Source organism: Dendropsophus ebraccatus, chromosome 4 (genome assembly GCF_027789765.1).
Source record: "Dendropsophus ebraccatus isolate aDenEbr1 chromosome 4, aDenEbr1.pat, whole genome shotgun sequence".
Lineage (NCBI taxonomy): Eukaryota > Metazoa > Chordata > Amphibia > Anura > Hylidae > Dendropsophus > Dendropsophus ebraccatus.
This window is the reverse complement of record NC_091457.1, coordinates 5,645,151-5,717,239: the sequence shown is the minus strand read 5'-3', so window position 1 is coordinate 5,717,239 and position 72,089 is coordinate 5,645,151. Positions and strand designations below refer to the sequence as shown.

At 43.3% G+C, this 72,089-nt stretch overlaps 1 protein-coding gene across 1 annotated transcript; it reads right to left on the bottom strand.

Moving 5' to 3' along the window:
* Positions 1-35,753: 35,753 nt before the first annotated feature.
* LOC138789182 (vomeronasal type-2 receptor 26-like) lies at positions 35,754-53,109 on the bottom strand. The gene is made up of 3 exons (XM_069967787.1): positions 52,942-53,109; positions 39,478-39,601; positions 35,754-36,649 (listed from the first exon to the last, which is right to left on the bottom strand). The coding sequence occupies exons 1-3, from the start codon at positions 53,107-53,109 to the stop codon at positions 35,754-35,756; spliced, it is 1,188 nt and encodes a 395-aa protein (XP_069823888.1).
* Positions 53,110-72,089: the final 18,980 nt, after the last annotated feature.

Sequence of the window (72,089 nt, the reverse complement as noted above, 5' to 3'; positions counted from 1 at the left end):
CCCGTAATCTGCATACCCATACGGTTTGCCATAAAATCAATCACTTCCTTCCAGAAACCCTGAACAGATGAGCAGTCCCATAATAAATGAAAAAAATCTGCATGTTCCTGCTGACATTTTGGACATCTTGAATCCTCTCTACACCCCATCAGAAACAGCTTTTCCGGGGAAAAATATACTCTGTACATCATTTTATAACAGATCAAGCGATGTGAATTACTAACAGATATTGATCTTAAATTGCGCTTCATCTCTTCCCACTGAGAGACACTTATGTCGCCTATCCTGAGGGCCCACTTATCTCTCATTCTGGACAAAAACGGGTTGCTCCTCTCCCGAACCAGATATCTATATATACCTGACATTACTTTCTTACCACTGGGGAGGTTCCTAAGATACTCAAAGAAAGGGTGAGATTCTATTTGCCAACTACATCCATCCCCTGAGAACTGAAAAGCATTAAACACTTGTACATACCAGAAGTACTGTGAATCATCTACATTATAGTGCAATTTACAATCTTCAAAAGAAATCAAAGAGCCATCCATCACCAATTGTCTAATATATTTCAAACCTCTATTTATCCAGAAACGAGGTTCTGGAATCTTCAAAAATTCTTTCAATGCAATGTTTCCCCAAAGTGAAGAAAAGCTAAAGTTATAATGACAATTACATATCTTTTTTAAGTGCTTCCAAATATTATAGTATTTCTCCACCTGAACCATTATTTTACAACCACCAAAGCCAGCATCTGCCCCGACAAAAGCATCTTCAAAACCCCAGTGAGTGTGATCTAGGATATACCTTAAGATGGGGGACTTCCGTCCCTTGTGTAAGTCCTGTGCGCCAATAGCTAAATAATAAATAAAGAAATCCGGCATCCCAAAACCTCCCTCTTCCAACCTTCCAGTGAAATTTTTATACTTCAATCTGGCCCTTCCATTCCAAATAAAAGAATTGAGCATAGTGGCCAATTTCTCAAACCATGACCTGGCAATCCAAATAGGAGAAGAGAATAAAAAATACAATACTTGCGGGAGAATAACCATTTTTATTAAGGCCATCCTATCCACCATAGAAATATTCAATTGTGACCAGAGACTTAGCTTACCCTGAATCCTCTTCCGAAGGGGAAGAAGGTTCAGCTCAGGAAAGTCTTCAGCCTTACCCGATATTTGGACGCCTAAGTATTCAAAACTTCCCCCAAATGGCACAGCCGCGATATTTAATTCCCTTAATGAGACCTCTGGTTCGAGAGGGAGCAACACAGACTTACTCCAGTTTACCTCCAGGCCTGACACAGTGCCAAATCTATCCACCAACCCAACTGCTTTACGGATTGCGCTCTCTCCCCCTCTGACAAACAGCAGAATGTCATCCGCATATAACAGTACTTTTTCCGCTTCTCCTCTAAGACCAAACCCCACAAAATCTGAAGATGATCTAATAAGAGTAGCCAGAGGCTCTATATAAAAAACAAAAAGAAGGGGGGACAGAGGGCAACCCTGTCTAGTGCCTCTGCAAGGGGAGAACCAGTCAGTTACATCATTATTAACCACTACCTTAACCAAAGGCTGAGAGTATAGCAGTTTTACCCAAAAGAGAAAATTTTTACCTACCCCAAATCTTTCCAAGACTCTCCATAGGAAACCCCACTCCACCCTGTCGAAGGCCTTAGTGGCATCAATCGACAGGATGGAGCGGGGAACCCCAGAATCCAGCTGCACATTTGCGAAAACTCTAGAGATATTGTCCTGTATAAATCTACCCGGGACAAACCCTGCTTGCTCCTCACCTATCATATCTGGAGCAACCTGCGCCAACCTTTGCGCCAATACTTTAGCTATTATTTTACAATCCGAGTTTAATAGCGAAATGGGCCGGTAAGAGTCGACTTTTGTGGGATCTTTGTTCTTTTTAGATATCAGGACTATACTTGCCTCGCGCATAGATCGCGGTAACAGCCCCATGGCACAGGAATCCCTAAAGGTTTCTAGGAGCTTCGGAAGGAGGATATCTTGAAATTCTTTATACACCTCGAAGGGCAGCCCATCAGTTCCGGGGGTGGAGTGGCCCCTGAAACTATTCAGGGAACGTTTTAGATCTTCTATTGTTATAGGTCTATTCAGAATAATTTTTTGTTCAGGATTCATTATGGGAATATCTAGACCTTCTAACAATGCATCAGTCAAGTCTACATCTGTCTGCCCTATAGAGCTATAAACTTCCTGAAAATGTTGAAAAATTATGCTTTTAATCATCTCAGGATCATTAGTAGAATTACCTTGTTTATCAGATAATAATGTAATACATTTTTTGGGGTCCTGATTTTGGACCACTGTGGCAAGAAACTTTCCAGGTCTACCCCCTTCAATAAACTGAGACTGCCCCTGAAAGAAGGACTTATGCTGAGCTTTTGCTAGTAATAATTCTGAATATTCTTCTTGCAACAGTTTTAACTTAGCCCCATTCTCCCCGGAGGATACACTGCCAAATTCAGCTTCAGCATTATTCAGATCCGCTTCAATTCTCTTTTCATTGGTGCTAAATTCTCTCTTCTTCCGCTTGACCTCCCTATACAACAATCCCCTCAGGAACGCCTTAAGGGCATCCCAAACAAACTGTAAATCAGTTGACCCTTTATTTTGGCACCAAAAAAATTCTAACTCGTCTCTTATGACCTGTTTTCCATCTATAACAGAGAGCCAATACGGATTAAAGCGGAAGTCCTTCCTAGCTCCAGCTCCCAACCCGGGAAGTTTAATATATAACACCATGGGAGAATGATCAGAGATCGACCTGGGCTCATATTTCAATGATCTAACCCATTTTATAGAGGAGGAATTGCAGAATACCATATCTATACGGGAGGCCGCGAAATGAGAGGAGCTGAAACAGGAGAATACCGAGGCATCACCGTATAGACATCTCCACACATCATACCAATTCATCTCCTCTACCATCTTTGCCAGAGGGGAAGGGCGAGGGCCCGCAGTCCTCATCCTACCTCTCCTATCTGCGTAATTATCCATAGGGCAGTTGAAATCACCACATATAAAAAGGGGGACTTCCCCCTTATCATGAACAAACCCAATAAGCTTGAGTAACACGGTCAATGAAAAGGGGGGGGGAACATAAATTACAGCCAGGATCATCCTAACGTCATAAATAATACAATCTAAGAATATATATCTTCCCAAAAGATCAGTCCTGCAGTCCAGTTTCTGAAAGGGAATCCCCCTGTGAATATAGATTGAGACTCCCGAGGAGAAACTGGAATGCATCGTATGATATTGAAATGGGGCCCATCTTCTTTTTATCTTATTTACATTATCATGTGAGCAGTGGGTCTCAACCAAACAGACGACAGCAGGAAGGAATTTGTTGATCCGATCGAAAACCGCACATCTCCTAGTTCGATCCCCCAACCCCCTTACATTCCAGAAGAAAATTCTAAGATCAGAGAGAGCCATATTTAACCTGAGGCCTGGACAAACAAAAAAGAAACAGAGCAAAGCAGTACAGGAAAAAAAAAGAAAAAAAACCAAACTCAACCCCCCTTATCCACCTCTGCTGGACTACCCACCCCCACCCCATACCACCCCATCCCACCCCCTCCCCCCAACCCTCCACATGGTTCCCTGGGCCATACATACCCGGCAGAACCTCTTCTTTAAACGTACTACACAACCAACTGACTCCAACCCTCCCCCCTCCTCCATAAAGACCGGATTTAACAATAATTATTTTATCCCCTCCCCGTCCAGCCAACTCAGGGCCTCAGCAGGAGAAGGGAAAAAATTCACCCTCTCCTTATATACCACCCGGAGTTTGGCAGGGAACAACAGTGAAAAAGGGATATTTGCTTGATGGAGCCGCATTTTTATATCTTTAAATGATAGTCTCTTGACTTGAGTCGCTCTAGAGAAATCTGGAAAAAACGAGATTTTAACTCCATTATATAAAATGTCCCCCTTTTTTCTTGCCAACTTCAATATAATATCCCGATCTCCGGAACACACAGTTTTAATTAATAATACTCTTGGAGGGGCACCCGGAGGCAGAGGTTTCAGCGGGACTCTATGTGCTCTCTCCAATCCAAATAGGTCTGAGAAAGCCTCCCTTCCAAACAGATCAATTAACCACTTAGAGCAGAACTTTACGGCATCCTCCTTCTCTGAACCCTCTGGGAGACCAAGTATCCTTACATTGGACCGCCTTGAGCGATCCTCCAGATCAGTGATTTTATCATTAATAAATTTAAATTGCTTATCATGATCCTGAATTGACTTTTTTAAATCTGCAGTAACCGCTTCCAACTTAGGAACAGAAATCTCCAATGACGAGACTTTTTCTCTGATCTTGTTCAAATCATCCTTAATCAAGCCAACATCTGTAGACAAAGTCCCAACATTGGTTGTCAAGTCCGATAGAGATTTACTACAGACCATTAGCTCAGCCAAGATGGTGTCAAGTTTTTTATCCATCTCCCTTCCTCCTCCATCAGTCTCAGCACCCTCCTTTCCCTCCTGTAGCACTGAGAATCGTGACCCCACAGGGCCCAGCATCGGTGAAGGAGACCGGGAGCTAACCGCTTTAGAATAATTCCCCGGAGATTTCATAAATTCATCAATTTTGATGGCTTTATCTTTGTTGGAGGGGGCCTTCTTATTACTAGCTCTGGAGGACATTGCATTTATTTCTCCAAGACGGCCAGTGTACTGCAATTCAAAAAGTCACTGTGAGATTATATACTAGCAAGGTAAGGCGGCATTGGAGCATTATCAGAGCACATACTCACAAACAGCCAAGACTTTACTCTGAGGCTTATATCAGAAGGGAGCGGCTGTTGACTAGTCAGCAGCAGTATATCTATATCCACGTCTCCCTAGAGAGAAACAGATACAGTAAGGGCATCATATCAGTCTATTACTAATGTCCCACTGTAAAAACCTGTTTGCCTGTAACCAGTGATGCACCTCAAGACGACTTGTGCTTTACACTATACATTGTAATTCATATGGCCTATAGCCCACTTAGAAGGAGCCGTTGCAATGTTCACCAGAGCACGCTGTACACCATCTTCTCCTATATTGGAGGAAGAGGATGGTTGCATCGGAGTCTGATTTTATCCTTATCTGCAGCCATAGCTCTCAAGCAGTCTATCATTTCAAGAGAAGGGGAGGAATGCAACATGGGAAGCTAGGCCACGCCGCCACATGAACCCGGCGACACCCGCCCCCCCCCCCAACCGGGGGGGCCAGCACCGCCGCAGCCCCACAAGCGGACCGGCCCAATCAACCCCAGCAAACCCCCCCTCCCCGCGTCCCCCGCCGGAGCACCACAGGACAGGCATGTCATCAATGTTTACTCACTACCGCTCTTGTAGCAGTTCTCGGGCTCAGCGCTGAGATCTCGTGCAGGATAGTTCAAGCCCCTCTTAGTCCGCGCTTTATATGGAGCCAGAAGTCACGTGACTTCCCCGAGGCCGTCCAACACAGTGCCTGCTAAGCACGGAGCGCGGCAGCCGCATAGCCAGTCCGACTGCCATCCCCGTCCGAATAGGGAGAGACACTCCAAGTCCGCCCAGCCGGGCGAGAGGCCATCCAGAATCCGGTAGGGAGCCCTCGGTCCGGCAAGCGATTATCTCGGGCAGCCCAGGACCTTCTTCCGGGTCCTGCCCTCCGGCCTCCCGCGGTATGAGACATCCGTCCGAGAGACTGGATCCATCCGCTGACCGCCAGTTCGGGGAGGGAGGAGAGAGGGAGGAAGGGAGAGCCGAGCAAGCCGTGTGCGTCCTACGTCATGACGCGCCGCCCCCCCTCTCTCCCTTTTCTTAGAAGTTGGCACTCCTCTTTGTGAGACCCACATGACCCAAATTAGCAGGAGTCACCTGGGCATGTCTAAGTAGCTCCTATCTTTTCCATTCTACCTGCAGGAGCAATGGTGAGTGCAATACCATATTCATACTTGTGTTATTTGGGGGCAGCCTTCTCCGCCGGTGGTGCCGGATGGGTTTTAGGGGGGCCTTTTGGGTTTGGTCCTGTGACATTGGGGTTGCAGGGCCACTCAATGGCCTCCCTTCCCTGTTTGTGCACGCTTTTCAGGGTTGGCAGTCAATGACCAACACAGTTTGGAGTTAGTGTAGGGACCCATGTGAACCAGGAGACCGGCACGTGGTACATGGGGCAATATAGTTTGATCAAATTATATACTAACAACCTGGCGTTGGTTTTTAAATATAGCCAAGCGGCATTAGTATCAGCCATAGGTGTAATGTGCAACAGCTCCTCTCTCTCCATTTCATAGTCAAATGCTACCTCTACTTTAATGGAACTCTGTGTCCTCACCACCATGCAGTGTCAGGCCCAATTTTTGGGAGGCTCACTTGCTACCTCACTTTTAATGTTTCTCTGTGTCCTCACCACCATGCTGTGTCAGGCAAAGTGTTTTGGTGGTTTATATGCTACCTGTATTTGAATGGTTCCCTGAGTCCTCACTGTCATGCTGTGTCAAGCTAAATTTTGGGTTGATTCATATGCTACCTCTGTTTTAATGGTTCTCTGTGTCCTCACCGCCATGCTGTGTCAGGAAGAGTGTTTTGGAGGTTTATATGCTACCTGTGTTTGAATGGTTCCCTGTGTCCTCACCGGAATGCTTTGTCAGGTAAAATTTTGGGTTGGTTTACATGCTACCTCTGTTTTAATGGTTCCCTGTGTTCTCATTGCCATGCTTTGTCAGGCTAAATTCTGGGGTGGTTCATATGCTACCTCTGCTTTAATGGAACTCTGTGTCCTCACCGCAATGCTGTGTCAGGTCAAATTTTTGGGAGGCTCATTTGCTACCTCACTTTTAATGGTTCTCTGTGTCCTCACCGCCATGCTGTGTCAGGCAAAGTGTTTGGGTGGTTCCTATGCCACCTGTATTTGAATGGTTCCCTGTGTCCTCACTGCCATGCTGTGTCAGGTGCGGTGAGATTTGTGTCAACATATAATTGTAAATGGGACATGATGAGGAAAATATTGCATAAACACTGGCAGGTCTTAACTACAGACCCAGTGTTAGCAGGTAAACTTTCTTCAGCCCCAGCTATGACAGCGAAAAGGGGAAAAAATTTAAAAGATCTCTTGGTGAAGAGCCACTATGCACCAAAAGTAGAGAATCCATTTGGGCAAATTACCCGGAGGCAGGGTTGTTTTCCTTGCGGAAACTGTGTAGCGTGCCCAAATGTTATGAGGATAGGGACTTTTCAAAATGCTGACAATACAAGAGAATATATGATTCGTGACTATGTGTCCTGCAACAGTACACATGTGGTGTATTACGCCACGTGTGGCTGTGGCAAGATTTATGTGGGCTTGACTGCACGTGAATTAAAAGTGAGGGTAAGGGAACACGTGAGGGGTATAGTGGCAGCCAGAGACATAGATGAAATTGAGTCCCTCAAAACGATTCCCCGACATTTTAAACTATTCCATGGAAGCGATCCAAAAAGTTTCCAAGTTAGAGGGATTGAAAGGGTCAAGGTCGGTATTAGAGGAGGCAATGTGAGGAGGATTTTGGCGCAGAAGGAGTGCCGCTGGATTACAATGTTAGGCACAGTAGCCCCTTCAGGGCTGAATGAAAATTGTAGCTTTGTTTCATTTTTATGAATCCACAATAGTTTGTAATTGTTTGATTTTGATACTAATGTCTTTCTTTTTTCCTTCCATCTTTCTTTCTACTACTTTTTTTCTATCTCTAATTCTACTATGTAGTTCATCTATATTTAGGTGTCGGGTACCTCAGGAAATGAAGAATCTTGGACAGCGTGCGATATATCATTGTAAAAATGTGTTTTTAAATAATAAATAACATATATAACATAATTGTAATCATATTTATATAAAAAAAAATTTCACTTTATGCACCTATTCACTTTATGCGGTTTTTTTTGCACTTGCGGTTTTGACGCGTTTTTGTACGTCACATTTGTATTGTGTATATTTTCATAATTTATAGCATAGCACTAGTCACTTTTTGTGTAATATATATTGAGATTAGATTATTCTGTGCAATATTTATTGTCTCTATTTAACACTTGTCACTTTATCTATATTTATTCATATAATGTATTCATGATTTAATCACTTTATATTATAAATTGAGATATTTATGTCATGCGATTATGTTATGTATGAGGAGTGAGATAGGGGATGTGAATACCTACTGCTTACATTACTACATTATTACAATGTGTCCCATAGGTCTGTTAGTCCTATCACCGCTGTTCTAGTCATGTTAGAGTTAATATCGCGAAGTCACCGCAGATGGGTGTGCGCGCTCGGCCGGTTGCTTACGCTGTGTTCACTTCCTGGTGGCCTCAATACCTCTAGTGCGCATGTCCGTGACGTTATACGTTGCGGCCGTGCGTGCGTGAGGTGAGCTGCTAACCCGGAAGTGACGCGGTCTTCGCTCCCGGTCCAGCGCGCCGATGAGCCCGGAAGCGGGGTGACTCCATAATGAGGCCCGGTCAGTATAAAAGGGAGAGGGGGAGTTAGGGGGACAGTTCCCTGAAGAAGCCCGGTGTGGTGAAACGTACGTAGGGACGTTTGTGACCTACATAGGATTGATGGGTGAGTGATAATACGGTTTATGATCATGTGTGTTTTGTCTTATGCCATACGATTGCTAGAATAGCGGGTTACTCTGAGACAGGACACATCTTTGTAGTTCAGTTATTTTTATATCACCCATCTATCCTATGTTGTGGTCTATTTTTACATATTTTGGTACCTGGTTGTTTTTTAAATACGTTTTAGTGATATTTTATATGAAATTTCTATCATGTTATTAACATAACTGTGATAAATAAATTTTGCAGTGCTTCAGAATTTATGCCCATGGCTCTTTTTGTATTCGTCCTCACCACCATGCAGTGTCAGGCCCAATTTTTGGGAGGCTCACTTGCTACCTTACTTTTAATGTTTCTCTGTGTCCTCACCACCATGCTGTGTCAGGCAAAGTGTTTTGGTGGTTTATATGCTACCTGTATTTGAATGGTTCCCTGAGTCCTCACTGTCATGCTGTGTCAAGCTAAATTTTGGGTTGATTCATATGCTACCTCTGTTTTAATGGTTCTCTGTGTCCTCACCGCCATGCTGTGTCAGGAAGAGTGTTTTGGAGGTTTATATGCTACCTGTGTTTGAATGGTTCCCTGTGTCCTCACCGGAATGCTTTGTCAGGTTAAATTTTGGGTTGGTTTACATGCTACCTCTGTTTTAATGGTTCCCTGTGTTCTCATTGCCATGCTTTGTCAGGCTAAATTTTGGGGTGGTTCATATGCTACCTCTGCTTTAATGGAACTCTGTGTCCTCACCGCAATGCTGTGTCAGGTCAAATTTTTGGGAGGCTCATTTGCTACCTCACTTTTAATGGTTCTCTGTGTCCTCACCGCCATGCTGTGTCAGGCAAAGTGTTTGGGTGGTTCCTATGCCACCTGTATTTGAATGGTTCCCTGTGTCCTCACTGCCATGCTGTGTCAGGCTAAATTTTGGGGTTGTTCATATTCTACCTCTGTTTTAATGGTTCTCTGTGTCCTCACCACAATGCTGTGTCAGGCAAAGTGTTTGGGTAGTTCATATGCTACCTGTATTTGAATGGTTCCCTGTGTCCTCACGGCCATGCTGTGTCAGACTAAATTTTGGGGTGCTTCTTATGCTACCTCTGTTTTAATGGTTCTCTGTTTTTTCACCGCCATGCTGTGTCAGGCTAGTTTTTGGGTGGTTCATAGGCTACCTCTGATTAATGGTTCCCTGTGTTCTCACCGCCATGCTGTGTCAGGATAGTTTTGGGAGGCTCACTTGCTACCTCACTCATGCTAAATTTTGGGTTGGTTTATATGCTACCTCTATTTTAATGGTTCCCTGTGTTCTCACCGCCATGCTGTGTCAGGCTAAATTTTGGGGTGGTTCATATGCTACCTCTGTTTTAATGGTTCCCTGTGTCCTCACAGCAAAGCTATGTCAGGCAAAATTTTTGGATGCTTCTTATGCTACCTCTGTTTTAATGTTTCCCTGTTTTCTCACCGCCATGCTGTGTCAGGCTAGTTTTTGGGTGGTTCATATGCCTACCTCTGTTTTAATGGTTCCCTGTGATCTCACCGCCATGCTGTGTCAGGATAGTTTTGGGAGGCTCACTTGCTACCTCACTCACTTTTAATGGTTCTCTGTGTCCTCACTGCCATGCTGTGTTTGGCTGAGTTTTTGGGTGGTCCATATGCCTTCCTCTGTTTTAATCAGGCTTTTGCCTAGAATTTGGCATAATGGTGCGATTAGGCAGCCTCAGAGGCACTCACACATGCTGCCCCTACTGTTTACTGTCCATTTATGTGGGGTTTCCATCATTTTGTGAGGTTGACAGGTTTTCACACGACCTTCTTTCTACCGAACTTGGGTCCCCTGCAAAAATGCTTGAGTTTCCCATTAACTTCAATGGGGTTTGTTACTCGAAACGAGCACTCGAGTATCGGGAGATATTCATTTTGAGTAACGAGCATTTTAGTATATCAAATATAGTAAAGACCACCCTGTCGTGCAGCATTCTCAAATAGTAACCTCCCCTCTCCCCCTGTACAGCATCCCCATCTAGTAAAGACGCCCCCTGTTCAACATTCCTATATCGAAAAGGCCCCCTTTTACAGCTTGTTCATGTAGTAAAGATCCCCCTATGCAGCATCCCCTTATAGTTACTGTCCCTCTCTGTGGCATCCCCATATAGTAAGGACATTACCTGTGCAGCATCTCCATGTAGAAAAGGCAGCATCTCCATAAAGTACAGGAGCAGCATTTCCTCATAGTAAAAGCCCCACTGTGAAGCATTTCCATATAGGAAAGGCTCCCCCATGCAGCATCCCCATATAGTAAGGGGCCCCCATGTGGCACCGCTATATAGTAAAGACCTCACCTGTGCAGCATCCACATATAGTAAAGGGCCCCCATGTGACATCCCCATATAGTAAGGACATCACCTGTGCAGCACCCCAACTTAAAAAAGGCTCCCCCTGTGCAGCATCGCCATATAGTACAGGAGCCTGTTTGCAGCATTTCCATATAGTAAAAGCCCCGCTGTGCATCATCTCCATATAGGAAAGGCCCTCTGTGCAGAATCCTCATATAGGAACAGGCTCCTTTGTGGCATTCCCTTATAGTAAAGCCCCTCCCCTGTGCCGCATCCTCATTGAGTAAAGCCCCCCCTGCAGCATCCCCAAACAGTAAAGACTCTCATTTGCAGCATCCCCATATAGTAAAAGCCCATCCCGTGCAGCATCTCTATATAGTAAAAGTTCTTTCTGTGCAGCAGCCCCCATGTAAACAACAAAAAACAAAAGAGCAATCACCTGTCCCCTGGCTCCCCAGCAGTGTCTCTCCTGGAACTCTGGTCCTCATTCACTATTCAGAATGCTCCCAGTGCTGACAAAGTGATACACAGTTGCCTGCACCGGAAGCTCCCTATTGCAGCCCAGTGTTGGCTCAGAGCAGCCTCTTTTTACCGCAGCCATAATGCTGCCTACGGTAATAAGAGGCGGAGCCAATGGCTTCTCGTGCTGAAATTCAGGGGTGCTGTAATTCAGTGGCGTCCAGAGGGTGGGACTTTTTAACTCTGTACATGTTGGTGATATATGTTATGAGATCAATCAGTTTGATACATAGATGACAATTGATCTGCTTGTCCTTCTATTGATTTTTGAATTATTTCTCGTAGTAAAATTTATATATATAAAAATGAAAAATAAAACGTTATCTTTTCTAGTTGGTGACTCCAGAGTCTACGTATAATAAGATTGGTCACAGCTGTGGAGAAACTAAATGTAAAGCATCTAAACTCAGGTCTCTTTGTTCCTGATCTCTATATAAGACCGGATTCCGGCTCCTTACATTGGCACACACCTCCGGTGCTACACCGCCCGTGATGCTTCTCTATGTCAGGGGGAATTCTCCACAGACGCAATGTCCGTCCTTACACTGAAAATCCTGTTACTGCTCCTGCTGCTTGTGATCACATTCGGATTCGTCACCACTGACCACTCATCGGCCTGTAAGCAGAGACCTATCCCGGCTGATGAGGACTATGAATATAGGAAGCCTGGTGATGTCATCATCGGAGGGATATTCTCTGTAAATTGGATGCTACGTTTCAGTCCGAATCAAGAAATGAAAAATCTTTATTCATTTTACTGCATGATGTAAGTAGGATTGTATAGTTACAGTCAGAGCTGTCCTGTCCCCTCTCATCCTGACACATATACAGCCAGCATTAGAACGTCTAGGCCCCTCCACAGTCTCTTAGCTTTTTGAAGTGATTTTTTATTAGGTGCATTAGATATCAAGGAAAAGAATAAAACTGCCATTCTCCATCACATTCTGTGGCCTAGAATTATTGTAATGTGTATTTTGCAGTGTAATTTGCACCAAAATCTTGACACGTCATTTTCAAAATATTTATGACTTTTTTGGCCATAGATGAAGGCAGAATGTGGGGAACATGACCCGAAACCCAGAGGAGAAACAAAGACAAGGTCCTGAGACACTGAGATGAGTTGTGGTGTAGAGTATGAGGAGTCGTCATCGCCAGGTTCATGTCATTCTGTCGGCTTTGTGTTCCCCCTCGGCTGGGTTCTATGTGAGTGTAGGACTCCACATCTTCATTGGGGTTTTGTATTATTCTCTTCTATATTTTACCTGGTTATATATGTAGTCCCATCACTGTCCTCGGTGTTGTCTCTTTACATGTGATGTAACGGCATCCCTGGCTACGACAGTACCTGTTTACTTGTCGGGGATTTTAATGACTTGACATGTAGAACTCTATCTCTGTGAAATAGATCTTTCTAGAGTACACTGGGGCAGAATGTGGTAGATGGAAGGATGTGTGGATTGTATGTATTCTATAGATTGGGCTAGGGATCAGGTGGCCAGGATATTGTACTACACTAAACTATATATACTAATAGACAGGTAAGTTAGCAAAGATGACAGAGCACGTAGGGCTTAATGTTTCATGTTTTTAGAGCCAGGACCTGCTGTTGTATATGGTGAAGATGTCTGTAGAGAGGGATCTTCTGTGATCATAGTATGATCGTCTGGTCAGGGAGCTGCATTGGCTATTAATAGAAGTTGAGATCCATCAGGATTTTCTAGACTTTTGTGAACAGTCAATTTGTCGGTGGTCTCAAAGTCTAGTCCCTTAGTTCATAGAGATCACATAGCAGAAATAACAGGAGGTCAAAACTTTGATAAAGCCTGAAATTTGGCTACAGTGATTGAGAACTCCCAAAGTCCCCTCTCTAACCTAACAGCATATTGGTACATTAAATGGAACATGGTAAGTGCAGTCATTACCGCCATGCTGTGTCTGGCATAATTTTTGGGAGGCTCACTTGCTTTCTCACTCACTTTTAATGGTTCTAGTTGTCCTCACTACCATGCTGTGTCAGGCCTAATTTTTGGGAGGCTCACTTGCTACCTCACTCACTTTTAATGGTTCACTGTGTCCTCACTACCATGCTGTGTCTTGCATAATTTTTTGGAGGCTTACCTGTTACCGCTTCTAACTTGGTTACTCTGTCCTCACCGCCATGCTTTGTCAGGCTAAGTTTTGGTGTAGTACATCATATGCTACCTCTGTTTTAAATGGTTCACTGTGTTATCATTGCCATGCTGTGTTTTTGGGTGGTTCATATGCCTACCTCTGTTTTAACCAGGCTGTTGCCCAGAATTTGGCATAATGGTGCAATTAGGCAGCCTCAGAGGCATCCACACATGCTGCCCCTGCTGTTTCCTGTCCATTTCCTTGGTGTTTCCATCATTTTCGGAGGTTGACAGGTTTTCATACGACCTTCCCTCTACCAAACTTGGGTCCCCTGCAAAAATGCTCGAATTTCCCATTGACTTCAATGGGGTTCGTTACTCGAAACGAGCACTCGAGTATCGGGAGATATTTGTTTCGAATACGAGCACTGGAGCATTTTAGTACTCGCTAAACACTAATGGTGGTGGAAGCATCAACACTAACACTCTGTCTTACCCAAAAAGACCTAGGAAAGACACTTTTGAATGAAGTGGAATCAGCAGCAGCAATGTTGTGGATCTCTGCTCTAGTCAGTAGTATGAGCCATTGGTGTGTTGAAATCTTGTGTGATCCTTGCTTGATTCATCTAGACAAATGTCAGAATGTGCACATTTTTGCATTAGTGGTACTTAAGACCCTTTCTGATGCTATGCTACTGGCTGGGTATGAAAGCATGGATGTGGCAAATTCAGCCAGATACTGCGACACTTTACCTGCCCAGTATTCCATAGGATCCAGGTTGTGATGGGGCAGATATTCTAAATATGTCCTGATCTGCTGCTGGATGATGCCTCCTTTCACTATTACTGCTGCTCCCGACTCCACTTGCAGTCATGGGAATAGAGGGTCCTTCTGTTGACCTCTTTGTGATGATGTTGCATCATGTAGGTAGGCCATGACCAACTGACTGCGCCATAATTGGCAGTAGTACGCCATTTTGGCATCCCTCTTTGTAGGTAAAAAAAAACCCTGTCATTGGCCAAGCATGTCAGCAGGCGTTGAGCTATTTGCACAAGAGACTCCAAATGCTCGTCCTTCCCATTGTCTATTGAATACTGCCACAGTATGCTGGGGTCATGCTCCTCCTCCTCTTGGTCCTCCAGATCATTATGCTTCTCTTGTGTCCCATCGGCAGATAACAAAGTAGTGTTCATAGATTCTGGGCGTTTCATTCTTCTTCTCCTACACGCCCTCCTCATGTACCTCATCCAACACCACATCCTGCTCCGGGCTTGGTGACTGTGGTAAATGCCATCAGCGGTCTGGGTCCCCTTACCAACATGATCTTTCAGGACACCCTCCAGGACATGGAGCATTGTAATTACATTAATAATATCCTAGGCCTGAAGTCCTGTAGGCCCTAAAAGGTCTCAGCAAGTGTCAGGCATCGCACATCATCTATCTGTGCCTTACTTTGAAGTTGCAGTGGGCAGGAAAGCTGGCCGTTTACTGCATGAGGAAGCCATAGACTAAAGTGCGTCTAGAGTTTTCATGAAATTTTTGTCTGCTTCTTTAGTCCAGTAAAGGACTTCAGAAACATGGTTACAATGCACCATGCACAATGCAGAGTGTACGAGTCAGCCCTCACTTATGCCATGACATTTTGGCTGGATACCAAGGGCTGTGGGATCAGTTGCTTCCATTACCAGACACTGAGGAGCCATGACTGCCACTGATGGTTAGGGGAGTGCTGGGAGATGTGGCTTTTGATAGATGAGGCTGTAAAACCATGGTTCTCTGCTGTGGTGGAATACCATGTGTGAAGGCAGGGCTGTAGGGCCCACATGAGTACCCAGTCTGCACCTCATCCTTTGGTGACACAGATTGCTCTCCGCCGTGCAAGTATTTGTTTTCAGGTAAATAAACCTCCACACTTATGAATGCTACACTGCGTACTGGCTGATAGCTGCTGTGTCTGGTTCTATCTGCCTTTGCACTGCTAGTGTGTTCCTCCAAGCTGGACTGCCAACTAGCAGACATGTAACCCTCCTGAGTTTGGCTCAGGCTCTTCCATTGATGCCATTTTGATGGGTCGGGGACATGCTGCCACCCTTTCCCTTTGATAATGACTCCAAATCACGCGGCTGCCACCTGCCATTGGTGACATCACCGATGCAGGTTTATTTTTCACTGCTGTCCTTCTCAAGTGTCTGACGCAATGTTTCTTTACCTCCACCTTAATGTTCCCCCTCCATCTGCTTTCAGACCGAACTTTCTGCACTGTGGGTACCTGTCACCAAATCAATGCTATATAATCTATCATGTTATAGAGCAGGAAGAACTGAGCAGAGTGGTATATATCTTTGTAGGAAAAGATTCAGTATGACTTGGAACATTTTGATTAAAATCCCTGATTATTCTTTATTGAGGAGCCCAGTAGGCGGTGTCACTCAACGGACTAGACTCCTTAGCATGGAAAGATCAGAGATTTCAATTAGAGATGAGTGAATATAGAGAAGTAACAAAGTGAAGCCCTTCGATGCTCTCGGCTGTCGGCATTCAGGCTGCTGCTTGGCAACTCCGCTCCGTGTACCTGGAAAAGCTGGATACAGTTCTGGGAGAAGTTTCCCAGGACTGTATTCAGCTTTTCTAGGCACTCAGAGCAAGGCAGAGCAGAACGGAGTTCAAAAGGATCAGCCCGAATGCCAACGGCTGAGCGCAACAAAGCGCTTCACTACTACTACTGCTACTACTACAACTACTACTACTATTTCTACTGCTACTGCTACTACTACTACTACTACTACTATCATTACTACTGCTACTACTACTACTACTACTAGTACTATTGCTACTGCCACTACTACTACTATTACTACTGCTACTACTACTATTTCTACTGCTGCTACTACTACTACTATTACTACTGCTACATACTACTACTACTACTACTACTACTACACCACTACTATTACTACTGCTACTACTACAACTACTACTACTACTACTATTACTATTTCTACTGCTACTACGACTACTACTACTCCTATTACTACTACTGCTACTACTACTAGTTCTATTACTACTGCTACTACTACCACTACTATTACTACTGCTACTACTACTATTTCTACTGCTACTACTACTACTACTACTACTACTACTACTACTACTACCACTACTATTACTACTTCTACTACTACTACTACTACTACTACCGCTACTACTGCTCTAGATTCACCCATCTCTAAATTCAATTAATAAATTTCAAGTTATACTAAATCTTTTCCTACTGACTACTCTCCCCAAATTCTTCTTTGTTTATCAGTGGTTTCAAATCCCATGTCTGCCAATAGTTTTCCTGAAGAGGAGAAGCATATTCAGGAGATGAGAAGGCCCAGCGGAATGTGTCCCTTACCAAGAAATTGTGGTGTCAGAGCAATCCCCCCGATTCCTGGCTATGTGATTGTGTAGTGGTTAAAGTAAGCTCAGAACTCAGAGTCATCCACTCCAAGACTGGTCAACAAATGACCGCTCAATGTTACCAGCTGCTCCACCCTACTGCTGCAACTACTGCATAGAGTCTGCTGAAGAGAGACTTGCTGAAAGGTGGTAAAATGCAAGCAAGTAGGGCTTAATATCACTCAGCACATACTGTAGATTGTCTGCTGCAAACACTGGGGCGGCTGAAAAGAACGTGGGTAAATCACTCATGTTCTATCTTTCCCTACACTGTTCCCTCTGTGAGACACAGACTTGTCACCCCTATCTACATTATATGAGGAAATTGCCTTCTACAGCCTGCATTGGGTTATATGGGGAGTAGAGATGAGCGAGTAGTGAAACATTCGACTTTTCAGAATTCGAATCGAATAGGCACCAAGATTTAACTATTCGAACGAATATTCGATCCCATTATAGTCTATGGGAAAAAAAATTGCGGCACTTGGAAATCCAAATTCGACCACTTGGAGGTCACCAAGTCCCCCATGAAACCTCCCTAAATGTTGCCAACACCTCCGGAATGAAACTGGGACATTAGAGGGACCATGCCTGGGTGCACCCAACACCCCAAAATCGCAGTATAATGCCACTCTCCGCATTGCGTAGGAAAAATATTTGAGCAACGCTTTACGAACATTTATGGCAATGTTCACACATTTCGTTACATACATGGTTTCAATGTGCGTCCGCAGAGCGTCATGTTATTTGCGCGTATCACGTGTCATGTTGTACAAACGTTACTGTTAACAGTATGTAAGACGTGCCTCTTACTGGGCTACTGGAACAGTATATATCAGGTGCCCTTAGTGGGCTAAACCAGGGACACTATAAATCACTTGTACACACAGGGTACTGGAATGAATACACCTGCTGCTGCTGTTATCATCTATTTCTTAGCACTGAGAAGCTTTGGATTCAGAGATGACTTTTTCGCTGGATCTTAGCCCTGAGAAGGACTTTTGGGTTCTGTAGTAATCCTGCCTGACCAAAACGCTACTAAAACCTATCTCTCCCTGCTGCAAGATCTTTCCCTGACTAGGTTGATAGCTCATCTGCGGTCGAGAGGCGGTAGCCAAGTATTTAAGATTTGAGGTCATGTGGTTCAGCCATCCAATGAGGGTAGACGCTGTTTTCGCGCTGCGTGCGTACTTTCAGGGGCCCTCACAGCCTAAAAAAAAGAAAAAATTGATCAGCTCTCCTAGAACACCGTTCACACTAGGCAGGAGCACGTTGCCATGGCTGAAATTGCAAACATACAAAAACACAGAAAAAGTGCAACATTTTACCGCAACAGCAAGATACAGACCCACCATAGATATGAAAATAGTCAAAAGCAGCCCCCCAACTGCCAGAAAAAAATTCCCACAAAAATAATGAGTCTCTTGGTTACTATTTGCAAACAGCGTAAACTGCCTCACCACGATAAGGTGGACTCATATCGAGGCAGACCCTACACTGTATGTACACTATGGCCTCTCCATGGCGTATAATACGCCTATGCTCTGGGCATGCAAGATCCGTCTAATACCTGCAGAAAAAGGTTTGTTCGTGCTCTCCACCTGTCTCACCCAGGTGGTGCAATTATTTTTGCAGGTATTAGACAGATCTTCCATGCCCGGAGCATAGGCATATTACACGCCATGGAGAGGCCATAGTGTACAGTGTAGGGTCTGCCTCGATATGAGTCCACCTTACCGTGGTGAGGAAAAACAAAAAACATCCGAGCCACAACACAAATTTCTCAAAAATATAAGCAAAGTTTATTTAAGCAATTTAAAACAACATAATTTAAATACATTTATCCAAAAAGAATATTTGAAAAGAGGACAGCACAAAACAAACAGCACAACACAGGGAAAGGGGGACTGCACGGATCATGCATGTTTCATATATAAAAAAAAATAAAGTGCATGCTTTGGCCAGCGAATTGTATATATTTCAAAGTGCAATTGTAATACTAAAAAAATAACAGAGGCAAAGCGTGCTTAAAATACTACTAATTTAAGTATAGAAGTAAAAAGTTAATACAAAGTACAATCAATAAACAGTAAATTAGAAGCATAACTGATAATATAAAGTATCACTGAAAGTGCAGATTACATGCCATAGAGCCGTGCAGCTCCCTTACCCACAGACACCCCAACGCACGTTTCGGTACGCCCTTCGTCGTATTAACTTTTTACTTCTATATTTAAATTTTAAGCACGCTTTGCCTCCGTTATTTTTTAAGTATTACACTATGCACATTGCACTTTGAAATATATGAAATTTGCTGGCAAAAGCATGCACTTTATTTATTTTTGATATATGATACATGCATGATCCGTGTAGTCCCCCTTTCCCTGTGTTGTGCTGTTTGTTTTGCGCTGTCCTCTTTTCAAATATTCTTTTTGGATAAATGTATTTAAATTATGTTGTTTAAAATTGCTTCAAAAAACTTTGCTTATATTTTTGAGAAATTGGTGTTGTGGCTCGGATGTTTTTTGTTTTTCCTTAGGGAAATATTTGGTAGGGGTGTGATTTATTATGCATCCTTGAGCAGAGAGAGCAGAGCTGCTTTTAACTATTTTCATGTCTATGGTGGGTCTGTATCTTGCTGTTGCGGTGAGCTGTTGCACTTTTTCTGTGTTTTTGCATGTCCCTCACAGCCTCCCTGCATGGAGATTGGATTTGAAAAAGCGCCAAGTGTGATGGGAGGGCTTTAGAATGTTTTCCGCGTATTCGCCTCACTACTCGATTGAATTTGAACCTTTCAAATACCGCAATATTCGATCGAACACCATCTCGATCTTCCCTCTCTTTAGAGACAGAACATACAGTATGTAGAGGTGGCCCAGGCCTTGCCATATTGCTGTAGGTATAGATAAGCGGGAACAGATCAAAGAGTCAGCAGTGTTTACCGTCAACTTTACTCCACACATCACATGCAGTTGAGTATCAGCTCTGTAAGTACATACTGTTATACTAAGGAGAACTGGTAAAATCCCATCCCTGTATGTGCAGCATCAGAGTTTCCCTGTAGCTCAGACCTGCGGGAAGTTTCAGTAGGGGCGGAGCAGACAAGATTGTGTTGATAAGAACTATTTTTTTCCCAAAGGTCTGATTTCTGTTTGGAATTGCCCTTCTTCATTAAGGACAAATTTCTCAGGAGGATTAAAGCAACCTTTAATTTTTTTGATTTGGGGACGCAGGAGAGTCCGTTTAAAACGGGAACTGTTGTGTGCTCCCAAAAATAAAGGGGGCTTGGCTTTTCCCGATATTAAGTTAAACCATCTTGGCCTCCCAATTCTATTGGTTTAGAGATGATAGAACTGTCGAGCTTCTGAATTGTGCACGAAATGCAAGGTTTTCTGCTCCACGGGACAACTTTCAGAGACTTGAGCCGGGAGAAGTCAAGGAAGGGAAAGGTAGGGGGGAGGGGTAATGTTGGGAGCAATGTGGAGAAATGAAGAGAGTATTGGGAGTAAAGGGTCTTTTCAGGTTTGCTCCGATATGGGACAATCACAATCTGCCACCAATTCAAAACTTAGGGATGGTGAGAGGCCTATATGAGGCAGGAGTAAAGAATATAGAGGACGTCTGGGGAATCGGGTCTGTGAAAGATTGGGCGAGCTTAGAGGTGGAGTTTAATCTACCAAAGAGTGTCTGGTTTGAATATTGTAGGCTTAGTTATGCATTAAACCCTTTAATAAAATCAGGGCAGGTATATCTAGCCGATCCAGATCCGGTAGTGGAAATGTGTAGAATGCACCAACTTAAGAAAAAATGTATATCCTTCATGTATAAGTATATTTTATGTAAGGTTGATTATGAATTTAAAAGCCAAAGAAAATGGCAGCTCGAGGAGGGAGAGGAATGTGAACTGGACTGGTCATTATCTATAAGAATATCAAAAAGGTTTCAGTAGCAATGAGCCATCAGATTATACAATATTACATTGTTCATCAGTTATATTACACGCCGGCTTTTATGCATGGGATTAAGTTATGGCCACACGATAGATGTCCCAGGTGTGGGGTGGGGGGAACCGGATATATACATCTACTCTGGGGGTGGGACAAGTTAAAAAGACTGTGGTCTCTGGTTTTTGAAAAAATGGAAGAGAAAGTAGGGGTGGAGATACGAATGATTTCGCAGATCGCTTTATTGGGAGATACTTCCAGCTTGCACTTGCCCCAAAAGAAAGAGAGAACGGTTCTTAGAACGTTGTTTTATGTAAAATTAATCTTAGTAAGAAGTTGGATCTTCCCAAACCCTCACGAATTTGGGAAATAGGAAAAATGTATGACATTGTTTAAAAAACATTATTAAATTAAGGGGAGATACGAAGGTGGAATTTAATTACATTTTTTTTCTCTCCATCAGGAAAAATGGGTGGGGGGATTAGGGGTTAGGGTAAAGTACAATTTGAGTGATTCTGAAGATTGTTTTTGTATCATTGCTTGGAAATTATAGATGATGACTTTGTAATTTGTAATTTTTTTGTATTAACTTTTAATGAAAAAATAAAATAAATTTAAATATAAAAAAGTCAACTTTACTCCAAACCTCACATGTAATTGAGTATCAGCTCTGTAAGTACATACTGTTATCATGTAGCACACAGGATCAAGTATACTGTGTTCTGTTAAACTGGGGAGAACTGGTAAAGTCCCATCCGTGTATCTGCAGCATCAGAGTTTCCTTGTAGCTCCGACCTGCGGGAACCCTGATAGGGATGTATGTGACTGATATGGGAAGGTAATCTGTTCTTAGCTGCTCTCTTGAATGTCAATTAAACTGTTACGATTGGTGTTACTGATGGTCTGTTGGCAGGGGCATTACTAGATGTGGCTGGGCCCCATAGCACACTTTCCAGTGCCCCCTTCTTCCCCGCATGGAACTCTGACTCCACCCCAGGGCAGTTTTTGACAACAAGGCGAATCTTGACATAAATGCTCCCCACTTTCCCCGTAACCTCACTCGATTTAGCCCTGGGGAAGGACGGGGGGCTTTTATCAAGATTTGGGTTGCATCATGCGTATTAAGGCATAGAGCGTTGATGCTACCAAATAATGTCCTACTGAATACAGAAATGTCAATCAGTGACATCTTTGATCTGAGATGTTGCATACTTAATAAGGTTGAAAAAAGACAAAAGTCCATAAAAGTCCGACTATAGAAACCCTACTGTACTGACCCAGAGGAAGACAAAAAACCTTATGAGGAAGATGACATTTGCCCCATCACAGGGAGAAAACTCCTTCCCGACTCCAATGGCGATCAGAATAATCCCTGGATCAGCGTCCTATCACATGTAATCTAATTCCCATAACTTTTAATATTTTATTTTTTAATAAAAGCATCCAGGCCTCCCTTGAACTTATTTAGTGAATCGGCCATGACAACATCATGTGGCAGAGAATTCCACAGTCTTACCGGTCGTACAGTAAAGAATCCGGGTCTGTGCTAGTGGTGAAACCTTCTTTCCTCTAGACGTAGAGGATGCCCCCTTGTCATGGTTATAGGTCTAGGAGTAAAGAGATCACTAGAAAGATCTCTGTACTGTCCATTCATATATTTGTACATTGTGATCAGATCGCCCCTAAGACGTCTCTTTTCTAAACTAAATAGCCCCAAGCTTGATAACCTGTCCTGGTCCTGTAACCCACCCATTCCCCTAATGACCTTGGTCGCCCTCCTCTGCACCCGCTCCAGTTCAGCCGGGTCCTTCTTATATACCGTAGTCCAAAACTGTACACAGTATTTCATATGTGTTCTAACATAGTAACATAGTTAATAAGGTTGAAAGAAGACAAGAGTCCATCAGGTTCAACCTAGGGAAATTGACTGTCACTGCAAAAATTCTACTAAAATGGCTACCGCTAGCCCCAGTATTGCAAAAATGCCCGATGGTGTATACTTAGTTAGCTCACAGACGAAATTTTTAACACCCTAAGGCGAATAAAACTTAACTTTTAATAAAAAATATATGCTAAAAACTGTCATAACAAGAAAAAAAAACACAAAAAGAAATATAGAAAGTGAAAACACACGTGTTAAACCCTATCCCTGTACTATCAACAACTTAATGAAGGAAGAGATAATTCTATAAATGGGCTGTCCACAATCAGATGACCACTATGGCTAGGGGAGGGGAAGTGCTCTCTCACAGCTAATAAAGATGGTAATTTCTCACCCTGCCTTTTGGGGTGACCCACCTCCTTAAAAGGGTGGCCCCAACCACGGTGACAGTCCCTCCCTATTTGCTAAGTGCAGGGAAAAAATAACAAAAGAGAGTAAAAACGTGAATAATAAAATTTCACCAACACCCTATATACAAGAATTTATATACAGTTCCAACGCGTTTCTCCTGTCTCGTATTACAGGTTCATCAGGGAAATAGGTGTATTAATTGTATAAAACAGCAAATCAGCTTATGATATAATCAATAACAACCACTATACAGGTAACACTGCGTTCATCAATCTTTTTGCCACATTACATACACATATACCAGCAGGGATATGATATTCCCTATAAAAAATCCCGGCATCCACCATAGGACGATTCAAAACATTCATGGTATATGGCAAATAACACAGGATAAGGTCACCATGATGCAAAAAATGTAAAGAAATACTTAGCTTCTGATGTAGTTAGGGATATGGCTACTGCTAGTGGTTTGTAGTGGATGCCCGCTCAGGTGTTGATACAAAGCTAACTGGCCCGCAACCTAGGGAAACCCTACTGTGTTGATCCAGGGAAGGCAAGAAAACTCCCTCCCGACTCCAATGGCAACCAGAACAATCCCCGGATTAACGTATCACCGGAAATCTAATGCCCATAACTTGTAATATTCTGTTTTTCAAGAAAAGCATCCAGGCCTCCCTTGAACTTATTTAATGAATCGGCCATGACAACATCATGTGAAAGAGAGTTCCACAGTCTTACCGCTCGTACAGTAAAGAACCTGCGTCGATGCTGATGATAAAATCTTCTTTCCTCTAGACGTAGAGGATGCCCCCTAGTCATGGTTACAGACCTAGGAGTAAAAAGACCACTACAAAGATCTCTGTACTGTCCATTCATATATTTGTACATTGTGATCAGATCGCCCCTAAGAAGTCTTTTTCTAGTGTAAACCCCAAGCGTGATAACCTGTCCTGGTCCTGTAACCCACCCATTCCCTTAATGACCTTTGTTACCCTCCTCTGCACCCGCTCCAGTTCAGCTGTGTCCTTCTTATATATCGGTGCCCAAAACTGTACACAGTATTCCATATGTGGTCTGACTAGTGATTTCTAAAGAGGCAAAACTATGTTCTCATCTTTAGCATCTATACCTCTTTTGATGCATCCCATTATTTTATTAGCCTTGGCAGCTGCTGCCTGGCACTGATCACTATAGATGAGGTTACTGTCCACCAATACCCCCAGGTCCTTTTCAGAAGTAGTTTTACCCAGTGCTTTATTATTTAGCACATAACTGTACTTATTATTTCTACAGCCCAAGTGCATAACCTTACATTTATCCACATTAAACTTAATTTGCCATTTCACCGCCCAAGCCTTCAGCTTCTCCAAATCCCTCTGTAATATGATATTATCCTCCTCTGTACTGATTACTTTACCCAGTTTAGTATCATCTGCAAAAATGGAGATTCTACTTTGTAGCCCCTCTACAAGGTCATTAATAAATATATTAAAAAGAAGTGGACCCAACACTGACCCCTGTGGTACCCCACTAGTAACTAAAACCCAATATGAATATGTTCCATCAATGACCACCCTCTGTTTTCTATCACACAACCAGTTATCCATTTGCATACGTTTTCCCCAAGTCCCAGCATCCTCATTTTGTAGACCAACCTTTCATGCGGCACAGTATTAAATGCCTTTGAAAAGTCCAGATACACAACATCCACAGCCTCCCCCAGATACACAACGTCCACAGCCTCTCCCAGGTCCAGTCTATAACTTACCTCTTCATAGAAGCTGATCAGATTAGTCTGACAGGACCGATCCCTCATAAATCCATGCTGGTGCTGCGTCATAAGATTATTTTCATTAAGATACTCCAGTATGGCATCTCTTACAAACCCCTCAAATACTTTACCTACTATAGATGTTAGACTTACGGGCCTGTAGTTTCCAGGATCACTCCTTGACCCCTTCTTGAATATTGGTAGCACATTAGCTATGCGCCAGTCCTGTGGAACAATCCCTGTCATTATAGAATCTTTAAATATTAGAAATAACGCTCTGTCCAACACAGTATTTAATTCTTGCAAAACTCTAGGATGGATACCTTCTGGGCCCGGTGACTTATGGATTTTAATGTTTTTAAGGCGCCTCCCCACTTCTTGTTGTGTTAGGCAGGTGAGATTTATGGGAGGATTTATATTATCCCTAGTCATGTCCTCTGTTATGGGATTCTCCTCTGTGAATACAGTAGAGAAGAATGTATTTAGTAGATTGGCCTTTACCTCTTCCCCCTCCACCATTACACCCAGAATATTTTTGAGGGGACCAACATTTTCGGTTTTAAGTCTTTTGTTGTTTATATAGGTGAAGAACATTTTGGGATTCGTTTTACTTTCTGTGGCTATCCTTCTTTCTGTTGCTATTTTTGCTTCTTTTATTTGCATTTTACACATTCTATTCTTCTGTCTATAGTTGCTCAGTGCTTCCCCACTACCTTCTTGTTTTAGTTGTCTGAATGCTTGTTTCTTATCATTTATTGCCCCCCTTACAGCTGAAGTTAACCACATTGGATTTCTCTTATTTCTACTACGTTTATTCCCATATGGTATGTGTCGTTCACACGATTTACCCAGGATGCTCTTAAATATGTCCCATTTCTCTTGTGTACTTTTATTTCTGAAGGCACTGTCCCAGTCTATCTCCTCAAGGTCCTCTTTTATATCTCAGGGCAGTGTCCAGTCTATGTTCCCAAGGTCCTCTCTTAATTTTTGGAAATTAGCCTTCCTGAAATGTTTTTGTAGCCCCTCTACTAATAATTTTATTGAAAGATAATTGAAAACTTACTATGTTATGGTCACTATTACCTAGGTGACCCCCCCACCTCTATTTTTGATATTCTGTCTGGCCTATTGGTTAAGAGCAGGTCCAGAAAGGGCCCACCCCTCTAATTGGTTCCTGTACTAGTTGGGAAAGGTAATTATCTTTTACTATTTCCAGAATCCTGCTTCCCTTCCTGGAGCTGCAGGTTTCTGCTTTCCAGTTTATATTTGGGTAGTTAAAGTCCCCCATAATAATGACTTCCCCTGCTTCGCTGCCGCATCTATTTGTCTTATAAGAAGATTTTCTGATTCTTCCACTATACTTAGAGGTTTATAACTCACTCCTATAAGAATTTTATTATTCTTCGTTTCTCCACTTATTTCTACCCAAAGAGACTCCACATTATCATCACTTATATCCTCCCGCAGAATGGGCTTAAGGCAGGATTTAACATATAGACAGACCCCTCCCCCTTTCTTATTTTACGGTCATTTCTGAATAGACTATAACCCTGGATATTAACCACCCAGTCATAGCTCTCATCTAGCCATGTCTCGCTTATCCCCACTATATCAAATTTCTCTTCAACCATTATGAGTTCTAATTCCTCAGCTTTATTAGTGAGGCTTCAAGCATTAGTATACATACATTTAATATTTTTGTCTATATTCCCTTTCCTCTTGTCACTAGTGACTGTTCTATCCCCTCCCGCCGCTCATCCCCCAGTTCCATAATCTAGGCCCAGCTCTCCATCTACTCTGTCTTCACTTACTATATTGTAGTTGCCCTCCCCCCAGTCCCTAGTTTAAACACTCCTCCAATCTCTCAGCCATCTTCTCCCCCAGCACGGCTGCACCCTCCCCATTGAGATGCAGCCCGTCCCTACCGTAGAGCCTGTAACCGACCGAGAAGTCGGCCCAGTTCTCCAAGAACCCAAACCCCTCTATTCTACACCAGCCACTTATTTACCTCCCTGATCTCCCGCTGTCTCTCAGGTGTGGCTCGTGGTACAGGTAATATTTCGGAGAATATCACCTTGGAGGTCCTAGTTTTAAGCTTCCTGCCTAAGTCCCTGAAATCATTTTTAAGGAGCCGCCACCTACCTCTAACTTTATCATTGGTGCCAATGTGCACCATGACTGCTGGGTCATCGCCAGCCCCTCCCAGTAATCTGTCAACCCGATCCGCGATGTGACAAACTCGAGCGCCAGGAAGGCAACACACTGTTCGACAATCCCGGTCTTTGTGACAGATTGCCCTGTCTGTCCCCCTAATAATTGAGTCCCCCACTACCAGTACCTGCCTGGCCTGCCCTGAACTCCTGTTTCCCACCTTACTGGAGCAGACACCCCACTGGCTTTCAGAGGCAGTGTCCTGCTGCAGCAATGCCACCCCTGAATCAACATCCCCCTCATCCGCCAATTTGGCAAACTTGTTGGGGGGTTCCAGATCAGGACTGGCCTCCCTCACACTCTTCCCTCTACCCCGTTTTCTAACTGTGACCCAACTAGTTGCCTCTTCCTCCTGTACCTCCATGTTATCACTCTCTCCCCCATCTACCCCTTGGAGCGCTTGCTCAGTGAGAAGCAGACCCCTTTCCAGTTTGCTAATGCATCTCAATCGTCGCAGCTGCTCATTTAGATCCAGGATCTGGGCTTCCAAACCGGCAACATGCCCACATCTCCCACAATGGTATGCACCCTCGATCGGTTGATCAAGGATTGCATACATGGCACAAGATGTACATTGGGCCGCATTGTCAAACATGGCGCTCATTTTTATGGGGATATTATGTATAAAAAAAAAAAAAAACAAGCAACAAAAGCAAACAATGTGTTCAAAAGCAAATAAACAATTTGTTTTCCTCTAAAACTCCCCAAATCTAAAGTCCCAGAATATAAAAGTCCAACAATTGAGACAAAAACACAATTCAGATCAAAAATTCGCACGCTCCAAAACTTGCTCACAAATACAATATAAAAGAACTTAGCTTGCAGAGATAGCTGCTTCTGGCTCCTGTGTTGCCTCCTTTGGTCTGTCCAGTGATTTATAAAGGCAAAGAGGCAAAACAATGTTCTCATCTTTAGCATCTATACCTCTTTTGATGCATCACAATTTTTTATTAGCCTTGGCAGCTGCTGCCTGGCATTGATAACTAAAGTTCAGTTTACTGTCCATCAATCCCCCCAGGGTCCTCTGTGGTGATTACTTTACCCAGTTTAGTATCACCTGCAAATATGGAGAGTCTACTCTGTAGCCCCTCAACAGGGTCATGAATAAATATAATAAGCAAAAACAGTAGAGTGCTTCAAAACAGGCTCAGACAAGTTTTTAGAACAAAATAACATTAATGCATATGTGTAGAACCTACCCATCATCCTTCCCCATTCCTTCCATGGTTGAACTTGATGCACATGTGTCTTTTTTTAACTGTGCTAACTATGTGACTATGTAAAGAAAAGAACTGGACCCAATACTGCCCCTGCGGTACCCTACTAGTAACTGTTACCCAATCAGAGTATGTTCTATCAATGACCACCCTCTGTTTCCTATCACTGAGCCAGTTACTAACCAATTTACAGATATTTTCCCCTAGTCCCAGAATCCTCATTTTAAAGACCAACCTTTCTTGGGGCACAGTATCAAATGCCTTTGAAAGGTACAGATACACAGATACCCTGTATGTAGGATCCCCTGCTGTGCCCCCATGTAGTAATAAGACTCTCTGTTGTGCCCCAATATAGTAATAAGGCCCCCTGCTGTGCCTCATATAGTAATAATGTTTCCTACTGTGCCCTCCATAAAGAAATCATATCACCTGCTGTGCTGTACCCTCTATATAGTAATAATGTCATCTGTTGTGCACTTTATAGTAATAATATCCCCTACTTTGCATTTATATAGTAATAATGCCCCCTGCTGTGCCTCAGATAGTAATAATACCCCCTGCTGTGTACTTCTATACAGTAATAATGTTTTCCGCTATGCCCCATAGTAATAATATCCCCCGTGCTGTACCTCCATAGTAATAGGGTCCCCCTGTGCTGTGCCCTTATAATAATAATGTCCCACTGTGCTGTCCCTATAGTAATCTTGTCCCCCAGTGATGTGCCCCCACAGTAATAATGTCCCACTGTGATGTGCCCCCACAGTAATAATGTCCCCTTGTGCTGTGCCACTAAAGTAATAATAATGGAAGCAAGTTTGGACAGCATGCAGTACAGGGGTTGCCTGCACAGGAAACAGTCTATGCAAAAAAGATTTTCCGGCACTCACCTGATCTTATGCACCCAAATTTATTTATATACACATATACAAGGTGGATACTGCACACCAGAAGGACGCGTTTCGGCTCTCTAGTTGAGAAAGGCAAGAGAGAGCGAAACTTGTCCGGTCTGGTGTGCAGTATCCACCTTGTATATGTGTATATAAATAAATTTGTGTGCAGAAGATCGGGTGAGTGCCGGAAAATCCTATAGTAATAATGTCCCCCTGTGCTTTGTCCCCATAGTAATAATGTCCTTCTGTGCTGTGTCCCCATAAAAATAATGTCCCCCTGTATTGCCTCAACACAAAAACCAACCATTACACTCACCTAATACTGGCATGGATCTTCCTCTCCTCTGGCTCTCTTCTCTCCTCTCTAGCCTATAGACAGATCCTCCACTCCAAACCCTGGGTATGATCGGGCGCAGGTCCAAGATAGGCAATATAGATAAGAAAAGAACTAAAAGGTTTTTATTAAAATAATGACACAACGCGTTTCGAAGTCGTGCTGACTTCTTTCTCAAGTGTCTAGACACTTTAGAAAGAAGTCAGCACGACTTCGAAACGCGTTGTGTCATTATTTTATTAAAAACTTTTTAGTTCTATTCTTATCTATATTGCCTATCTTGGACCTGTGCCCGATCATACCCAGGGTTTGGAGTGGAGGATCTGTCTATTTGCTAACCGGTTTGGTCTCTGGGAGTGGCTGCGGTTCACTTACATACGCTACAGAGTGTTGTGCCTCCTACTTGCACAACCACAACAGGTGAGAGTCTCCATTTACTCTCCTGTTTCCTTTACCTGCCATCAGACTTTACACTATGGAGCGCTGTCCACACTTCTGTTTTCTCCTCTCTAGCCTGTCAGCCATTGGATTGATCCTCTAGCAGCACAATGACATAATCACTGTGCCTGCTGGAGGAGCTGTCTGCTGGAGAGATCACAGACGGTGATATGTGAAGCAAGATTGGGGGGGGGGGGGATATGTAGTAGGCGCTCAGGGCAGCCCTGACAAGCTCAGTGGGGTCTGGAGGGAAAGTTTGGTGAGTATCAACATTCAGCTCAGAGCTCGGTGGGAGGGGGGTAGTGGAGGGGGTGTCAATGATGCAGTGAGTGTGGGGGACTGAGCATTGTTGGATGCTTTCTAGCTGTCATCCCGCCCCGTCCTAGAAAAGAAAGAGTGCGGCCTGCGTGCTGGCATTGTGGACCTCATGTGGGTGTGTGTGGGCCCAGCCTCAGCTCTTCACACTGTATATTTACAAATCTGCAATTTTCAAAAATTGCATCTGCAAAAATGGCTGACAAGCTCTAGTATGGACTGTGAATGCAGGGCAGGTTGCCCTATAGAAGTCTATGGGAGCGTCCATAACTTCTGCAGATGCATCATTTTTACAGATGAAGCACCCACAAATCGCTCCTGAAATACAAAAACCATGGGAGCCACAGTATCTGCCCTACTACTGACCTTTGGTTCTCGATGCTGTATCATGTTTTTCCCCATTTTTCTTGTTCTTCGATATATTGCGCCTGTGAGTGTCGCTTATTTAGCAAATATTATACGCTTCAAAATCGAAGTAAATATGTATTGTTAAAAAAAAAAATCTATAGAAGAGTAATAAATTCTGGAGCGCATGGGCTAAAACAAAAAAACACAAAAAAACTTCATATGAAACCTATGGGTGGTGTAATAACCAGAGCCCAGACTGGATTGTATCAATTGAAAAATAAGAAGGGGGTATGACAGTTCTGATTGTCTCACTATACTAATCCAACTTACTTCAGGCAAAGAATTGATAGCAGGTACGACACCTCTGGGATCCTCTTTCCAGCTAAAATACAATTGACGGAGAATATCCCTCCAATAATCATGTCACCATCTTTCACGTATTCAAAGTCCTCATAGGCTGGGATAAGTCTCAGCTTACAAGCTAATAGCCGGTCAGAGAAGACTAAGGTGAATGTGATCACAAGAAGGAGAAGTAGTAGAATTTCCAGTGTAAGGACGGACATTGTGTCTGTGGAGAATTCCCCCTGACATAGAGAAGCATCACGGGCGGTGTAGGACCGGAGGTGTGTGCCGGTGTAAGGAGCCGGAATCCTGTCTTATATAGGGATCAGGAACAAAGAGACCTGAGTTTAGTTCCTTCCCAGCTGTGACCGATCCTATTATACGTAGACTATGGAGTCACCGACCGCAAAAGATAACATTTTATTTCTCTCTTTTAATTTTCTATCTTTATTTAAATCACAAAGAAAATTCACCAAGAAACTGAAAAATAGAACAATTTCTTCTAAGTGTCTATCTCATCCATTTCATAACTTATCTTTTTTTTTTTTTATTTTTATTTTAAAACCTTTATTTAGCAAGTTTTTATAATAACAGTACACACAAACATACATATGACATAACCACGTTAGCGGTGCTCAATCCCCATGACAACGTACGGAAAATGCAAGCAGTATATTGGAGGTATTAACAGGATGCCTTGCACCAGCAAATCAAAGGGGGGTATGAATATGTAGAGAGCGAACTCCCAACTGAGGACAAACTCAACACCCACCCTCACACACAAAACCATTCACACAAGGCGCTCCCTCCCCCCTCCCGCAAGACCCAAAATAGTAGAACCCGATATGGCGACAAGAACTCAGCCAGGCCTTACATTAGTCTCTTCCAGAGATATCCAATGGATCCATATCTTTTTGAATTTTTGTGGGCATTTCCTGCTTTCATACAAAGCCTGGTACAGCGGGACATATGTATTGACTAATCGTATCCACCTAGTTAATGATGGAACATCAGGACTCTTCCATTCCATTATAATGACTTTGCGGGCACAAAATAAAAGGAAGCGAATGAACAACCTATAGTGTTTGCTGTGTGTCACCTCATTAATGAGACCCAGCAAACAAATCTCAGGAGAGCAGATATGAGGAAATTCAAAGTGGTCGGCCATAAAGGCCATAACTTCTCTCCAGAAGGGCATGACTCTCGGGCAGTCCCAGACCGCATGCAAAAAAGACCCCACTGCCCCCTGACATCTGAAGCAAACGGCTGCTGTCATGATCCCCATCTTACATAGACGCTCAGGGGTATAGTATAGCCTAAGTAGGAAGCGAAACTCTATGAGCACATCTCTAGAACTCACAACTGTAGGATAGAAAGTAGCCTCAACCTCCCTCCAGCGATTCACTGTCAAGGTCGGAATGTCTTGCGCCCACACCTCAAAGACCTTGGCAAAGGGGGAAAAATCTGATTGCAACAGTTGATATGCTTGCGTCAGTGGCTTAGGTAGGTCCGTAGCGCCCAGAAGAAGTTCTAGTTCAGAAAATGCCAAGGGGAGCAGGAGCGTGTTAAATTGAGATCTCACCGCATGCCGTAGTTGAAGATAGTGGAAAAAAGCCGTCTGTGGTATACCGTAGGCAGACCTCAGTCGGCCAAAGGATAAAAATTCGTGTGACTCAGAGAACAGGTGAGACAGGAATTTCACACCATGTTTGCCCCACAGGACAGAGCCAGGGAGCGACAGCAAATGCGGTAGGTGGGGATTAAGCCACAGGGGCATTCTAGGGGAGAATTTATCATTGGGCCTCATTCCGTGAGCCACGGACCACACCCTTGCCACGGTCAGAATTGGAGCTACATACGAGGAGGAAGGAGTATAGCGATAAAGGGCATTCGCAAGCCCTTCGTAAGAGCCCATTAGAGCACCCGCCACATTTACCGCGGGGTTCCTCAGATCCAGATCCAACCACCAATTTGCATATACAAGCTGAGAAGCAAGGAAATAGTTTCGGACATTAGGAGCAGCCAACCCCCCCTGACGCTTGGACGCCTGCAGTGAAGCTAACTTGATTCGCGGGGGTTTCCCCTGCCAGTAAAACGATCTCAACATTCTCTCAATGCGCCCAAAAAAAGCACGACTTGGGAAAGAGGGAGACGCATGAAACAGGTAAATAAATTTAGGCAGATAAATCATTTTGAAGATATTAATTCTCCCCATCAGGGATAAGGGCAGAGAAGACCAGGCTCGAAGACGAGCCTCGGTAGTGGTTACCAGGGGTTCCAGGTTCAGAGGGATGTAACTTTCAAGGGACGCAGTGACTTCAACCCCCAAATACCTAAATCGCTGAACCACCTGCAGAGGGACAGGAAGTGGGGACGCGCTGGTGTAGGCAGCCGAGAGAGGGAGCAGGGAGGATTTAGACCAGTTGACCCTGAGGCCTGATACAGCACCAAAGGAGTCAAGGACATCAAACAGGTTCCTTAATGAGGAATCTACATCAGCCAGATACACCAGCGTGTCGTCCGCGTACATGGATACCTTTTCCACCAGGGTGCCCCTTGTAATGCCACAGATCGAGGGAGAGACACGGACGGCCGCCGCTAAAGGCTCCATAGCTATTGCAAATAGAAAGGGGGAAAGCGGGCATCCCTGTCTCGTCCCTCGCTCCAGGGGAAAGGGTGCAGAAATATCTAAGTTGGTTCGAATGCGAGCCAATGGAGCAGCATACAGCAGACGAACCCAGGCAATGAATTCAGGACCAAAACCAAGTCCCGCCAGGAGAGCCCACAGATATGGCCATTCCACCGAATCAAATGCTTTATATATGTCAAGGCTAAGAACAAAGCCTGGAGATGCATCAGCACAGGCAGCCGCTACGTTCAGGTGGAGGCGCTGGATATTAACATCTGTGGCCCGACCCGGCATGAACCCGGTTTGATCCGGATGTACTACAGAAGTGATGACAGCAACCAGGCGGGTTGCAAGGATTTTAGCTAGAACTTTTGCGTCGAAGTTTAGTAAAGAGATGGGACGGTAGGAGTCAGGTAGCCTGGCGTCCTTACCTGGTTTCAATAATAAAATAATAAGAGCCTCCCTGAGAGAATCCGAGAGTTTACCAGAGTCCAGGGCACCCTGAAATAGGGAGAGCAGCCGAGGAGCTAGAAGCTCAACATTGAGCTGATACCAGTCTCCAACAAGCCCGTCCAACCCAGGGGTCTTACCCGGTGGCATTGCCTTCACGGCTTCCACTATCTCCTCAACTGTAATGGGGGAATCTAGGAGCCCTGCTTGGGAACCCGTAAGGGGCGTTAAGGGGAGGTCTGCAAGAAACTCTTCGATGTTCTGAGGTGTTAGTGTATATTTAGAGGAATATAGATCTTTATAGAAGTTGAAGAAAACTTTGTTCACGTCTATAGGGTTAGCAATCTCATCGCCACTGGAGTCCAGTACTAATGGAATAGATGTAAGAGGCCGCTCATTCCTGGCTAGATAGGCCAGTAGCCTACCATTTTTATCCCCGAATTCAAAGATAGAAGCTTCTCTGGCCAACAGCTTCCTGTCCGCCCGCTCCTTTTGAACCACAACAAGGGCTCTCTGCTTTTTAGCCCACACTTTATAATTGTCATCCGAAGGGTCAGAGACTAGACGTGCCTCAGCCTGCAACATTTCCCTGCTCAGCGTCTCCTCTCTCTCCCTACAGCGAGCCCGCAGACTTTTAACACTAGTGACGAAGGCACCCCGGACGGTAGCTTTATATGCATCCCAGCGTATCAGTGGATCAGGGTAATCAGAGTTGTGCTCCCAATAGCTAGTGTGCGCAGAACGCAGTGCGTCCTGCACATCAGGGGAGCTTAACCAACCAGGGTGCATCCGCCAGACTATCAGGGAGGGATGAGATCCTAAGCGCACAGAGAGAATGACAGCAGAATGGTCCGATATCCCCCGAGCAGTATACTCAATAGATTGGACAAACGGCAACAGATCAGGGGATACCAGAGCAAGATCTATTCTGGAAAAGGATTTATGCACTGAGGAGTAATAGGAATACCTGGTATCCGTAGGATACTTCCAGCGCCAAACGTCAGTGAGGTTGAGGGCTGAGCTCCAAGACAAAAAGGGTGGGGATGCGGCATCCACACCACTGGACCTATCCAAATGAGGATGAAGAACAGCATTAAAATCACCTATGTATATGACTGGATCTGGAGGAAAGGAAGCCAGTTTCCCCGAGATGTGCTCAAGCAAGGATATAGAGAAGGGAGGGGGGACATAGACACTAACAAGAGTAAAGGATAGAGAGTTGTACCTTTCATAACTTATCTTAATGTTTCCTGATATTGAGCTGCAGATTTTATGCACACAACCATATTGTAACACGTTAACTTTTAGCCTGCCTGTAGGCACCACTAGGGGGAGCTCCCATTAAACTCTATGATAAATCTGTATACAATGAGCTCACACTAGTGTGGCCTTCAGACAGCCAGGATTTTATGTATCTGTGAAAGTTTATTTCTATTATTCAGTTTGTTTGGTCATTTGGTGATTAATAATTGACTGTCATATATAGTTTTATAATATTTCATCAAGAAATTCAGAATATTTAATAAAATATTCTTTTGGAATTTAAATAATGTCACAAAGCTCAGGTCTTCAGTATACAGGATTTTGTATTTAGTTCCGGCTTGAAGAGGATGATATAACATTTGGGGAAGAATATACAGCCCAACAGTCCAGCGTTAGAGGTCAGGATGGCAAATATCTCCACGGCCACCATGTATTTGCCTTTGGTGCTGAGATAAGCCGGGATCATGGCTATCCAGACACTGCAGAACACCAGCATGCTGAAGGTGATGTACTTGGCCTCATTGAAACTGTCCGGTAATGTCCTGGCTAAGAAAGCTGTAATAAAACTAACAGCGGCCAGAATCCCCATATAACCCAGGACAGAGTAGAACCAAAGATCTGACCCTTCATTACACTGAACTACCGTCTTCTCCTTATAAGAGTGTGTGTCCAGCTCCTGGAAGGGGGGAGAGAGGGTCACCCAACTCATACAGATGACCCCCTGGACAGAGGAGCAGATCAGGAGCACACAGTTAGGGAGCGTTACTCCACTCCATCTGCTCCACACACTTCCAGGCTTGGTGGCTCTGAATGCCATGTAAACCATGATGGTCTTGGCCAACAATGAAGAGATGGATATTGAGAGTAGTATTCCAGTAGAGATCTGACGTAACCTGCAGGTTGTATCCACAGGACGACCGAGGAACAAGAAGACAGAGAGGAAGCTCAGCATGATGGAGACCAGGAGGACAAAGCTCAGGTTCTTGTTATTCGCTCTCACAATCGGGGTGTCCTCATATCTAATAAATGTCCCCAATATTACAGTTGTCAGTGTAAGAAGTAACATGGATCCTGATAGAACAGTTTTTGATATCCCATCAGAGTAAGGGAGAAATTCTAGCACTTTGGAAATACATTGAGTCTGGTTGACATTGGGCCACTCATGGTCGGGACATCTCCTGCAGGTTTCACTGTCTGAAGAAAAGATAAAAATGATATAGTCATTGATCACTGATTTTACACGCTTTAACAATACAGTGGTGCCTTGGATTATGAGCACAATTCGTTCCGGGATGGTGCTTGTAATCCAAATCCACTCTTATACCAAAGCAAATTTTCCCATAAGAAATCACAGAAATGCAGACAATTGGTTCCACACTCCAAAAATAATGATTTATTATTCTGAATAACATGTAAAACTAATGAAACATTCAGAAACAGCAGGATATGTGATATTATAGGTTACTGTACAGTAATGGAGAGGATGGGAAACACAAGGGCTGAGAGAGACTGCAGGGAACATGAAGGAACGAGCAGGGCAGATGTGGGCACATACATGCAGCGCTCTCTGTCCGGGGAGAGAGGGGTTACAGCTATGGAGAGATTACCTACACAGTCCTGTCCCCTGATGCAAGCCCCAGCCTGAAGTGGATCTGCTATGATTTGGAAGGTGAGGAAGACTTCCTGTGTCAGAGTACAGGGCTGTAGACCCCGCTATGCAGACCATGCCCCTCCTCCATGTGCGCTCCCACAGTACAGGGAGCTCTTAAACCAAAGCAATGCTCTTAAACCAAGTCATGGTGGACGCCTGGTCACTACAGGGTTAAGAAAGTAATCCCCCTAAACTGACTAACTACTACTGTGAATATTGCTGCCTAACTATATTTAGATGCTGTTCCTGCTCGTTTCACTGTCCCTACTGATCAAATCAGGAAAGAGTTTGAGAAAATTTGCCTCAGCGTCGCGTTTTTATAGAATGTGCGTAACGTATGTAATGACGCTAATCGTACAGCCAATCACAGTAATGCCAGTAGTAAACATGGCTCCTACATTACCTGATGTGCCCTTCCTTCCCCACCACTTCATTGGCTCTTTCAAATTGGGTGGAGAAAACGTACACAGTTGCGCGCACCGCAAGATAAACGTTCACATGTTCAAATATGTTTGAAAATGATCGTTATAACCATTCCCATCATCGAACAAATTGTTAGTGATCGGAGAAAACGAACAATTAGCGTCATGTTCGTGCAAACATACGAACATTTACGAAAATGTTTGCTCATCACTACCCTGGACAGGCAGCAATATAAGTCTACGGATCCAGTCCAATGCAGCTGGATGGTGATCGTGGTCATTCGGGAAAAGAATCATTTGAAAGCATGATTCCTTCAGCGATATGGTCAGGGATTGGTCAGGGAGTGAGCTGTCAGACCTCGAGCGATCAAAACTTTTCACATTTGTCGCTCTAAATGATAGTACACTTTAAAAATCACTTTAATTTTTTTTTTTTTTTGGTGCTACAAATCATAAAACATAATATTCCTCAATTATGTTCCTTAGTGACCATCCCGTATAGGCCATTGGGTGAGCACAACCTGTTTTATAACATCCATGAGGTCATTGAGGACAGTTTATCAAATCAGTCTCTAAAGTGTAAAATGATACCAGAAAACTCTACGGAAACTTCACACTTCATATTACTCACATATCCAGATGTGTGAGAATAGGAAACTAAAAATTCTGGAACCTACAGGGTTAGTAATGTAAACATCCCCAACTTGGGGCTTTGTATGACATCTGCTGCTCCAAATAAGATGAAAATCAGACAATGGGCCCTTCAGAAGATTCGCTTGCTTTATCCCCTTCATGACTAAAGACCATTGATGCCCGGATCTCCAAGGCATACTAAAGCACTGCTCTATCACCTAGGCTGAATCCCGGAATTCTAGGTGGTCCCCAGGCATGTTCCTCCTTCCGCACGGACCGGAAAGACATCAGCAATCTAATGTAGAAGGTTTGGGTATGTTCAAGTTCAATCGATTCTAGGATTTTCTAAGGTTCGATCATCTCTACTGAGGATACAGGTAAGAGTTTACTTTCATCTTCAGAAAAACAGATCGCTGATCTCAGGGAGAAAAGCCAAACAATAACACTGCCGGCTGCTAGTGAAGCGCCCAATGCAGTGAAATCCTAGGTGCATTGCCCACTGGGAAACATGAATACGCAAAAGAAGAGCCCGTGGAGCCTCATCAAAGAGTTTCAAAACACAGGACTAGCCAGATATTCCTCCGGGAAGGACCAAGCCAAGGGGTGGCTCCTGTAAGAAAACCACCAAAACCGCCATATTAAGTGGCCCTATAAGTCAATGTAATGACAAGGGAAAAACCAAGACTAGGTATCCATCCACATACAGCTGTTTCGGGGTGTTGCCCCTCATCAGTGTAGAGTAGGATTCTGGCTAGGTGGGAGCAATACCTAGTAGAGCCATAAGAGAAACAGATCACTGATCTCAGGGAGACCAGCCAAATGATAACACTGCCAGCCAGTGCCATTTCCTTGCACTTTGCACTTTTAGGCAACGTGTAGTAAGGCCATTGAGAGCACTAGGGGTGAGATTACGGCACCAAGAGCACCAATCCAGAGCGCCCTCGGCTGCCTTGCTCCATTAATAATAATTAGAAGGTAATGGATGGTCAGGGGAGGGCCGGATTGGTGTTCTGAAGACAGTAGCCTCAGAGCCTCAGCCTCAGTGCTCCAAACGGCCTTACTACACACTGGATTAAACTACTAACTGCACAGAAACGGCGCCGAGGATGACGGTAAGAGACTTACGGTCATCCTCAGCGTCCTGTGCACAATAGGGAGCTATCAGCAGGTTGGGTTCTTCTAACCTGCTGATAGTTTTCCTTTAATAAATGATGAACAGATGGTCTGAAATGCCGTAAATCTCATTTGGAGCAGCAGAACCCCCTCTACAAGCCGTGTATATACATTCATGAAGACATCACATTTGGAAATCCTACCAGATGTATTTGATATTTCCCCTTCAAAACATGGCACACAGCTGTAACAGCAGGGATGTATTGAAGTCCCTGGGATTTTTTTGTTTCCTGGTTGACAACTTTTTGTACATACAGACTCTGGAATCTGAGAGGAAAGAATTCAGTGAAAATGTTGAATTTGACAAGAACCAGTTATTTTATTTCACAATTATAACGTTTCTATCAATAGCGTATCTGCACAGATGTGTCCTCACTCAGGGCCCCTTTCTGGAGATCGCAAGGTTGAGAGGGATAGCAGTGGTCAGACCTATTCCAATTGGACACTGCTCTGCTAGCTTTTATAAAAGGGATGGAGTTTAGGGTCTAGATTTCACCTGATATTCCTTGATTGCACCTTAAAGGGGTAGTGCGGCACAAAAAAATTATTCACAGAATAACACACATTACAAAGTTATACAACTTCGTAATGTATGCTATGTCTGTGAATCGCCCCCTTCCCCGTGTCCCACCACCCCCGCCCGTGTAGCCAGAAGTGTGTGGTGCATTATACATTACCTGATCCATGTCGAGGTCGTCTGCCATTTTGTGCCAAATGTCATCTTCGGACGGCCGAATCGCTGCCGCGTCCTCAGCTGCTCAGCCGTGGTTGGCTGAGCATAACTCTGGCAGCGATTCAGCCGTCCGTCCGAAGATGACGTTTGGCACAAGATGGCGGACGGCCTTGACACAGATCAGGTAATGTATAATGCACCACACACTTCCGGGTACAGGGGCGGGGGTGGTGGGACACGGGGAAGGGGGCGATTCACAGACATAGCATACATTACAAAGTTGTATAACTTTGTAATGTGTGTTATTCTGTGAATAATTTTTTTGCGCCGCACTTCCCCTTTAAGCCTTACGTGGCTCCTATTTCTGTGTGATTCTGTTCTTAACTTTAGATTGACCCTAGCTGGGGAGCGAATTGAATCTTACAAACTGATATTCATTCCAAACTTACTATACCAAACTGAACTTTTTGCGCATGAGTGACATCAGCAAGTCATTTCTCCAGAGAGCAGCCTCTTGCGGCCGGAGGCATAATGCTGCGTCAGATGACAAGAACGATCAAGGATGCTCCTCGCTGGGTCAAGTGCTGGCTATAGGGGAACTGTATAAGACCATAGTCAGCCAAGCACATACAGTTTCAGGCTGGGTTCACACGCTGTAACTGTGCGGCTGTATTTTTTATCTTGTCACCTGAGGCAGCATTATGCCTCTGACCACAAGAGGCCGCTCTCTGCACCGGTGTACAGCACGGACGAGTGATGTGCCAATGTCACTCATGCACTCGCTGGGACTGTGGATCAGGGCTCTTAATTGGTCTATAATTGCGGATGCGAAGTTACCGACAAAACTACATAACGTGTGAATCTAGCCTAACAGTGTCAGCAGTTTACAACAAGATTTGCAGCTAACAAATTCCCTTCAAAGTGAAAGTACCATTAGGTACAGCTCTGCACCTGGATGGGCACAGACGCAGGGATGCCGGTAGCGTGGTTCTTATTTTGAGTTAGCTATAGCTAGAAATAGCTATTTCAGGTGATGCACCTGCACCTACACTGATCCACTGTTCCCCTCCCTGCTATGAATTCTGAATAAAAAAGCTTAAGAAGACGTCTCCTGGTGAGTGCTGGACTTTCCTTCATTCCAATATTGTATACATACCTTTTCATCTATGCACCCCAGCTGTCTTCCTTGAAGATTCGTCCTGCCTTCCATATTTGCTCCATTTTAGGGGACTGATTGTATGCAGTGCGGGATAGCTGTCTCTCACCTTGTTTACCTTTTTTCTTTTTTTGAGTTGCCTCCTGGTTCCTGCGCTTAGCGCCAGTTTTTTCGGGAGAGCCGGCCCGCCAAGGAGCCATGCCACATATCCCTCCCCTCTGTGACGCGGCTCCATTGATTAATATCCCCTCTGTGACGCGGCTCCATTGATTAATATCCCCTCTGTGACGCGGCTCCATTGATTAACCCCTTAACAACATCGGGCGTACCCATACGCCCCCGCAGGGTGGGCTTTAACGCAAACGGGCGTATAGGTACGCCCGATGTTTCCCCGATCGCTGTGTGTTCACACACAGCGGTCGGGGAAGATGGCCTGCTATAAATCATAGCAGGCCATCATAGCTTCTCGGCACGGGGGGTGGTTAACACCCCCCGTGCTTACGATCGCCGCTATAGGCTGATCAATTCAGATCAGCCAATAGCGGCGATCGGAACCTTTCCGGGTCATCGGTGACCCGATGACCCGGAAAAAAATGGTGGTCGGTGCTGTCCGAGGACGGCACCGACCGCCATTACTGTAAAAAGTAATGGTGGTCACCGTGCCACCGGCCCGATCGCCGTGAACGGCCGGCCGTTCGCGGCGATCGGGCCGGTGGCACGGCGATCAGAGTCGCACAAAATAATAAATACCTGCCCTGGACCCCTCAGCTAGGTAGCCGAGGGGTCTGGAGCAGGTATTTGTACATTAGTCACCTGTCCCGGGCTCCTGATTGGCGTCTTCCGGGTTCGCGGCGTCCTCGTCTTCGTTCGGGTCTTCGGCTTCCTCCGTGACGTCACGTTCGGCTTCTCTCGGCTATTTTCGGCTCCAGCGTCGGCTTTTTCCGTATTTTGCGCTCTGCTGCCCTCTAGCGGCTGATATGTGTAATACACTTATCAGCAGCTACAGGGATGTTCAGAATGTAAAAAAAGTTTTGTTTTTTTTTCACATTTTTTTTTTTCTATTTTCCGCACCCTATCGCCGCTGAGTGTTGATCAGCATCGCACGAAAGTGCGCTGCTAATCAGCAACTCCTCCTTTTTGGTGTAGGGTGTTTTTTTTCTATATTCTACTGCCACAGTCTGCTGATAAGTGCCGAGGACGGCACCGACCGCCATTACTGTAAAAAGTAATGGTGGTCACCGTGCCACTGGCCCGATCGCCGTGAACGGCCGGCCGTTCGCGGCGATCGGGCCGGTGGCACGGCGATCAGAGTCGCACAAAATAATAAATACCTGCCCTGGACCCCTCAGCTAGGTAGCCGAGGGGTCTGGAGCAGGTATTTGTACATTAGTCACCTGTCCCGGGCTCCTGATTGGCGTCCTCCGGGTTCGCGGCGTCCTCGTCTTCGTTCGGGTCTTCGGCTTCCTCCGTGACGTCACGTATTTTCGGCTCCAGCGTCGGCTTTTTCCGTATTTTGCGCTCTGCTGCCCTCTAGCGGCTGATATGTGTAATACACTTATCAGCAGCTACAGGGATGTTCAGAATGTTTTGTTTTTTTTTCACATTTTTTTTTTTTCTATTTTCCGCACCCTATCGCCGCTGAGTGTTGATCAGCATCGCACGAAAGTGCGCTGCTAATCAGCAACTCCTCCTTTTTGGTGTAGGGTGTTTTTTTTCTATATTCTACTGCCACAGTCTGCTGATAAGTGCCGCACATAAGTGCGGCATTTATCAGCAACTCCTTTGTTGGCGTAGGTTTTTTTTTTATACTTACTGTAAAGAAAACACGTAAAAAACACTACATTACACCACACTACATTGAATAAAGTTTGACACTACACCACTACATACCCCATATACCAATCCCCGTATAAAGATGACCCCCAGGGTGTTTTCGGCGTCAGAGGGATACGTTATTATTGCCTCCTACACCGAAACAGCCAGTGAGGATGAATGGGAGAATCCTTCTTTCCTCCATTCATCCTCATCATCCAGTGACATGTCTGGGGGGTAGCGTAGCGTACGCTGCCCCCCAGACACGTCTTTTCCGCCAGTACCGTCCCAATAAGAGATGACGGTATGGAGTGAAATTCTACAAACTGTGTGAGCGTACCTCAGGGTGCACTTACAGATTTAGGGTACGTGCACACTGTGGAATGGCGAAGGATAACCCTTCGTGCATTCCGCAGCTGGCACCCGCCGGCGGACTGATGCGGGCGCATGTCTCCACCCGTGTCATAGACTCCATGTTATGCATGGGCGGATTCCATTGTCCGTCCAAAGAATGAACACGTTGGACGGAGAGCGGCATCCGCCCGTGCATAGAATGGAGTCTATGACACGAGCGGAGACGTGCGCCTGCATCAGTCCGCCGGTGGGTGCCAGCTGCGGAATGCACAAAGGGTTATCTGTCGCGATTCCGCAGTGTGCACGTACCCTTAGAGTGTATGTAGGAAGGGACACCCGAATCCAGCCCCCAGATGCCCCCCCAATCCTCGGAGTTAGTGGGGAGATCGTTCGGGAACTGATCTTCCCACTGCTGGATAAAGGTCACCACCTGTATGGGGATAACTTTTATACCAGCACCCCCTCTCCCGGTCCCTCGCTGCCCGAGCTACTGTAGCTTCCGGCACGATCCGAACATATCAGAAGCCGTAATAAAGCCCTAATGTTTAGCAGCCATGGAGCGGACCCAGCGCTTCAGGATATGAAGGACCCCGTATCGCACCAGGACAACATTTTCCAGGTGACGTCCCCCACACTGGAGAACAGGAGACCCCAGAAGAAGTGCAGAGTGTGGCGTAACAGGGGGATCAGGAAGGACGCCATTTTCCAGTGTGCCACCTGTCCTGATCCCCCTGGCCTCTGCATACAGGATCGCTCCAAGGCGCACCACACGTCATTGGAGTTCTACATTATCTAAATTCTGTCCCTTATTCCTATTTCAGGGGTCACGTTGGTCCAGGGATTATTCTGATCGCCATTATGGAGTCGGGAAGGAATTTTCCCCTGTGATAAAGCTACTGTCGTCTGCCTCACGAGGGGTTTTTGCCTTCCTCTGGATCAACACAGATTGAGTTTGATGGACACCTGTCATTTCCAACCTTATAAACTAATAATTGGCCTAATACCCCCAAATAAATTAGAATTGTCCCTTTTCCCCAGCTAAGTAGGTATGGCCACCATTCCCATTAGAGGATGCCATGATGCAATTACAAAGCCTCTGTGCGGCCAGGACAGTAGAAACCCCCCACAAGTGACCCCATTCTGGAAACTACACCCGATAAGGAATCTAACAAGGGGGGCAGCGGGGATATGGCCCCCTGGTGACGGCCACATTTGGGACGTGAAAATGAAAAAAATTGTATTTTTTATTTTCTCTGCACATGTTCTACGTAAGTGCCCGTCACCAGTGGGGTCCATATCCTCACTGCACCCCTTGTTAGATTCCTTATGGGGTGTAGTTTCCAGAATGGGGTCACTTGTCGGGGGTTTCTACTGTCCTGGCAGCACAGGAGCTTTGTAATTGCGACATGGCCTCTATCCTCCATTCCAGCCTCTAAATGGCGCTCTGTCCCTTTGGTGACTTGCCCTGTGCCCATATGGCACATTATGCCCACATGTGGGGTATTTTCGTACTCAGGGGAAACTACCCTACACGTTTTGTGTTCATTTTCTTTTTTAACCCCTTGGGGAAATGGAAAAAAATCAAGGCTAGACCAACATTTAGTGTAATTTTTGTAAAATTTTTACTCTAAATCATTAATCTTGTCATGATTTTTTCATTTTCACAAGGGGTTAAAAGATAAAAAAAAACATTTAATGTGTAGCGCAATTTCCCCTGAGTACGGAAATACCCCAAATGTGTACATAAAGCGCCATGCGGGTGCAGGGTAAGCCTCCGAAGGGACGGAGCGCCATTTGGTTTTTGAAGGCTGGATTTGGATGGAATGGATTTCGAGGAGCCATGTTGCATTCAAAAGGCCCCTGTGTTGCCAAGACAGTTGAAACCCCCCACAAGTGACCCCATTATGGAAACTGCACCCCTCAGGGAATGTAACAAGGGGTGTAGTGAGCATATGGACCCCACTGGTGACGGGCACAAATGTGGAACAATGTGGCGTGAAAATGAAATATTACATTTTTTACACTATAATGTTGGTTTAGCCTTGAATTTATCATTTTCACAAGGGGTTAAAAGAGGAAAAAAAAAACAAAATGTGTAGAGCAATTTCCCCCGAGTCCGTAAATACCCCACATGTGGACATAAAGCGCCATGTGGGCGCAGGGCAAGCCTCCGAAGGGAAGGAGCGCCATTTGGATTTTGGAGGTTGGATTTGGCTAGAATGGATGATGAACGCCATGTCGCATTTACAGAGCCCTCGTGCTGCCAAAACACTGGAAACCCCCCACAAGTGACCCCATTCTGGAAACTGCACCCCTCAAGGAATCTAACAAGGGGGGCAGTGAGGATATGGACCCCTTGATGACGGGCACATTTGTGCCATGAAAGTGAAAAAAATGAAATTTTTTTACTTTTATGTCACATTGTTCCACATTTGTGCCCGTCACCAGTGGGGTCCATATGCTCACTGCACCCCTTGTTAGATTCCTTGAGGGGTGTAGTTTCCAGAATGGGGTCACTTGTGGGGGGTTTCAAGTGTTTTGGCAGCACGAGGGGTCTGTAAATGCGACATGGCCCTTGAAATCCTTTCCAGTGAAATTCAGCTTCCAAAAGCCAATTGGCACTCCTTCCCTTTGGAGGCTCGTCCTGCGCCCCCTTGGCACTTTATCGCCACATGTGGGGTATTTCCGTACTCGGGAGAAACTGCGCTACACATTTTGTGTCTTTTTTTGCCTCTTATCCCTTTAAGAAAATGAAAAATTGAAGGCTAGAACAACGTTTTAGTGTAAAAAATAAATTTTTCTTTTTTCACGCCATATTGTTCGGAAAATCTGTGAAGCACCTATGGGGTCCAGATGCTCACCGCACCCCTTGTTACATTCCTTGAGGGGTGTAGTTTTCTAAATGGTGTCCCTTTAGGGGTGTTTTTTTGGTTTTGGCACCCCAGAGCCTCTGCCAACCTGAAGTGGTACAGTCAAAAATGACCAAATATAATGGAGGCGTTGAAAATCACTAGGCGCTCCCTTATATCTGAGGCTTGTGGTTGCGTCAAATAGCGCAATAGGGCCACATATTGGGTATTTCTATAAACTGCAGAAACGGGGCAATAATTATTGGGGTGCATTTCTCTGGTAATAGGTTTATAATTATGAAAAATATTGGATTACAATAAAATCTCTGCACAGAAAATTAAAATTTTCAAATTCCTTACACACTTAGCTTTTATTTCTGTGACTCCCCTAAAAGGTTAAAACACTTTCTGGATATGCTTTTGCAGAGTTTGGGGGGTGCAGTTTCTGAAATGGGGTGCTTTGTGGGGCTTTCTAACATACAGGCCCCTCAAATACACTTGGGGGCTCGGTTCACACGTTGTAACAGTGCGGCTGTGTTTGCGGCTGTAATTGTGCGGCGGTATTTTTGGTGGTTCGTGTGTATGCTTGGAAGTATAGGATATGCGGCTGCACAGTGCACACTATGTCTGAATCTACGGCCCTATGGTAAACGGACCCGTAAAAAATTAACAAGACCATTGTTTGCGGCTGGACATGCGGCCGAGGATTGACAGGCGGTCCGTACGGAGTACTGCAAAAATAGCCGGCAATGATGCCGAATGCCGATGCCTCTAATAGTTAATATATTAAATTAATCAAACACATTTTCTTTGTAATAAAGACACTTTCGTTGGTCAATAATTTAATTCTAACGATTCCATCATTTTGCAATTAAATATACTGTTAAAAAAAATAGATATATAAATAAATGTATATTTATATATATATATTTATTTTTTGACAGTATATTTAATTGCACAATGATGGAATCGTTAGAATTAAATTATTGACCAACGAAACTGAATTTATTTCCACGAAAATGTGTTTTCTTAATTAAATATTAATTAGTACAGGAAGCTCCATAAGCCGTTAATTCATATGCCGGCAATAGAGCATTCTGTACTAATCATCACTTTACTTTAATGAAAACATCAAATGTTTCTTCTAAATATGTTATCACAATAGCATTATTAGAAGAAACATTTAGAATTATATGTGCGCTCAGCTGATTGGCTGATCGGCTCAGCGCACATATAATGAGCCGGTCCGCAGTACAGTCACTTCATTTTGCTGCGGACCAGCAAAGAGGACACATCGGGGTGAGTATAGAGCTCTCCCCACCCCCTCCCCTGCACTGCACCCCTCCCAGCAAGGAAGGGGGGGTCAGTTAACCCCTTCCTTGTTGGGATGGGTGCAGTCTGACATCAGTCTGGCCCCCAGGGGGTTAAGGGGGATGCAATATATCCTCCCTTAACCCCTTGGGGGTCAGACTGTAAGCAGCGATCTGTAAAGATGCTGCATACTGTAAGGAGCACAACACTGCTCACAATGATGGGTGTTGTGCTCCTGTTTGTGTGTTTTTTGTGTGTTTCTCCCTTTTTGTTTTTCAGATATCGGTATCCTGGGGATTACGTCTGATTCCATGGACTACGTCGATGACCAGCGGTTGTTCTTTGAATTTTTTTAATAAAATGGTCAATGAGGGGTGTGGGGGTGTTTTTATTTGAATAAATAAATTTTAAAACTTGTATCTTGTCTTTATTTCTTTACTTTATAGACTTAGTAGTGGAAGCCGTCTAATAGACGGAATCCATTACTAAGTTGGGGCCTAGTGTTAGCCGGTATAAAATGGCTAACACTAACCCCCCATTATTACCCCAGTACCCAATGCCACCAGGGGTACTGGGAAGAGCCGGGTGCCAGTGGTCCCGGAGCGTCAATATTGGCGCTCCTGGACCGGGCGGCAGCAGGCTGGTAAGATTTAGGCTGGGGAGGGCCTAAACCAATGGCTCTTCCCACCCTGGTGTTACCAGGCTGCTGTCGTTTGGTTTTTAACCCGGCTGGTTATAAAAATAGGGGGGACCCTATGCGTTTTTCTTTTAAATAAATAAATAATAAAAAAAAAACGCATAGGGTCCCCCCTTTTTTTTATAACCAGCCGGGTTAAAAACCAAACGACAGCAGCCTGGTAACACCAGGGTGGGAAGAGCCATTGGTTTAGGCCCTCCCCAGCCTAAATCTTACCAGCCTGCTGCCGCCCGGTCCAGGAGCGCCAATTTTGACGCTCCGGGATCACTGGCACCCGGCTCTTCCCAGTACCCCTGGTGGCATTGGGTACTGGGGTAATAATAGGGGGTTAGTGTTAGCCATTTTATACCGGCTAACACTAGGCCCCAACTTAGTAATGGATTCCGTCTATTAGACGGCTTCCACTACTAAGTCTATAAAGTAAAGAAATAAAGACAAGACACAAGTTAAAAATATTTTTTATTCAAATAAAAACACCCCCACACCCCTCATTGACCATTTTATTAAAAAATTCTAAGAACAACCGCTGGTCATCGACGTAGTCCATGGAATCCGACGTAATCCCCAGGATACCGATATCTGAAAAACAAAAAGGGAGAAACAGACAAAAAAAACACAAACAGGAGCACAACACCCATCATTGTGAGCGGTGTTGTGCTCCTTACAGTATGCAGCATCTTTACAGATCGCTGCTTACAGTCTGACCCCCAAGGGGTTAAGGGAGGATGTATTGCATCCCCCTTAACCCCCTGGGGGCCAGACTGATGTCAGACTGCACCCATCCCAGAAAGGAAGGGGTTAACTGACCCCCCCTTCCTTGCTGGGAGGGGTGCAGTGCTGGGGAGGGGGTGGGGAGAGCTCTATACTCACCCCGATGTTGTCTCTTCGCTGGTCCGCAGCACAATGAAGTGACTGTACTGCGGACCGGCTCATTATATGTGCGCTGAGCCGATCAGCCAATCAGCTGAGCGCACATATAATTCTAAATGTTTCTTCTAATAATGCTATTGTCATAACATAATTAGAAGAAACATTTGATGTTTTCATTAAAGTAAAGTGATGATTAGTACAGAAAGCTCTATTGCCGGCAATATGAATTACAGCTTATGGAGCTTCCTGTACTAATTAATATTTAATTAATAAAACACATTTTCGTTGAAATAAATACAGTTTCTTTGTTCAATAATTTAATTCTAACGAATCCATCAGTGTGCAATTAAATATACTGTCAAAAAATAAATATATATATAAATATACATTTATTTATATATATTTATTTTAACAGTATATTTAATTGCAAAATGATGGAATCGTTTACATTTAATTATTGAACAATAAAAGGGACTTTATTAGACAGAAAATGTGTTTTATTAATTCAATATATTAACCATGAGAGACATCGGCTATAGTGCAGAGGATCGCAAACCCCGGTAATAGCGATTTATGTAAACTGTGTTCCCTGCTTTCCCAGATGCATCCAGAGGAGTTTCCATCACTTTCTTAACATGTTATTTGTTATTTTTAGTTGAACCAGATTTCCAAGTAAATGACCGTATGTTTTGAGCCGCATGTCTATTTTTTCCCACGGCCGGAGTTTCACCCGCACATTTACAGCCGCATAAAAAATACAGCCGCACAGTTACAGCGTGTGAACCCAGCCTAAAAAATATCTGATTTTGAAATTCTACTGAAAATTTGGAAATTTGCTGCTAATGTTTTAAGCTTCCTATTGTCTAAAAAAAATGAAAGATAGTTTAATAAATGCCGCCAACATAAAGTAGACATGTTGCTTATGCTATTTAATATATAATTTATGTGGTATAACCACTTTCTGTATACGCAAAAAAGTTTCAAAGTTGGAAAAATGCATTTTTTCACATTTTTTCACATTATTTGGGTTTTTTTCATAAAGATTTGTGATGAGTATCGACTCCAATTTACCAGAAATGTAAAGTACAATATGTCACGAGAAAACAATCTCAGAATCAGTCGGATAGGTAAAAGCATCCTGAAGTTATTAATGACTAAAGTGACACAGGTCATATTCATAAAATTTGTCTCTGTCATTAAGGCCATTTCAGGCTCTGTCCTTAAGGGGTTAATATCCCCTCCCCTCTGTGACGCGGCTCCATTGATTAATTTCCCCTCTGTGACGCGGCTCCATTGATTAATATCCCCTCCCCTCTGTGACGCGGCTCCATTGATTAATATCCCCACCCCTCTGTGAAGCGGCTCCGTTGATTATTATCCCCTCCGCTCTGTGACGCGGCTCCATTGATTAATATCTCCTCCCCTCTGTGATGCGGCTCTGTTGATTTCTATCCCCTCCCCTCTGTGACGCGGCTCCGTTGATTATTATCCCCTCCCCTCTGTGACGCGGCTCTGTTGATTTCCATCCCCTCCCCTCTGTGACGCGGCTCCATTGATTAATTTCCCCTCTGTGACGCGGCTCCATTGATTAATTTCCCCTCTGTGACGCGGCTCCATTGATTAATATCCCCTCCCCTCTGTGACGCGGCTCCGTTGATTATTATCCCCTCCCCTCTGTGATGCGGCTCCGTTGATTATTATACCCTCCCCTCTGTGATGCGGCTCTGTTGAATAATATTCCCTCCCCTCTGTGACGCGGCTCCGTTGATTATTATCCCCTCCCCTCTGTGACGCGGCTCAGTTGTTTATTATTCCCTCCCCTCTGTGACGCGGCTCCGTTGATTAATATCCCCTCCCCTCTGTGACACGGCTCCATTGATTAATATCCCCTCCCCTCTGTGACGCGGCTCTGTTGAATAATATTCCCTCCCCTCTGTGATGCGGCTCCGTTGATTATTATCCCCTCCCCCTGTGATGCGGCTCCGTTGATTATTATCCCCTCCCCTCTGTGATGCGGCTCTGTTGATTAATATTCCCTCCCCTCTGTGACGTGGCTCTGTTGATTAATGTCCCCTCCCCTTTGAGACGCGGCTCCGTTGATTATTATCCCCTCCCCCTGTGATGCGGCTCCGTTGATTATTATCCCCTCCCCTCTGTGATGCGGCTCTGTTGATTAATATTCCCTCCCCTCTGTGACGCGGCTCCGTTAATTATTATCCCCTCCCCTCTGTGATGCGGCTCTGTTGATTAATATCCCCTCCCCTCTGTGATGCGGCTCCGTTGATTAATATCCCCTCCCCTCTGTGACGCGGCTCCATTGATTATCCCCTCCCTTCTGTGACGCGGCTCCGTTGATTAATATCCCCTCCCCTCTGTGACGCGGCTCAGTTGTTTATTATTCCCTCCCCTCTGTGATGCGGCTCCGTTGATTAATATCCCCTCCCCTTTGTGACCACGCTCCGTTGATTAATATCCCCTCCCCTTTGTGACCACGCTCCGTTGATTACTATCCCCTCCCCTCTGTGACGCGGCTCCGTTGATTAATATTCCCTCCCCTCTGTGACGCGGCTCTGTTGATTAATATCCCCATCCTTTGTGACGCGGCTCAGTTGTTTATTATCCCCTCCCCTCTGTGATGCGGCTCCGTTGATTAATATCCCCTCCCCTTTGTGACCACGCTCTGTTGATTACTATCCCCTCTATGACACGGCTCCATTGTTTATTATTCCCTCAGACGCGGCTGGATTGTGGAGCAGGTAAGGTATCCTACTAGCGGCAGGGGGTTAATGGGGCTGGCACTTACATACTCGCAGTAGGATGACAATCCCGCTGCGAGTATATAATCACTTTGACACTGACAGGGACAGCGGATTTTGCTGCGAACTCTCAGCATGAAATCCGCTGCAGATACGTCCAGTGTGAATTTAGCCTTAAAGCGACGCTGTACCCACAATCTGTCCCCCCCAAGCCACTTGTACCTTCGGATAGCTGCTTTTAATCCAAGATCTGTCCTAGGGTCCATTCTGCAGGTGATTCAGTTATTGTCCTAAAAACAACTTTTAAACTTCAAACTGGCATGGCCTAGGGTGTGTGTGCATTAGGCTGGCACAACCTCTCCATCCCTCCTCCCTGCCCTGTTCATCATTAGGAATGCCCCAGGCAGGTCTTCTCCTATTCAAAGCTGTGTGAACACAGCACATGGGCTGGATCGTTAAGGCACTTGTGCAGTGTTCAATGCAGAGGAATAAGAAAAATCCTGTGGCATTCCTAATGATGAAGAGGGTGGGGAGGAGGGACAGAGGGGTGGTGCAAAGTTAGGGCACAGATACTCTAGGCCACGCCAATTTGACGCCGGGCTGCAAGTTTAGAAGTTGTTTTTTAGGACAATAACTGCATCATTTGCCGAACGGACCCCAGGAAGATCTTGGATTAAGCAGCTATCTGAAGGTACAAGCGGTTTGGGGGGGGGGGGGGGGGTTCAGATTGTGGGTACAGAGTCATTTTAAGAAATATTATAGGTTGTTTGAAATTTTTATTCTGATATGCCATCCAAGTATTGTTCTATTATATCCACCAACCATAAGTAACAATTTTGTAGAAATCATTGTATGTAATTTGTCCAGATTCTTCTCTATTTTTCCACAAATACAAAATGTTGATTTTGGCAGCCATGTTTCCTAGTTTTCCCATACCTACCACTTATATCCTGCTGTTATAAATTTGTGGACTTTTAAAGGTGTCTCTTATTTTGTTGAACTATAAGTCCCAGCATTTGCTGGAAGCCTTTTTTAGTTTACCAGCAGTTGAAGCTCCTCAGGTTGAAGACCACATCGGCTGCATCGTGAAGAACAAGAATTTGGGTCTCGCTGGATAATGGCTGCTTACCTCATTGTTGATGGTTTTCCATTTAATGGAGCTTTTATCGATTCTTTTTGTAATATGTTCGGCAGTGTAAGGCAGGAGGTAGCCAACAGAAATTCTTTCCCATGATCCATTAACTACTATATTATTATGGATTACATAGTTAGCTACCAGTTCTTCGTACTCATGCATGGCCGAATGTCCCTTGTTTATCAAATTCTTGTTTAACTGTGAATAAAGATTTCATTTTTTTAAATTTAAGTTTTTATTGTTTTTAAGCAAGTTATTAATTTAAATATAAATTTTAAAAGGGGAGAAAAAAAACTACTTTAACTGTTACACAATCTGAAATCTGCGATGCGCCCCACATGGGCAGAGTGCGAACCAGCATCTTAGGTAATGCTCTACCAGTAGGGTACTCCATGGTATTAACTTTGTGATACATGTCGTTTATTGTATTGAGATTCCTACTGTGTGTATAGATAGATTAACCCACTGTGTCAAGATACCTAACTATTTATTATTAATTTTTGTATTGCCGTAAGACTCTCTGCATGTTGGCACTTTAGCACATGCACTTTTCCCATGTGTTTCTTGCAATCAGCTGTCCTGATTCATTTCATGATTTTATTGTATTTTATCTTTGATCATGATTAATAAAATTCCTTTTTGATTATATGATTTCTGGGTACAGTATGTTTTTCGTAGGTATTTATAATGTTTTGCTGTAGTGGCACCCAGAGTAATACCCCCCTTTATGGTATATCTGTATTGGCTTTGTTTACTTCCGGGGTGTGATATCAGCTATTACACATTTGTTGATTAATGATTTATTAAATTGTAGCCATGCCATAGTGAATGCATTTAAGTAAAAAGACGCAAGAAAGCAAAAATTGCGCAAGTATATTCACCTGGTACTGACCAGACGTAAGCCTGCACCTGTTTGTGCGACTTTTTAAAAAGTTGCAAAAGATAAATTGGTGCTAATCCTGAATTATTCGAACTTTTGGGTGAATATTCAAAACAGGCATCTAAAAAATATTCACCTGTTAAATACTGGTTCATAAATAGAACTTAGACCAAAATTCTGTGAAAAATCTAATTATTCACCAAAAAATAGGTGCAAAGCCCTTGATAAATTTCCCCCCAAGTGATCTGTAACTTGTAAATCACTTCTTTTATCCAAAATGACTCCTTAGCTCAGAAGGACACCTGTAAAGTTTTGGCCACTAGGTGTCTCCCTGCCCTGCAATCTGCTCTCTGTCACGGCTGCGGCGGCGTCCCGTGCTCCGGGCCTCCCTCTGCCCCATGCAGCCGCCGCTGCTACCAGTTCGGCCCCGGGGGGGCGCCTTACCTCGCCCCGCTCCTGTCTCCATCTGTCCCAGCCGCCGCGCGCACCCCGGCTGCCTCAGATTTGAAGGGCCAGTCCGCCCTTAGTTGGTAGTTGCACTATTCACTCCCTATAAATCCCAGCATGCCCTGTGCCTCGTGTTGGAGCCTCTACATGCTTCCCATAGCGTTTGGCCCAGCTCCTTGTTGTTCCTGTCCACTGCCTCTGTCCTTAGTTCCTGTCCGCTGCCTAGTCCATTGTTCCTGTGCTTTGCCTGTCATCCGCGGTGACGCCTATCTACCACTGCCAGCACTATCACCTGCCTAATGCTCCTGCCACACCTCGCCCGCCTTGCGGCGAGCTCTGGTGAAAACCAGCGGCACCCTTAGACTCCGCTCCCTGGTGCGGTTTATGCCATCGCTAGTGACGGTACAGAGGATCCACTACTCCAGGCGTTACACTCTCCACTGCCTGTTGTTAGAAGAATTCTGTCTATAACAGCAGCAAGACCAGGAAAGAGCACAGAAAAATTAGGAAAAAACTTAGTTATTGCCAAGTACAGGAGACAACCAGCACTGTGTACATGTATGCTGTCTTCCTTCTTCCGGGGGTCGACACTGTGAGAACACGAAAATAGGAAAAACCACCAGCACTGTGACATGCATCCTGAGTCTGTCTTCCTCCTCCTCCAGAGGGTCCACACTTTGCCTGACAGGGTAAATCAAAGCATCAAAGCCTTCTTTCTCTAGCAGCAGCAAGACCAAGACAGATCACAGAAAATGAGGAACACACTTAGTTATTGCTAAGTGCAGGAAACAACCAGAACAGTGTACATCTTTCTCCTCTAGAGGGTCCACACTGTGCCCGTCACGGAAGACCAAAGCATCAGGGAAAACTACCTATAAAGTTTTGAGATGTCCATTGTGTAGTTTACAGTTTCTTCATGTGACCTCCCATTTTTTATATATATATATATATATATATATATATATATATATGTAGCTTTATATTTTGACTTTCAAATAATAGTCAGATAGGCGTGAACTTAATTTTAACAATGGGAGTCAGTATCTGGTGATAGTTGTGATTACAATGTACAGTTAGGGGATGTGTATTAGGCATACAAGCTCTGCAACAAAAAAAAATTCCCATCCTCGACTGTATAATCATACCCATCACCTGATATGCTGGAACTGGCTCAGTGAAGGACACTGGATGGCAAATGCTTTACACTGTCACAGTCTTGTGCTACCTGTGGTTCTGGCAGCAGAAAACCGACGACACATAAAGTTTCTAAAGATGGTTTTTTTCATCTTGTGAAGTCATAGTAGATCACTATGATATCAATGTAGGATTACTGAGGGGTTAATTTGGTTATGAGAAGGTTACATGTTGGTGATGCCCTCACTTTCTAAGATGGGGAATCCTCTTTAGGCCAGTTTCACATGTAACGGATCTGCAGCAAATTTCACGATACAAATTCATAGTGAAATCCACTGCGGATACCTTGCCTGTCATTTTTAATTAGATAACATACTCGCAGCGGGATTGACATCCCGCTGCTAGTATGAAAGTGACAGCCCACTTAACCCTCCGCCGGCCAAAGCATACATTACCTGCTCAACGCTTCAGCTTGCTTCGGGGGCTCCCGGCGTCTGGATGTCCTGCTCAGCCAATCAGTGACTGCAGCAGGGCAGTGCACTGATTGGCTGAGCGGGTCGTCCAGGTTCGATTGAACTTGAACCTTGTTGAACCTTCCGCATTTGATTCCCGATGCCTTCCCGGTCTGTGGGCAAGAAGGAGACAGCCCGGGTACCTCCTGGAATTCCTGTCTCCTCCTTCCCCAAGGAGCGGGAAGGGACCTAAGATTTTTCGATGTACCTGCCCCTCCATTCATTTCCCCTCCTACACTAAACACGCCCCTCTCTCTCTCTTAGACCAGCCCCCCCCCTTTATGACGACACGGACAAGATGCGGACAGAAGATCTTGTGGTTGACAGTGATTAGGTATGTTTATTACTCTTCCGGTGGCTGTGGTGGTGGTGGTGGTGGTGGGGGTCGAGGTGGGGAAGAAGATAACGAAGGGGGGCAGATAGGTGATTGAAGCACATTACAAAGTTATTTAACTTTGCAATGTGTTTCAAATAATGGAAAAAACTGAGTTGTCCTTCAACACTCGTGAGCATTGAATCGATTGGACATTAAACTGAGACCTTATCAGAGGACTCATACCTAAAAGCAATGAATTGCAAGCCTCTGTCTATATATGAACCAGCCATCACATGTATAAATGTTCCTTCCATCCATGGGCTTGGTAAAAGTCTAGTCTAATTTCTTAGTCCCAATAGTTGACCATGGAGAATCTGCTCTATGGGTCACCTGGTATCGATAAGATGCTTGGTTACTGTTCCAATCATGTAGAGACAAGTGTATGGGATTCAGCGCCTTAGCCAGTAATGTTACTGCATTGTACACCGGGTCATACATTTCATGGGACAGGTGGTTCCCGGTGCTCCTCATACGCTCCAGCCCGGTGCAGTTGTGTAGCGCTATATTATAAAGCCTCTCATACATATCATCTTTTTTTCCATTCCCTGATAAGCAATAAAATTTTGTCATCCATAAATTCTGCAGTAATACATCTTCAGGGTATTTTAAAGGGTGAAAATCCTCGATATAATGTTTGAATTCAGCCGTAACTGCTGACTCAGGCTCCAGAGACAAACTGCAATTGAAGATCTCTGGATACTTCTCTATGAGAACAATGTGCGGAGCCCAGGAAGGAGTCAAGATCACGGTCACACCCTTGAGATACTCAGTAACAGAAGACTCAAATAGGATATCGTGATAAGTGCCGCAGAGAATGACCACTTGTGCCGACAGTTTTTTAATAATCTCATAGTCTTTGTCATGACCTACAGCCCCTGGCTGAATTCTAAGACCTTCCGATACTATAAAGGCCACACAGATGTAACGGTGGTTCAGAAAGTGGTATAGTAAATTAGCTTCTCGTACTCCGCTCTCGTCACTTGATGTTATGATTCCGACCCAAGTCCATCCAAAGTGTTTGATGAGTTCACATAAGGACAAAAAGGTTTCATGATCGTTCTGAATTGTCCTGAAAAAGTTTGGGAAATGCTGTCGGCTGCCTAAAGACACATCTGAGGCTCCATAGCTGATCTATGAGAGAGAGGGAGGGGGTCATAATGTCAGCGGTTTATATTACATTACCTGGAAGATAACATTCATTGAATATTCTTTTAAACCAACTGGTTTAAGACAGTTCTACAGATTTGTAATGTGCTTCTATTTAAAAAAATCTCCCAGTACTTATCAGCTGCTGTATGTCCTGCAGGAAGTGGTGTATTCTCTCCAGTGTGACACAGTGCTCTCTGCTGCCACCTCTGTCCATGTCAGGAACTGTCCAGAGCAGGAGAGGTTTTCTATGGGAATTTGCTGCCGCTCTGGACAGTTCCTGACATGGACATAGGTGGCAGCAGAGAGCACTGTGTCAGACCGAAAAAAAGAATACATTACTTCCTGCAGGACACACAGCAGCTGATATGTACTGGAAATTTTTAATAAGTACTGTATATTACAGATCTATATACTTTTGGACACTCGTTTATTTAACAGAAAAATAAAATATTGCCGAGTTCCCCTTGAGATGTTTTCATGATATCTTGTTTTGAGTAAATATATCTAGATTTATTTTAAGGGGTTTTCTTGATCTGTACCATGTGTGTTATGACAGCCTGCACAATGGACAATGCACAATGATTTCCTATGGACATAGAACTCATCTCTGCTCATTACCATAATGAGCACAAAGAGGAGCAATGCCAATTTGCTGGCAACGGGACTGTTGTCTGGAGCTGGACTGGCAGGAGGGGGTAAGTGTAGGGTGTTTATTATGGAAAGGGTGGGTTTGTCCCTGCTCTCCCAGGTATCAGTTTCCCTTTAAGCTGGTGTGGAGAAATATGTATGTTTTTTAAAAATGGTTTTAGCCTTACCATGGGCATTACATTTGATGATGGGGTTCAGTTTATTCAAATGCCTCTTAATTGACATGCAGTATTTTTTTTTTTACCTGATTATTATATTAATTGGTATCAAACATTACCTGATACTTTGTACCGTGGGTATATACTTTTCTTTGGACTTTGCTTGGATTGACACTTTATTAACGTGCATGATTGGTGACTAATACTTACTTTTTACCATCAGGCACAGGGGCAATAAAATTCAACCAGCAGTGATGGATTACTCACGTACAATCATGGTTTTTATGCTGCCAGACACAGTTTTACTAAAAATGTAACCTGACAGGTAATTCAAAGGGTTAAAATCACCCAGGAGAGCTGTTGACAGTGGTGGCCACCTTGTACTGACATGCAAAGTAACAGGAGTAATTTCCCAGCTACACTAATTATACTACTACTTTGCTTTATCTCTCCCTGTCTCTGAATAGTCCTGCCTCAAACTATCAAAAAATCTCCTCAATGTGCGTGGGTGTGTTCACTTCACTGATCAGTAGCTGAATGGTGGGCTGACGGCACACTTCTGTATAGTGAAGAAGAAAGTGTGACGTTGCAGAGGGGTGGCTTGTAGATTATTGGCCAGCTGCAAGAGATTACGGTTAATCCCTTGTACCCACCCTTTTACTGTACTGTACTCCAAGATGTATGGCCACCATCTTTGAGAAACTTTTGTACATATTTCTCCAAAAACTCTCAAAATTTGCCAAGTTTCTAACGGTTCAATAAGTTTAGTTTGCAATAAAAAAAGAATTAACATTAACATAATCATATTCTCTGGTGGGACCAACAAACCCAAGTCCAACCCTGCCCATTTGTAGATATTGGGGGACATCCATGTTCACTTCTTATCCTACTTGTGATTTCACACTCTACAAGCATCTTTTTGTCTATCATTAGAATTAAATGTATTGTACTCACCACAGGATATTTAAATATAGTCAAAAATTTAATTATCGGCAAAGTTGTGCTCGTACTCTGGTCCCCAATAAAACCGGCCAGTCTCCAGTTCTTTCTACAGGAATAATTTGGGATGGTCGCCCCGGGTCCTGATAATATCTGTAGGACATTTCTTATCGCTTTCCCTGGATGGGCACAGGAGTCAAATATGTGATATCCCAGGGTCAGGTTGGGTAACAGTGTTGGGTCTTTGTTTATTTGGTCGACAGTAAAAAGAAAAGTTTGTAGATTCCTGTAGAATTGATGCAGCGGCCTGTCAGAGGAAAATCACTGCATAACTGGTCTGTATGAATAATCACCAACCTTGTATGGAAAAGCTTTAAGATGGATATATAATTCAGTGCCGAAGAGGATGGTATGTCTCTTGCCTTCTTCTTTGTCGCTGTTCCCGTGCTGTTAGCAATGTAATCCGAAGCAGCGTTAAGAGCACTGCCTCACTCCCAGAGCACCAATCCGGCCCATCTACTCCATTAGAAGGAGTGGGCAAGCTCAGCGCTATGGGTGAGGGGCAGTGATACTAACGGTGCTCTGGACCGAGGATTGTAAGAGACATACCTTCATCCTCTGCGCCCCATGTGTAATAAGGGGCTATCACCAGGTTAGATTCATCTAACGTGATGATAGTTCCCCTTTAAACAATGCATTATACCTATTCCCATTGACTTTCATAGGTAATGTTCTCGAGTGGAAAAGATCTCTGCAGGATATCAATGAGTAGTGTGGAGAAAAATGGAAAATGGCTGGAGACTTAAGGCCCCTGTGGAGAACAGACTTTGTTCTGGGGAACCTACAGGATTATACAGATTATACAGGGGAAATAGCATTATACAGATGCTAACAGAACCTTTGGCCATACACTGGTCCCTCAACATACGATATAAATTGGTTGTGGGGTGACCATTATATGTTGAAACCATTGTTTACTGAGGGAAGTGACAGTCATTGTGTATATCCACCTTCTCCCTGGCCATAGCTTAAAAACATATCTCGTTCGGAGTACCCCACCTCTGTGATAAGCTACTGAACATATAGATTAGTACTTAGTAAAAAATTGTATTGTTCTGAATCAAACATTTAAATTTCTGAAACATTTACCGGGCCGGAATAGTTCAGCCTGTGTCCAAATCCAATTGTTCTGCATTAAACATTTATACAGAACATTAAAAGGTATCATGTGACCAAATGAAATCTAAAAGACTGTTAGATGTGATGAAGAGGAGACTGATGACGCTATTCATGATGTTATTAGCCACACATCTTACCAGAAGGATTGTAGCAAGGGTTTACTCTAGAAGGAGGTGAGATTTACCCAGGTAAGTGCTTTACTTTCTTATGAATCACCTACATATAAGGTATGTGCACTAGTAACGTACCCCACGGAGGGCTCACACTTTATCTTATACAGGCTATTCAAATGTGCAGCAGAGAGCAGCGAATACCAGTATGGGGCAACAGATTACAATAGAAGTTGAGATCAAGTTGATTACTCTTTATCGAAATGTGTCTTTGACTTTGTTGCTGATATTAAGTGTGGATTCAGCACCATATAGTATAATGCAATACCAAGTCATGTAGTGTATATGGACTATGTCCAGAATGCTTACTGTGGATATTTACTGCAGATTTTACCTATTGCACTACATACAAGAAATCCTCACCAAATAATATAATAATAATAATAATCTCCATATAATTCATGCAGAGATAGATAAATAGTCCCCCCAGCCTTCTTATGAGTTTACTTCACTTACTTGATGCAGATCCATGAATGTACACAGGACATGCCCATATATCTCATTCCAGCAATTAAACAATTGACAGAGAATATCCCTCCGAATGATGATGTCTCCGTCCTGCACATATTCGTACTCCTCATAGGCCGGGATAGGATTCAGCTTACAAGCCGATGAGCGGTCAGTGTTGACAAAGCTGACTGTGATCAGAAGCAGCAGGAGAAGCAATAGGATTTCCAGTGTAAGGACAGGACGTTGTCTCCATGGAGAATTCACGTTGACATGGTGGATGACGGGCTTTGTAGAATCGGAGGTGTGTGTCAATGTAAGGAGCCGGAATCCTGTCTTATATAGAGATCAGGAACAAAGAGACCTGAGTTTAGATGCTTCACAGCTGTGACTGTTCTTATTATATGTAAACTCTAGAGTTGCCGACTACAAAATATTTTTTTTTCCTCTTTTCCTATTTTTACATGTAACTAAGTTACTTACAGAAAAGACTCCAAATTCTTCTAAGCAAAAATATGACAAATTTAATTCTCACAAAAACGATATGAGCAACATAAGGCAATAAAACAAGTATGCAGGAGAAAATTATCAATTATTAGAGCTTCGGCATAGATGTTTATTAGACTATTAGAGCTTCGGCATAGATGTTTATTAGACTATTAGAGCTTCGGCATAGATGTTTCTTGTCATTCTTCAATTAACAATCCCCCCTCATACCCAAATCACTGGCTTTAGATACCATTTTGAAGAGTGAAGCTTTACATTCTGTTGACCAAATATGGTTAAACCTACCTCAACTTATCTCCCCTAAAAGGTATTTGGCATAGAGGTAGGAACATCTGGTAATGATCCATACATTGCCCACGTGCCCCATAAGACATGCTCATATAAGGGTTTCCAGTCGTCCACCATTTTGGAGGTCAGTTGATGTTTCTGTGTATGTTACTTTGTATGTATAGGAGACCAGCCACGTCCTATTCCCTCTGCCTATCAGAGTCTCTTGGTAAAATGTTCTACACAAAGGGACATTGAGTGACCTCAGATATTCTCCACCAATGGGACCTAGTCCAAGGTCCCTGTGTAATAACTCCTAGTATGTTCCTGGTGGGCAGAATGGTTTAGTAAAGTCTAATCTAGTGCTCACTGCTGCTGTACCAGAGAAACAGTTCCTTCCAGGGCCTGGCCATTGTGGCCAGGTGCCAGAGTGCATAAAGACTACATAGTTACATAGTTAGTGATAAAGGGATTCTGGTCTGTGGATATTTAGTCCCTTTGGTCCGCTCCTAGTCTCATATGTTTGTTTCCTGTACAGGCCTCTTTCTCTGTGTTATATATGGTACACCCACCCACTGATCCTTCATACACCACAGGAGTAACATACAACGCTCGCAGATATGTAAAACTATTCTACTACTAATAACATAAAGATGACAAGACACTATACATTATATACAAATACAACACATTAAATAGAGATGGCAACCACACACAGTTTAGCCTGCTCACTATTTTGCAGGTACTCCTGTGCACGATCCACCACCACCCAGGTGGACACAAGGAATCCAATATAAAGCAGGCTCAGCGCCTCTGACTAAGAGTATGTAACCAGAAAGGCGTTGGCCTAGACAAGGTCCTCTTCTGTATCCATCACATTGGAGTTTTTCATGAAGATTGCCTTGCGCCACTCCCTCGGCACAAAGTCAGTCACCAAATAATCCCAGAATATTTTATACAAGGATACAAAAATTACAGAACTAAGCTCTGTAAGAACTCTTAGGTATAATCTATCAGGTCCTAGAGCTTTGCTTACATTTAGTTTATCTAATTTTTCTTGGACCATATCTACAGTGAGCCAGTTCAGTACATTACTTGATGTGTTACCAGCACTGGCCCCTCCTACCTCAGCCCCTCAGCCCTGACCCCGCCCACCTTGTCTCCCTCCTCTTTTTTTGTATGTACAGAGCTGAAGAAACCATTCAGTAACTCAGCTTACTCTTGATTCCCAGTAATTAACCCTCCATTATTTAGGGCCTTTCCTTTCCCCTTTCTCTTCCTTCTTCCTCTCCCCTTACCGTTGCCAGTCTTTTTCCGCTCTCAAGTGCCACCATCTTCAGGATAATCCAAGCTATAAAAATATTCAAATTCGCTCATTAAGAGCACTAGAGCAACATTTGATCTACCCGCCGCGACCAATGCTCACACTTACTGACGCTTATTACAGCCTACCTGCTTATGCATATGTGGCAGGTAAGCTGAATGGTGCTCTGGCCCTAGTGGTCCTAACAAGTAAATTTGCATTTTTTTGTAGCATGGATTATCCTGAAAAAGGCAGCACCTGACAGTGGGAGAAGAGTAAGGGTAGTTCAGCAGCTACCGGGAATTATCAGCAGTTCGTTCACACAAACCTTTTTATAGTTCCTCTTTAAAGGTTATAGCTAACCTCAACGATTTTTTCTTTGTCATTGATCACCCTCAAAACTTAAATTGTAAGCCATGCATGATTTGATTTTAATTGTTTATATTTGTTACCTGTAGAAATAAATTTAGGAGTCCAGCATTCTGTGTGCATTTGAAGATTTCCCATTTATTATCTATATCAGTTTGATAACAGCCGCTCCCAGTCTATGTCCTGAAGTTCTGCCCATAACCCAGTGAAATTGACCTTTTAACATTAAATGTTTTTTTTTTATTGATTACTGTTAATCCCTTCGTTATCAGTGACTAGCCAGCACTGGATGTCCGTGCACTCCGCAAACATTGACTGAGGTGAGCTGGATCAACTACTTTATCTAGAGATAAGTGAAGCAAAACCATCGAAGCAGGATTCGCTGTGAAAGATTTGTTGCAAATATTAATTTTGTGTTGACGAAGCTAATTTTGCAGACTTTGTGACCAAATTATAAGGAAAAAAAATAACAACACAGACATATTTTCATATGGTAAATAGTAGATTAGTGAATAGGCGGCACTCACCAAATCGTTTAGATGGTCACCTATTGTAGATGCATACACCAGCATATGCCTGTTTCTACTGGCCCGCCCGTTGCTTGTGCAACGCCCATGCAATTCTTTTGTTTTTGTCTCCTACGAATGTTTGATCGGTGTATGCATCTACAATAAATGACCCTCTAAACGATTTGGTGAGTGCCACCTGTTAACTAATCTATCTATAATCTGATATTAGTTTGAGGCTGAGCACCGTACTGGTAACCCGATCTGTGTCCCGCTGCGTTACCTTTACCCTGCCATTGTTTCACGCTATACTGATTAGTATGATGATGATTGAGGCTGTGCTGGGAATTTCTTCTTAATGAGCTTCCATATTTTCGTATCAGTTTTGCATTTGTTAACAAAAAGAAAAAAATTTTATGAAAATATGCTGTATTAGGTAAATCTATAGTAATATACCTGGCAGCTTTAATGCAAGGGGTTTATCTCTAATAAAATATAGCCAGCAGCTATTTTACTATATATTTACTTAAAACAGCATCTTTTCGTTTACAAAAGCAAAAGTGAAACAAAAACATACTATTAATTTTTTTTCTAAACATAATTAAAAAGAATCAGCAATCCTGGTGTTTTCTTTTTTCGCTTTTCATTTACACTGTTCACAGTCTGTGAAATGACCCTGCACACATTAAAACCCATTCACTGTTAGGAACTTTATATATGTTCCTGCTGCATGGAGGAACATATATACCCCTATGGCTAACGTGAAGGGATTACAATAAAATAGTTTGTCCCAGATGTAAAATAGGATGAAAAATACCAGGCTATTTTGGGGGATCCCTTAGGTATCAGAAAAACAGATAACACTTACAATCAGTAATATGATGTATAATAGTATAGATATAATTATAAATTGTGTATAATTGCAGTACGCTATACAAAATATTACAATAAAACAAAACAAAATAAAATGACCTATAGGTCCATTAAATACAAGGTTTAGTAGATCATAGTTGACCAGTAGTCAGAATTGCAGGGCTCTTCCACACTCTGACTGATGGGATAAAAATGATATATGAAACTCTATTTATAAATATGTAACATCTACAATGAGTTCCAGGTTGCAGGGTTAAATATTTTTTCAATAAATTGGTAGGTGGCATGAGTGATTGATTTGTTAAGTCTTAGGGAGTCAAAGTAGCGTAGCCTGCTGCCAGGTTAAATTAAAAATCAAGAGTGGTAGTACTTGTAAGTATTTGTGGTGTATTCCATCAGAATATATACCGGCAAATAGTATAAGTTGCAATCATTAGAGATGAGCGTGTAGTGAAATATTCGACTTTCAAGAATTCAAATTGAGTAGGCAGAGATTCAACTATTCGAACGAGTACTCGATTCCATTATACTGTATGGGGAAAAAAATTCTCGGCACTTGGAAATCCAAATTCGACCACTTGGAGGTCACCAAGTCCCCCATGAAACCTCCCTAAAGGATGCAAACACCTCCAGAATGACACTGGGACATTAGGGGGAGCATGCCTGGGTGCACCCAACACCCCAAAATCGCAGTATAATGCCACTCTCCGCAGTTGCGAATGAAAAATATTTGTGAACGCTTTACGAACGTTTACGGCAATGTTCACACATTTCCTTCGTATTTTTTGTGCAGCGATACATACATAATAACAATGTGCGTCTGTAGAGCATCATGTTATTTGCGCGTATCACGCGTAATGCTGTACGAACATTACTGGAACAGTATGTATGACGTGCCTTTTACTGGGTCACTGGCACAATAGGTATCACTTGCCTTTAACGGGGCAACTGGCACAATAGGTATCACGTGCCTTTTACTGGGCAACTGGCACAATAGGTATCACGTGCCTTTTACTAGGCAACTGGCACAATAGGTATCACGTGCCTTTAACAGGGCAACTGGCACAATAGGTATCATGTGCCTTTTACTGGGCACCTGGCACAATAGGTATCATGTGCCTTTTACTGGGCAACTGGCACAATAGGTATCATGTGCCTTTTACTGTGCAACTGGCACAATAGGTGTAATGTTAACGTGCCCTTCCTTAGTGGGCTAAACCAGGGACACTATAAGTCACTTGTACACACAGGGTACTGGAATGAAAACAGCTGATGCTGTTATATAATCTATTTCTCAGCACTGAGAAGTGCTTTGGATGCAGAGATGACTTTTTCGCTGAATATTAGCCCTGAAAAGGACTTTTGGGTTCAGTAGTAAGCCTGCCTAACAAAAAACGCTATTAAATCTCTCCCTGCTCGAAGAACTCTCCCTGACTAGGTTGAAAGCACATCTGCAGTCGAGCAGTGGGAGCCAAGTATTTAAGATTCGAGGTCATGTGGTTCAGCTATCCAATGAGCATAGACCCGTTTTCAGCCTGCGTGCGTACTACCAGGGTCCCTCACGGCCTTCCTGCATGTTGATTGGATTAAAAAAGCGCCAAGTGTGATGGGAGGGCTTTCGAATGTTTTCCGCGTATTCGACACACTACTCGATTGTATTAGAATCTTTTGAATACCGCCATAGTTGAATCGAATATCGAATACCTACTCAATCGAATTGTATTCACTCATCTGTAGTAATCATGAATTTCAGTTGTAGCTGATACAAATGTAACAGCAGCCGGTGTGTAACAGTCTAGTCTGGGTTTGAGCCCATTAGCAATAACAACACTGGATGTAGACAAAAGTACAAGAGACTAACCTTGATCAGTAGTTAGTTGGAGGTTGGTAGACAGGTTGCAGTGGCGTGGTGGAGACAAGCGTGGTCAGCAGTCAGCCAGAAGTCCATACACAGGTAGCAGCACTGTGTTTGGAGGTTTATACAAAAGCGTAGTCAGGTACCGAGCCAGAGTCCGGTGCACAGAGAGCAGCAATATAGTTGGAGGATAAGGCAGAATCGTAGTCAGATAACTAGCCAGAGTTCGGTACACAGATAAGTAATAAAACCAGCAGAGAAAGGAGTAGCTTGATTAAGTGCAGAGCACAATAATCACACAAGGAGGAAGTGGAAAGGCTGGGTTTATATAGGAACTCCAGGGGTGGAGCCAATTAAGGATTCAAGGCTGGAAACTACAGAAACATGATCTTGACCAACATATTCAGAACTGGAGCTGTCCAGCAAGGTTCAGTGGCTCAGTGAGTAGAGCTGCAACCTGGTTTGCAGGTGTCCCTAGGTTCAAATCCTGACAGCGTGTGTCCACATTTCACCACTCTTGGTGACATGCGCAGAATCGTTTCCTTCCGATGTTGCCGGGATCGTAACACCCTGAGTTGTCTGAACATGCCACAAAGAACATCTCGCCAACAGTATTAGATGTGATCACCTTTTATTTTAAGTAAATATATGGTAAAATAGCTGGCAGCTTTAATGCAAGTATATTGTTTCTAATGCAATATAGCCACCAGCTTTTTTTATTATATATAAACTTAAAACAGCATATTTTAATTTCAATTTTGCATTTGAAAAAAATAAAAAATAAAAAATTTAGAAAGTCAATATGCTGTAATAAGTATATCTAGGGGATCGCGTTTAAAACAATATAGCCGACAGCTATTATACTTAACTTAAATGAAAATATAATATAAATATAAAAATATATACAATTTAATTTCAAAATTTTCCAGCATTTGGGGAGTTTTAGCAAAAGGCAATTGAGGGTACATTTATGGAAAAAAAATAGAAATGTGAAGAAATAGTAGGCTCTCAAAATCACTCTTAAAAATGATTTCTGTAAAAGGTAAAATGTATTGCATAGCTTTATAGCAAACAAAGTATAATTCAATGTAAACAACATTGGGACACACTTACAGTATTATGTATCTGCTGAGTCTTATATTAAAATAAAAGAGTTTTACCCCTATGTAAATAAGTATAAAAAGTAACAGGCTCTCTATGGGATCCCTTAAGTATCATAATACTGAAAGACAGATGACACTTATATTCCGTAATACAATGTCTAATAGCATAGTTATAATTGATAAAATAAATTGTTTATAATTGCGGTACACAATACAAAATATTACAATAAAATAAAACATAATAAACGGAAGAATCCAACAAGAAAGAAAAAAGTGATGGCACTGCCTGGCTCTCCACTAGATGGCACTATCTCAGGCTGGGTCCGGTATGTGGTGGTGCTCAATCCGAAATAAACATGCTGTATGAACAATGAATGAAGGATAAAAGGAGGCACTCACCAGCAGTGTATTCAGACCATCCGGCTTTTATTGCTGTGCGCAGGGGGAGCGGGGGAGACAAGGTGGGTGACCGCAGTTTCCCGGCTTAGTGCCGCTTTGACGAACCCTCATGTGACTGGTACGTCACTTCCTTTTATGTGTGCAACTTTATCAAACAATGTGAGTGACAAACAAACAAACATCCATTAAAATAAAGTACAAAATACACTGGCTAGCATATTCGGATATAGGGATTCATGCAATATTCACATCACTACGAGTATTAAGACCCAAGGCGCCAAGCGCATCATATTTAATAATAAGTTCAGTTTCTTTTTGAAGGAGCAACCGCTTTCTATCACCCCCACCTTTTGGGGGAGGGACAATACATAACCCAGCAAAATGTAACTGTGAGGAATCCCCATCATGTTCCTGCTGAATATGTCTGATCAGGCAGGGGCTACCTTTCCCTGTCTGCACTGATCTGACATGCTCTGAGAATCTCCTCCACATGGGGCGGATGGTCTTCCCTATATAATATTTGCCACAGTTACAAATCAAAGCATATACCACATACTGGCTTTTGCATGTCATGAAGTCATTAACCACATGTTCATGGCCACCTAATTTAATGTATCTACCATTATTTAATGATCTACAGTAGTGGCAATGGCCACACGTAAAAAAAGAGTGGTATTCACATTTGATTATTCACCCCTGGAGAGAACCATTAAGAACGCTATTTACAAAAACTGGCACATTGTAGAACAGGACGAACACCTAAGAGGACACATTGCTGAGCGCCCCACAGTGACATTTAGACGCACTCAGAACATTAAAGATCTACTAGTCCATGGGAGACTTGACAAACAGAATCCACAAAAAGAAGGGTCATCGCTTACATCCAGGTCAGCCAAGGGTAATTTTAAGTGTGGCCATTGCCACTACTGTAGATCATTAAATAATGGTAGATACATTAAATTAGGTGGCCATGAACATGTGGTTAATGACTTTATGACATGCAAAAGCCAGTATGTGGTATATGCTTTGATTTGTAACTGTGGCAAATATTATATAGGGAAGACCATCCGTCCCATGTGGAGGAGATTCTCAGAGCATGTCAGATCAGTGGCAGACAGGGAAAGGTAGCCCCTGCCTGATCAGACATATTCAGCAGGAACATGATGGGGATTCCTCACAGTTACATTTTGCTGGGTTATGTATTGTCCCTCCCCCAAAAGGTGGGGGTGATAGAAAGCGGTTGCTCCTTCAAAAAGAAACTGAACTTATTATTAAATATGATGCGCTTGGCGCCTTGGGTCTTAATACTCGTAGTGATGTGAATATTGCATGAATCCCTATATCCGAATATGCTAGCCAGTGTATTTTGTACTTTATTTTAATGGATGTTTGTTTGTTTGTCACTCACATTGTTTGATAAAGTTGCACACATAAAAGGAAGTGACGTACCAGTCACATGAGGGTTCGTCAAAGCGGCACTAAGCCGCGAAACTGCGGTCACCCACCTTGTCTCCCCCGCTCCCCCTGCGCACAGCAATAAAAGCCGGATGGTCTGAATACACTGCTGGTGAGTGCCTCCTTTTATCCTTCATTCATTGTTCATAATAAACGGAAGGTTGCAGGGTTAAAAAAAAGAAAATCTGAGCATGTAAACCCAACTGCATTCAAGGAATTAGTAGGTGGCATGGGTGATTGATTTGTTAAGTCTTCATGAGTCAGAGTAGCGTAACCTGCTGCCAAGTTGGATGAAGAATCAATAGTGGAAGTACTTGAAACTATTTGTAGTATATATTCCATGAGAATGTATACCAGTAAATAGTATTAGTTGCAAGTTGTAATAATGTATCCCATAAGCTGTATATAATACAAATGTAACAGTGGTGGGTGCTTTCACCTCTCACCACTCTTGGTGTCGTGCTTAAAATGGTTTCCCTCCTGTGTTGCCGAGATCATGTCACCCCCGAGCTGTCTGAACATGTCGCCAATAGTATAATACGGGATCCCTTTTTGTTTTACATAAATATATAGTAAAATAGCTGGCTGCTTTAATGCAAGAGGATCACATCTAATGTAATATAGCCTTCAGTTTTTATACTATATATATAAACTTAAAACAGCAAATTTTCGTTTCAGTTTTGCTATTTTAAATGAAAAAATTGCTAAATTTTAATGAAAATATGCTATATTAAGTAAATCTATAGTATTGTACCTGGCAGCTTTAAAGCAAGTATATTGCGTCTAATAAAATGTAGCCACAAGCTATTGTACTATATGTTTACTAATTTAGCAATTTTTTTGTTTACAAAAGCAAAACTTAAATGAAATCATAATATAAAATCAAAATATATACCATTTCATTTCTAAATTTACTCGCAATTGGGAACTAACGGAAAAAGGGAACTGACAATATGTTTATGAATAAAACATAGAAATGTGAAGAAATAGTAGGCTCCCAAAATTTCTCCTAAAATGTATTGCATAGCTTTATAACAAACAAAGTATAATACAATGTAAACAACAGAGGCACACACTTTCATTATTATGTATCTGATGAGTTTTATATAAAAATAAAAGAGTTTGACCCAGATATAATGGATAAATAAATTGTGTATAATTGCGGCACACAGTACAAAATATTACAATAGAACAAAACAAAAATGACCTACAGGTCTATAAAATACAAGGTTTAGTAGAAAATGATAGACCAATGGTGAGAGTCTCAGGTCACTTGAACACTTTGACTGATGGAATAGAAAAAAATGACACATGAAACTCTATTTTATAAATAAATGTTATAATTAAATCTACAATGAGTCCCTGGTTTCACAGTTAAAAAAAGATTAGGAAGGAAGGAATTAGTAAATAGCAAGAGTGATTGATGTGTTAAGTCTTAGGGAGTCAAAGTAGCGTAGCTTGCTGCCAGGTTAAATTAAGAATTAACAGTAGTAGTACAAGTAATAATTTGTGTATATTCCATCAGAATATATACCGGCAAATAGTATAACCTGCAAGTTGTAATATTGTATTCCATAAGCTGTAGCTGATACAAATGTAACAGCAGTGGCTGTGTCCACCTCTTCACACTCCTGGCAACGTGTTCAGAATTGTTTCCCTCCTGTGTTGCCAGTATCATATCACCTCGAGTTGTCTAAACATGTCACCAAGAAGATGTTACCAAGAGTATTAGACGTCAACCCCCTTTTTTAAAGTAAATATATGGTAAAATAGCTGGAAGAGGATTGCATCCAATGCAATATAGCCGCCAGCTCTTTTTTAATTATATAACAACTTTAATCAGCATATTTTCATTTCAGTTTTGCTATTTTTGTTGAAAAAAAAGAGGAAAAAAAAATAACATAAATATGTTATAATAAGTAAATCTAAGGTAAAATACCTGGCGGCTTTCAATCAAGGGGATCGCGTCTAATACAATATAGCCCACAGCTATTTTACTATATGTTTAATTAAAAAGGCATATTTAAAAAGTTTACAAAAGCAAATCTTAAATGAAAGCATAATACAAATATAAAAATATATACAATTTCATTTCTAAATTTTCCCATAATTACAAAAGTTGTAATAATCTATTCTATAAGCTTTAGCTGATTCAAATGTAAGAGCAGTGGGTGTGTCCACCTCTCACCAATCTTGGCGACTACTCAGAATGGTTTCCCTCTTGTGTTGCCGGAATCATATCACCCCTAATTGTCTAAACATGTCACCAAGATTATTAGACGTGATCACCTTTTATTTTTAAGTAAATATATGGTAAAATAGCTGTCAGCTTTAATGCATGAGGATCGCACCTAATAAAATATAGCCCCAAACTTTTTTATTATGTGTAAAATTTAAACAGTATAGGGGACATTTATCAAACTAATTGCGCCTGTTTTTAGTCTAATATATCTAGTTTGCGCTCAA

Coding starts and splice junctions, on each gene's coding strand:
- LOC138789182 (XM_069967787.1), bottom strand. CDS start 53,109: ATGCATGAGTACGAAGAACTGGTAGCTAACTATGTAATCCATAATAAT. Junction 39,602..52,941: donor GGAAAACCATCAACAATGAG/GTAAGCAGCCAT, acceptor CTTTCCTCTCAG/ATTCCAGAGTCTGTATGTAC. Junction 36,650..39,477: donor GGAAATATCAAATACATCTG/GTAGGATTTCCA, acceptor TCTTTTCTTCAG/ACAGTGAAACCTGCAGGAGA.